The sequence below is a fragment of the Pseudonaja textilis genome, chromosome 2 (assembly GCF_049901715.1).
Source record: "Pseudonaja textilis isolate UNSWEBS1 chromosome 2, rPseTex1.2, whole genome shotgun sequence".
NCBI classification, from domain to species: Eukaryota; Metazoa; Chordata; class Lepidosauria; order Squamata; family Elapidae; genus Pseudonaja; species Pseudonaja textilis.
This window is the reverse complement of record NC_141991.1, coordinates 127,635,860-127,707,737: the sequence shown is the minus strand read 5'-3', so window position 1 is coordinate 127,707,737 and position 71,878 is coordinate 127,635,860. Positions and strand designations below refer to the sequence as shown.

Here is a 71,878-nt window from a genome sequence, read left to right as displayed (position 1 = left end):
ATGGGCCAGATCTAAGCAGCCCATGGACTGGATCCGGCCCATGGGCCTTGTGTTTGACACCCCTACTATAGAAGATTTAAACTGAGATGGGAGAAAATGAAGACAGAATAGCTACTTTGATAAATAATTGGATTCTTGTTGATCATATTATGCAAACCAAGCCACTGGTTTATCCTAATACCTGATGTGGGCAAAAAACAGTTAACAAAGGACACATTACGAAGTTCTCAGATAAGCTACTGTAGTAACTCTTGAACATATTTACTTAGAAGTAAACCTCATTTGAATTCCATGAGCTTGGGTCTCTGGTTTCATCACTCTATAGTCTTACTTTTGATAACATGTTTGTGTGTTTTTCAGAGAATCAAAGGAAGGTCTTGATTTTTTAAAAAGTGAAGTGTAGAGTTTGTTTAATAACATCCCTAAATGAAGGCTGAAACAAAGATATTGAGGCTTTAATTCAGAGATCATGTATGCGACTCACCTCAAGCCCCTTTTTGCATATATTAAAAACACCCGTCATGCAATAAATCCATTATGGTGCCTGCGTGCAATTCTTAATAATGAATCTCAGGCTGTTTGCTGGATTAAATTACTCTTTTCTCCTCAGCTGATTTTTCCACTGGAATTGGGAGCATCTCATCCCAACAGCAGTTGCAGGGGACAGAAGTGGGATGTAGGTTTGACTAACACCCTCAATTTGTAACCCTCTCCTGCTTTCTCTTCTCACCCAAAATAAAACAATCAGCAGAGGAGAATATTCCCCCACCCTGGGAACGATTTTAGATTTTCAGCGCAAGGGCAGTAATCTTCCAGCAAATGTGGGTTTCACCATAAACCAGCTTAGTTAAAATGTCCTCTGATGTAATTCACTTTCTGCGCACTCTCGACCCAGCAATCTTTTATGTCAAAACAGAAATGAAAACCAGGAGAGCACCCTCTAGTCATTTTGATATCTCGAATTGAATAGAAGAAAGGCCAGGGAAAAGAAACTTTGGCCAATCAGTTCCGTATCAGCCTAAGGGATGTTCTGATATGCAATGGATTCGTTGCAGAGCTAAAGAGAAGAAGCACATTGCATATTGTTGCACCAGGTGGCATTAAAAAAATTTTTTTTCCATCTTGTTTAAATGCATAAGGAGAGCAATGGCAGGAAACCAGAGCTCTAGCCTCTGGTAGTGTGAAGAAACTAATACCCCCTCACTCCGGTTTTTCCTGAATATAAGACCCTGTCTTATTTTACTTTTTTTGCCACCAAAAAAGGCACTAGGTCTCATTTTGGTGGAATGTTGTCCACTGACTCACCTCACTTGCCTGTGTCACCCGGCCTCCTTTTTGCTGTCAAAGGCCTTCCGGAACTTCTTTTTCTGTGGCCAGCAAGGCCGGCAAGGCTTTCCTGAAGGCCTCTGCAGACGATGACAGAACTCCAGATTGATCCGAAGCTCTGTGAGCCAGTAAGCCTTGCCAGCCTTACTGGCTGCAGAAGAAATGGGCCAGCAAGGCAGGTGTCAGAGTATGCAAGGCCTGGCTGCCACTGTCCAAAGGTAAATAGTAGGGCAGCTCCACACACGCCATCCCCACCCTAACTTAATTTTTACCCATGCACACTGCAGTAGGTGGGATCTTAATTAGGGCTTATTTTGGGGGGTAGGGCTTATATTGGGCACACATGTCAAAAAATCAAGCTAGGACTTACTTTCAGGATAGGTCGCATTTTGGGGGAAACACGGGTAGGTAATTCCTCTCCAAACATTTAGCTGAGATGCAGCACTCAAAATCAAAGAAACTGCTTTTCCAACATCTCTGGTAGAAAATTGCTCTGAATTGTCAAGAGAGATTTCCTTTTACAGAACTGCTGTCTTCTACAAATAATTCTCAGTTCACATCTGAAGGATCTCTATAATGTTCAAGGACTTTCAGGTGTCACCCTGGAGAGGGGCTGAAAACAAGAACAGTTTGAACCTCTCCAAGTATCGAGATCAAAGCTAAAACTGAAGTCTTTATCTTTTAAAAAAAAATGGAAAGGAAATTTAATTAAACAATCAGCCTTCCCGATCAATGTGTAGGAGCCGGTAACCCTTCGTTCTTTAAAGACTCTCCATAGCTTGATTTTTTTTTTAACAGAGACTGTTGACATAGTAACACAGTCTTTTCAAATTAGAATGCACGTGCTATTAATTAAATCTTAACTCCAAAACCACAATAAATAACCTTGAGGTTTCAAGGCATATCACCCATCCACAGTAATCAGATCTTTCTCTCAGCGTATTCCCCATAAGGATCAGAATCGTGGATGTATTTTCTGATACATACCACGTTTCTTCCTGGAATAGGCATGAAATACGTTAGGGCCTAAATGCTTCCAAGCAGTTACAGCAAGATAGATGTTGCCTGGCTCTACTTCTTTCCTATTTTTAACAGTAAATTTGCTGGGAGCAGGAGAAGGGGATCTCCTTGAGTAACTGTTTTTAGGAACAAGGAGCACCTTTGATTTTAATGTGTCTTTGAAATAACAAACAAGAATGTGGATTCTGCTAGTAAGAATCTTCACTGTGATAAGCTAGACCAGGAGTGTCAAACTCACGGCCCATGAGCCAGATGTGTCACATGCTGGCCACGCCACCCCCATCTTAGCAAAAAAAATTACAATACATCACTTGATGACAACATGATGATGCAAGTTTGACACCTCCGAGCTAGACCAGCTGGAGTCAAGAACTGCCCAGAAAGTTGAACTAACCTGAAAACACATTATAATGTGGCAAATGCGCCTCCAGAATATGCAATTAGGCATTAACAAGATCATGCTAACAATATTATGGGATGCTATGAACTATTACATGGTAGATACACTGCTCAAAAAAATAAAGGGAACACCTAAACAACACAATGTAACTCCAAGGCAATCACACTTCTGTGAAATCAAACTGTCCACTTAAGTAGCAACACTGATTGACAATCAACTTCACATGCTGCTGTGCAAATGGAATAGACAACAGGTGGAAAGCATAGGCAGTTAGCAAGACATCCCCAGTAAAGGAGTGGTTCTGCAGGTAATGACCGCAGACCACTTCTCAGTTCCTATGCTTTTTGGCTGATGGTTTGGTCACTTTTGAATGTTGGTGGTGCTTTCACTCTAGTGGTAACATGAGACGGAGTCTACAACCCACACAAGTGGCTCAGGTAGTGCAGCTCATCCAGGATGGCACATCAATGCAAGCTGTGGTAAGAAGGTGTGCTGTGTCTGTCAGCGTAGTGCCCAGAGCATGGGGGCTGTTGAGGTAATTCCCCGTTAGGAGAATGAGCGCATACAGGGAGACGTATTTGAGAGAAGTGTTTGAATAATACACACACAGAACACAGATACACTGTACAGTAAATGTAAGTTTTTACTTCCAGAAAGGTTTAAGCAAAGTTCAAACAAGTAGTCCAAAGTTATTCACAGGTAAAATCAGTCAGTTTTCATCCAGGGATAATCCAAATATCAAAGTCCAGTGTCAAAAAACAGTTCAGTAACAGACTTACATTAAATCCAGAAATATCAGTCAATTAGAAGAAATGGAGGAACGGCAATACTTTCCAACAGAAGGAAACAGAGATACACTCACACTCTCTTCTGAGACTAAGACTAAGACAAACCAGGTTTCTGGCTCCATCTTATGGCCGTTTGAGAAACCACACCTAATTACAGTTTTTCATGTTCTTAAAGATACAGTTTTAAAATGTTTATCCTGGTTTATATATTTCTAACCCAAATACCTGTTAGGTGACTTATATTCCTAACATTCTCTCCTTTTGGGTAAGACAATATATACAACCTTACATTCTAAGTCCATAATCTTCACAGCTAGCCTTATGCTTTATAGAGCCCTGGGCCTTTGTAAAATGATCTGCTCTATTGTTTTCTGACATACAGTATTCTAGCTTAATCATTTTACTTTGCACACATTGTCTCACATTTAAATAGCTTAAATCTGTGTGTTTCGTTCTTGTTTTAACAGCAATATTTGAAGCCATCTGTGTTCTGTCTCACCTTTCTTCTTTCCAAAAGATGAAAGAGTACAAACTCACACAAACACAGGCAGGCAAGCTGGCTCGAACTTCACAGAGTTAATTCTTTGGAACTGATAATATCCTTGGCATTCCAACACGTTCTGCCTGCCAAGTCCAAACTGATAACAAGTAAAAAGCTACTTCCAGAAAATTACAAGGCAGACCATAAAATCATTCACAAAGAAAACCTGAAGCAAGATTAAACTTTGTCCCATACAAAGTTCCAGCCGGCAACACACCGACTTTTATCCCCTGTGGGGTGTGGCTCAATGACTCAGCTCACTCTCTGACCCTCCCACGCCTTCTACATTGCTGCTCACATTTCTTCCTATGACGCTGCTTAGGATCAAGCCAACATTCTTCCTCTTGACTCCCTGTCAGGGGCTGCTCTGATATGCCTTCTTCCTGATTAATCTCAGGCTGTTCCTCTTGGTTGTCTGATGAAACCTGAGGCATTATCAGGGAGGAAGGCATTGCCAGAGAGGAAGGTCCTGGGGAGGAAGGCATTCCCAGTTCCTCCTCCTCATCTCCCAAGTCCTCTTCCTCTAACAGCATAGGCTCGAGAATCGGAGCCACAACACATCCGTATTGCTGATTGGTTGTCTTCTTAAACAACAATAGGATCTTTTACATTAATTCCCATATCAAGCCAAGATAATTAATCATACATTCCAGGAAGATAAGGGAGGAGAGCCCATAGGAAGAACGCCAACAAAGATAAACCTCTTTCAAAGAAAACATTAAACTTTGACTCCAGCAATTCTGGCTACGTAGTTACAAACTTATATACATAGCTCCCAGCTGCAAGCCATGATGATCATGGTAATCTCCTCCTGAGTAGACCTCACTTTTCCCTGATCCTCTCTTTCCTGCGTGACCTAGGATGGATAGGGGATGGGCCTGGATCCTCCTCTGATTGCTCAGCCGGTCTCTGCCCTTCCCCAGCCTCCTCCACCACCTCTGGAGCCACACCCCCACTCCCTGTTGGCTGTTCCTCCTCTTCCTCAGAGTTAGTCTCCACCAGGGGCATGACACTATCCCCCCTGCAGGGTCCCCTCCCCTGGGACCAGGTGGATGAGGACATTGAGGAAACCGAGCATGAAAGTCCTGGACCAAACGAAGAGCATGAACATCAGTGGCATCGACCCAGGAGAAGTCCTCTGGTCCATAACCTTTCTATGCAACCTAATACTGAAATTGGCCTCGCAACTGGCATGAATCTCAGATGCTATCCACTTCATACTCCTCCTCTCCCAGAGGGGCTACTGGGGCCGGCTGTGATGGAGCTGGTCTATGCAGACTGTTGGCCAAGGCAGGGACTAACAGGGAACGATGAAAAACAGGATAGATACTCATGGTCTGTGGCAGGGAGAGACCATAAGTCACAGGATTGATCAACGCCTCGACCAGAAAAGGTCCCAAGTAATGGTGATTGAGCTTTTTCTATGGTTATGTCATTGATAAGTATCGAGTATCGAGCCAAAACCGATCGCCTATTGCTAAAGGTGGAACATCGCGACAATGTCAGTCTGCAAACCATTTATAGTCCTCCTTGGCTCTCTCTAGTTGATCGCGGACCATGTGGTGTGTGGCTTTTAACTCCTGCAAGAACGTATCCACTGCCAGAACTGGGAAATTGGTTAATCTAAAAGGCATCACGGTATACTCAAAATGCCCGTACCTCATCTGGAAAGCTGTTTTCCACTCGTCCCCTGCACGACTGCCAACCAGATTGTAGGCACCATGCAAGTCCAACTTTGTAAGGATCTTAGCTTGATGAAGCTGCTCAATCAGTTCAGGGATGAGGGGAAGCGGGTACCAATTCCTCACTGCGATTGCATTCAACTTACGGTAATCACAACACAAACGTAGCTCCCCTGATTTCTTTTTTACAAAAAGCACCGGTGCATCCAATGGGGAGGTAGAAGGCAGGACAAACCCTTTCCAGAGGTTCTTGTCAATAAAATCCCACAACGTGGCCAACTCTGGTTCCAACAGGGAATATGTCCGACCCATCGGTAATTTTGCATCGGGCAACAAGTCAATTGGACAGTCAGTCATATGCCTGATGCGGAGGCAACTGATCCTCCTCCTTCTCCCCAAATACATCAGCAAAGTCCATGAACTCCACAGGTATATCCAGGCCCATGGGCATAGTCACACCCCCTGCACAGGAACGCAAGCAATGGTTGGCACACTTCCTATCAAGGAACTGCACATCTCCAGACAACTAAACAATCTGTGGATCGTGGGCCTGTAACCACTCCAAACCCAGCACCACCGGAAAATGAGGCATTGCGGTAACATAGAACACAGTTTCCTCCACATGCTGCCCAATATGTATGCAAAGGGTGTTGGTTGCAGCAACCACAGGTCCTGAACGAAGGGGCTGACCATCAATAGTCTCTACCATTACTGGCGGGGACACCTGTTGCTGAGGAATGAACCACTGTTCTACAAAATGAGCATCCATGAAATTGGCTGTGGCCCCTGAGTCGACCAAGGCTTGGATCTCCACCGCTCCCGCACCAGGCACAAACACACTTGCTGTCAGCACAAGATGCTTCACCAATAACAATTGTGGTGGAGTTGTCAAAGGTGGTGAGGATGGCAAGGTTGGTGAAGATGGCCTAAGGACTTTACACCCCGACCTAAAGACCCACGTAGGTTGTGCGATGCTTGTTTACCGCCACCGCAGGCATCGCTGCTGTGGATGTCTTAACAGGATACTTGGCTGCAAAATGGCCTTGATTGCCACAATAGAGGCATAAACCATCACAATGATGTCTATCCTTTTCTACTTGAGTCAGGCAAGGGCAGCCAGCCCCCAACTGAATGGGTTCCTCCAAAGGCATGTCCACCAAGAACTCTGTCTTGCTGGAAACAGATACGGTCTTTGTCCGTCATCACACCCATCACAGCTGAAGTCTAACATTGATGCGAAGACACAGATCCATGAGCTCCTGAAGGGTGCGAGAGCATTCAGTGCATGCCAACTCTTCCAGGAGCTCTGACAACAAACCCTCCTGGAACTGGTCTAATAGTGCTGCCTCATTCCATTGTACATCCTGAGCAACTACCCGAAAACTAGCTATTAGCCTGAAACTGATGGCAAAACTTGGCGTAATTGTCCAACACCTGGTTGGGCTGGGTCAACAGAGGCATTGCCCAACGTGCTGCAGAGCCTGATAACAAACAAATCAAAAGCTCCACCTTATCCCGGTCAGTGGGAAAGTCCTCAGGCCGAAGGCTCATGTAAAGCTGGCACTGCCCCCAAAATGCTGGAAATTGGGCCAGCGAACCATCAAATTTATTTGGCACTGCCACTGGGAACTTTCGGCGTGGCTGGGCAGCTTGTATTTGTGCCACTTGTGCAGTTAAAAGAGCCACTTGCTGGCTTAACTGGGCTATCTCTGCTCTGAGCTGATCCATGATCACCCCACAAAAAGCAAAAATAAGTTGAAAGGGTGGCTGGAGTCAAAATGTGATGACCCATAGTGTCTCAAAATAACCCCAAACCTAAAACATACATTAAAGTCCAGTAATGCCTTCAACTTGACTTCACTGTTTTATTAGGCACAGTTTAAAGTCACAAAAGTAAATAATGAGGCAAAAATAAAACCCAAACAAACTGCATTGACAAGAGTTCTGAAGCAAGCCAAGATAATTAATCATACGTTCCAGGAAGATAAGGGAGGAAAGTTCATAGGAAGAACGCCAACAAAGATAAACCTCTTTCAAAGAAAACATTAAACTTTGACTCCAGCAATTCTGACTACGTAGTTACAAACTTATATACATAGCTCCCAGCTGCAAGCCACGATGAGGATCATGGTAATCTCCTTCTGAGTAGACCTTGCTTTTCCCTAATCCTCTCCTCCCTGCATGACCTAGGATGGATAGGGGATGGGCCTGGGTCCTCCTCTGATTGCTCAGCCGGTCTCTGCCCTTCCCCAGCCTCCTCCACCACCTCTGGAGCCACACTCCCACTCCCTGTTGGCTGTTCCTCCTCTTCCTCAGAGTCAGTCTCCACCAGGGGCATGACAGATATCAATCTATCTTTCTGACTCAGATCCTATTTTTGCAGAGGCACATCAGGCTAAGAACCTTAGCGTTGTATACAACTAACATTTCTTTCATCCAAATATAGCATAAAACTAAAGCAGCTATGGGCATTTTTGCCTCAAACCACCATAGCACCAAAGGTTAGGTATCTTAAGCTTGGCCTCTTAAAGATGTGTGGATTTCAACTCCCAGAATTCCCCAGCCAGCACAGGAGTTGAAGTCCACACATCTTTAATAGGCCAAGGTTGAAAAACTTAGGCTAAGTTTAAGCTGCGCTTTTGCAGTGTATATCAGAGTTCAATGTGTGGCTAAAGAAATGTTGTAGATCAGAGGGTTTTGGTTATATTGGTCATGATGTTTGCAATTGGTATGCTGAAAAGCTTTTTACAAAAGAGATGGTTTCCTCCCATCAAAGAAAAGGACTGAGTTACTTAGTACTAAATTCAGGGGTTTTCTGGAGAAAGAAAACCAAATAATTGGGACAGAGAGTTAATTGATATAGAACATTTCTGTCCTCAGCAATCTAAAACTAACAGAGTTATCAGAACTTTCAACATAGATCTTTGTTTGGTTAAGAATATCAACCTTGCTATCAAGCTTCTGATATTGTGTGCCATTTTGTTGTTGTTGTTAGTTGTGAAGTCATGTCTGACCCATTGCGACCCGATGGACAATGTTCCTCCAGGCCTTCCTGTCCTCTACCATCTTCTGGAGTCCATTTAAGTTCACACCTACTGCTTCAGTGACTCCGTCCAGCTACCTCATTCTCTGTCGTCCCCTTCTTCTATTGCCCTCAATCATGCCCAGCATTAGGCTCTTCTCCAGTGAGTCCTTCCTTCTCATTAGGTGGCCAAAGTATTTGAGTTTCGTCTTCAGGATCTGGCCTTCTAAAGAGGAGTCAGGGTTGATCTCCTCTAGGACTGACCGGTTTGATCACCTTGCTTGCTATACCATGTGCATTAATCAAACAGGTGGTAAGGAAGTAGGGGAACTCAGACACAAAATAGGTTATGTAGAAAGTAAAACAGGGTCAGTCAAAAAGGACTCAAATGTCTATACACCAACACACAAAGTATAAGGAACAAACAGGGTGAACCAGAAATTCAAGTAAATGAGGGCAGATTGTTGCCATTACAGAAACTTGGTGGGATGAAACCCATGAATAGAATATATAGCTAGAGGGATTTAAATTATTATTTTTTAAAAACAAACCTACTAAAAGAGGAGGTAGAGTTGCACTATATAACTACACATCTACAGAAATTGAGCAGAACAATGATGAAAACTGCCTTGAATGCATTTGTGTCAATATGAAAGAGCGGGAAAATGACATTGCCATAAGTGTATACTATAGGCCATCCAACCAAAGAGAGGAAATAGGTGAACTTTTTGCTAGTCAGTTAACCAAGATATGCCAGAAGCACATCACAGTAGTAATGGGGGACATTAACTACGCTGACTTCAACTGGGAGACAAACTCTGCACCAAGTAGAAAATTAAACAGATAAACCTAGCAGACAACTTTTTCTCCCAAAAAGTAGTGAAGGAAACTAGGGTGTCAGCTATATTGGACTTAGTTTTCATTAACAGAGGTGATACGATAGAAGGTGTTGAAGTTACCAGAACCTTGGAGGGGGAGTGATCATGCAATATTGGAATTCAACATAATGCAAGTACAAGCAAAGGAACAAAATCGGACTAGAGTCTTGGACTTAAGAGAGTTGATTTCAATAAACTTAGAGAAAGCTTGGGAAGGATTCCATGGATGAGAATCCTCAAAAGGAAAACAACCCAAAGAAGCTTTGAAATTTTTTGAAAAATAAGATTAAGAAAACCCAGTCTAGCACAATTCCAATGAAGAAGAAAAATAACAGCTCTCAAAAGAAACCAGTATGGTTGTACAAAAAACTCTTTGACAACTTGGAAGATGAAAAGAAAAAGTATAAAAAGTGGAAAGAAAATACATCTGTCTTTATACAAAAGGAAAAAAGTGCAACCTACCAAAAATAGCAACGTAAAAAAACAGATTAGGAATACAAATTAAAATAGGAAAGAAAATGTTAAGAAAGCACCTGTCTACTCTACAGGTATTTCCACCCTACAGGAGTTCAAATCACCAGGATCAGATGGATTACACACCAAGGTTCTGAAGGAATAGGCAGATGTGATCTCAGAATCACTGAACTATATTTTTAAAAGATCCTGGAGCAACAGACAACTATTAGAGGACTGGAAAAGAGCTGATGTGAAAAAGAAGATAGAAAAAAAATACATCCAGAAAACTGCAGACCTATCAGCTTCACATCAATAGCTGGGAAGATTCTGGAAAAGATAATCAGGCAACAAATCTGTGAAAACCTAGAGGTAAACAAAGTCATAACCAAAAGCCAAAATGGCTTTGTTAAAAACAGATCATGCGAGACAAATCTTATTACGTTCTTTGGGGAAAATGACAAATTAGTGGATTGGAGAAATGGTGTGGATATAATTTACTTGGATTTCAGTAAGGCATTTGATAAAGTAGATCACAACCTACTACTTGATAAGATAGAAAAATGTGGGATAGACAGCATCACCACCAGATGGATTCATAACCGGCTGACCAATATCACTCAACATGTAGTCCTCAATGGAACTGCATCTACATGAAGGGAAGTAAGCAGTTGGGTCCCCCAATTTCTGTATCTGGCCCAGTACTCTTCAATACCTTCATCAATGATTTAGATTAGGGGATAGATGGGGAACTCATCAAATTTGCAGATGACACTAAGCTGGCAGGAATAGCCAATACTCTAGAAGATAGGTTTAAGATACAGAAAGATTTGATAGACTTGAACATTGGGCTCTATCTAATAAAATAAAATTCAGTGGTGTAAAAAATAAGGTTCTACATTTGAGCAAGAAAAAACAAATGCACAGGTAAGATGGTACCTGCCTCAATAAGAGTAATTGTGAGAGGGATCTTGGAATCCTAATGGACAATCACTTAAATATGAGCCAGCTGTGTGATGCAGCTGCCCAAAAAGCCAACACAGTTCTAGGCTGCATAAACAGAGGGATAGAATCAAGATCACATGAAGTGTTAATATCACTTTATAATGCCTTGGTAAGGCCACACTTGGAATACTGCATCCAGTTTTGGTTGCCACAATGTAAAAAAACATGTTGAGACTCTAGAAAGAATGCATAGAAGAGCAACAAAGATGATTGGGGGAACTGGAGGCTAAAACATATAAAGAACCGTTGCTGGAATTGGGTATGTCTAGTTTAATGAAAAGAAGAACTAGGGGTGACATGATAGCAGTGTTCCAATATCTCAGAGGTTGCCACAAAGAAAAGGGAGTCAACCTATTCTCCAAAGCACCTGAAGCAGGACAAGAAGCAATGGATGGAAACTAATCAAGGAGAGAAGCAACCTAGAACTAAGAAGAAATTTCCTGACAGTTAGAACAATTAATCAGTGGAACAACTTGCCTCCAGAAGCTGTGAATGCTCCAATATCGGAAGTTTTTAAGAAGAGATTGGACAACCATTTGCCTGAAATGTTGTAAAGCTTCCTTCCTGAGGAGTGGATTGGATGAGAATAGGGGTCACCAACCTTTTGGACCTCAGGGACCACCAAACTCTTAATTTAAATCCCACGGACCAGAGACCCTGGGAAAATCCTTTAAAAAGTCTGCAGGAAAGTTCCCCACCTCATTTTCCTACTGATCAATCATTCTTTATTTGGGATCACAAGATACTGCCTCCAGCTTCGTTCTCAGAGAGAGAGAGAGAGAGAGAGAGAGAGAGAGAGAGACTTTTGGCTTCATACAAGGAAAGCAGCAGAAGCCTTTCTTTCTCTCCCCTAAATTCCGCTTGAAATGAGTCTTTGTGAGACTTGTCATGCCGGTGCAGCCTCTTGGAGCAGGATGCCTTGCAGGGTCCCAAAGACTCATTTCTGGCGGAGTTTGGGTGAGAGAAAGAAAGACTTTTGCTGCTCTTCTTGCATGCAGCCAAAAGCAGAAGAAAGAAGTGGAAAGATGCAGCCCGGGGGCCAGGCCAGGTGCGTGGGGTGCATGGGGCGATTTCCCCCCCTCCGCCATTTCTCCCCTCCCCTCACTATCTCATGTACTTCACAATGCAAGCAATGTAAGCCTTGTGTTCCTGTGGGCCATGTGGGTGGTGCAGCCTTGTATTCCTGCACAGCCTGGATTAATTGTTTTGGGGGGTGCTTTGGGAGTGACATTTCTCTGTGGACCACCAGTGGTCCCCAGCCCACTGGTTGGTGACCACTGGACTAGAAGACCTCCAAGGTCTCTTCCAACTCTTACTCTGTTGATATGTAGACCAATCAATTGAAAACTGGAGTTTGGGTATATCCTAAATTCCAAAAGAGTTCTGAATACTGGATAGCTTGATTTTAACATTCTGAAAAAATGTGAATTGATACCTTTACCTTCCTTTCTTGTCTTTCAGAATTTTTGTTTCCTGTATTTTCTGAATTGCTGAATACCTCCTTTTAAGTGTGGTTGATTCTCAGAGTGCTCACCACTGTACACCTAATGTGCACCTATCACAGGAGAGAGGGGGGGGATTTGAACTCTTTCAGCATTTAAAATAGCATTGGCTGCAATTATTCTGTGCATGTCAAGAGCTGCAAATTTTAATCTGAGTTTTTTCAGTCTGCAAAATATTCCTTCAAAATAATTATTTCCCTTAAGCCACATTTACCTGTCAAATTTTATAGGTAATATCATTGTTTAGCTGCTCTTTTGATTTTACAGACATAAATCTATATAAAAGTGGCTGGAATATTTCTGAATTGCCCTATTTCACTGGCAAAAAATGAATTGTTGAGCCTCTGGGAGTGTGGAGGAGAAATTATGATAGAACTCCTTTTATATAAATTATTTTTGTGATTTGAACATTATTCATTACACTACCTTGTTCACTGATAATCATGTTTTAGAAGAATTAGAGTATATGGTTAATTATTCTATTAGAAAGATACATGGTATGGAGTGATGCTTAATTTTAGGTTCAGTGTTTTATAAATTTTAAGTAGTTTTAACCTGATTTTGTAATCTTTTGAGTTGTGCAAGTTAGGGAGATTTGGAAAAAAAATACTGTAACCAACTTCAGTTTTGTTTGGAATGTTTTCCTTTTATAATTAAAGCTGTCTTGATTGAGGGGTTGCTGATTGAAACAAATATATGGAGCCAAGTTTTGTTGTTGGAAGATGGCGCTAATTTTTCATCCTTATGCAAATGGTTCCAAAAGACAGATATATGCTTCTTATTAAATGACAAGACTCGAAGGATCCCAAAAATCGCCATAGTCTTGACAACAGATGCTAGAAATGGTTGGATCAAAACATAATGTAGAGATGCTTACTTTTTGCTATGAACAGGTCTTTTATGGTGGGTGTTTAGTATTTTAACTGCCTTTGGTCAATGACTGCACAAAAGCTATTTTTTTTAAAAAAAATGACTAAAATGCCACTAACGTATTATGCTCTCTTTTCCATGGGAGAGTCAAAACGTGTCATTTCCATTATTGTTATGGCTTACAATTTCTGTTTTTGTCAGAAATTTCAAGCAGAAACCCATGTAAAAACCATCAGGGTCCATATCATCAGTCCCTATTTTTGCATTGTTCCATCACAAAGCATTGGACTGGTGAGTGCTGTGGCTCATAGTGTGCAGGCAAATGTGAACTACACTGCACCTGTAGTTCTAGGTGGACCCTGTGTATAAATCACGAGGAGCAGCCGAGATCTGATTTTTATCTCCTTCTCAGCTTCACATTACATTATGGATTCATTCATATGCTTGACCCTTTCACTGTTAGAACGTAGAATAACAGAGGGACCTTGGAGGTCTTCTAGGATCTAGGTCAACCCCTTGCACAAACAGGAGACCCTATATCACTCTGTGTGCTCTCCAGACAGAATATAGGTAATGGGAATTGAGTTAGTTAAATTAGAATTGGGAGCTGTCCCCTTAAGGGAATGCCTCGTGGTAAATGTTGTTAATGCATCCTGGGAAATGTAGTTCATGTCATGTGGTCACATCTGTAATCCTGATTGGTCACTGAATTGACCCTTGGTTGGGTTGGGGGAGGTTCCTTCACTCTTGCCTAGACCCCAGCAGCGTGCTGGTGCCTCACCCCTTTGCTCCTTCATTATGGGATGAAAGATCACTATTCTTTTACACTATGGAGTCAGCTGTGCAAAGAATTGGACATTAGATGGATCTCGACATAACCATGCGTTACCTTGAGGATGCCTAATATAATCCAATAAAGAAACTTTGTATGGAAGACTTTGTAGAGTTTGCCTGTCTGTCTTTATACATTCAGCCAGTAATTATAAAAGACAGAACACTCTGGACAAATGGCTGTCCATTCTCTTCTTGAAAGCTTAACAGACAAAAATTCTATCCTGTTTTAAGGGCTCTCTTTAATAGGGCAACTAGCTTGCAAACATAAACTGCCAAATTATAAAATTTTGGAAGGGCTCTGAAAGAGCAAGGGGAAAACGATTTAGGGTACAGTATTTTTATATCACTTTCTTTTGATTCTGTAGATCAGAGCTGTCAAACTCATGGCCCACTGTCATGCCTCTGGTGGAGACTGACTCTGAGGAAGAGGAGGAACAGCCAATAGGGAGTGAAAGTTTGGCTCCCGGAGGTTGTGGAGGAGGCTGGGGAAGGGCAGAGGCCAGCTGAGCAATCAGAGGAGGACCCAGGCCCATCCCCTATCCATCCTAGGTCACGCAGGGAGGAGAGGATCAGGGAGAGATGTGGTCTACTTGAGAGGAGAGGGCCTTGATCCTCTTCATGGGCTGCAGCTCTGACAACTGAATAAGAGTATGGACCTGTGTACTGGCGAATGCTAGAAACAAGGTGTGTAAATATCTCTAGTTTATAGTTCCTCTCTGAGTTTGGCATCCTTCCCAGGATATCCTCCAGCCCTTATCTTGCCTGGCTTGTGTTGCTTTTTTCCTTCTTCATGTAACTGTGTGGGAATTTTTTTGTCTTCCATCAAAGATATTCAGAGCTTGGAAGCAAAGCGAAGGAATAAAAGGGGCTTCACCTGTTTTCTGTATCCCACCCTGGGTCATCACACCCACGGGCCAGATGCACTGACCACGACCACGCCCGCTTTAGCGAAAGGGGGAAAAGTTGCGATACGTCATGTGATGTCACCATGATGATGTGATAACAGATAATAGATAAACAGAGTTGGAAGGGACCTTATAGGTCATCTAGTCCAATCCCCCCCCCCAAGCAGGAGACCTTACACCATTTCTGACAAATGGCAATCCAATCTCTTCTTGAAAGTCTCAAGTGATGAACCTCCCACAACTTCTGAGGGCAAGCTGTTTGACACCCCTAGTCTAGAGTTTCAGACAATAGGATACAGTACAAATTTATTACAGCAGCAACTAAGTACAATGAATCCTCACATAACACAAGATTTTTGTAGATATCCAGAGGTTTTATGACATATCAAGAAGGTTTTCCCCTTCTCCTGCAAAATGTTTCTTCTGTTGTTCCTCCATATCTTGTCTCCAGCCTTCAAGTGAGATGAGTCATCCATAGCTGCAACATAGGCACGTGGAATCTGTTAGGCTCTATCACCACGGCCTTGGAGGGAAATCCTGGAGATAGCAACAACCTTGCATATTTTAAGGGAACAATTTCAGCAAATAGGATTGGGAGGAAGAAGCTAAACAACCTCAATCTCATTCTGTTCCCCTACCCTCATTTCCAACAACTTTTATTGATCACCCTTTCCTGAGGGTTCTCACTCTCCTTCACCTGCAACAACGGTATAGAACCACTCCTTCACGGGTCTTCTAAACAGTACCAGAGTGGGCACCCTCCAAATTTGGAGAGAGGGAGGGAATCCTGTTGTAGAAGGCAGGGACTGCTGTCCAAAAAACATGCTTCTGGAGCTCCGATAGATAACATTCTTTAAGCAAAGGAAATCACAGCATGCAACCCTTTAGGATTGAATCCAGTGGTGGGATTCAAAATTTTTTACTACCAGTTCTGTGGGCATGGCTTGGTGGGCATGGCAGGAGAAGGATACTGCAATATCCCATTCCTACCCCAGCTCACTAACCTGCTTTCCAGCTCTGCTCTCCTATACAGGGCAACCAAAGAAGACCCAGCTGATCAGCTGGGACTCGGGAGGCAGAGAATAGATGGGGGCGGGGTCAGTCAGAGGTGGTATTTGCCGGTTCTCTGAACTACTCAAAATTTCTGCTACTGGTTTTCCAGAACCTGTCAGAACTGGCTGAATACCACCTCTGTTCGAATTGGCCAGACCAGGGGTCTCAAACACAATTTACCTGTGGGCCACTGGAGGCAGAGGCTGGGTGAGGCTGGGCTGCACATAGAAGTGTTTAGCCAGCTAGCGACGCATGGAGAACGCACTAATATTATACTTTCATATCACAGTGGGGGCCACAGGATATCGGCCTGTGGGCCACAATTGGCCTGCAGGCCGCAAGAATGAGACCTCTGGGCCAGACAGATGCTATAGATGATAAGGAGTCCCTCAAGTAATGAAGCCTTAGGCCATGTAGGGCTTTATAGGTAACACAAACGCCTTGAATTACCCCCAGAAACACACTGGCAACCAGTACAGCTTGAGAAACAGTGGTGGTACATGGGCATAATGAGTCAGGCACATTACTGCGCATGTCTCTGTCTTCTAGACCAGTTGAAGATTCTAGGTGGTCTTTAAGGCAGGTCCAGGTAGAGAATGTTGCAGGAGTCAGGTCACACAATAACTGGGGCACAAATGATGTCTAAAGAGACCTCCAATCTAGGAAATGTGCAACTGGCACACAAGATGGAGTTGTACAAAAGCTTTCCTGGCCCTAGCTGACAATCTTTTTCTTCAAGCGGGAGCCATAAGTCCAGAAACAACCCCCTTCCCCAGATTTCATATCATCCATGAAGGGGTAAACATTATCTAAGATAAACTCATTTTATAATTCCCTCTTTTCCTCTGGAGAATAGAGAAATGACTAATAGCATAGAGGAAGGGGATTAGGAATGAAGAATTCTCTGCATTTCCATGCAACTATAATTCTCAGGATTATTTCAGAGAAGAGGCTGAATGATAACCAAATGTATTTGTAGAATTGATATGGCCTGGGAGAATTGAAGACGTCAGAGCTGCTTGCCAGCAAGTTGCACTGAAAGTGGTCCATGATTAATGTGTTTTTCTTTGAAAGCTGCCCCCCCCACACCCACCCATGATTTATCTTCTGTATGTTGTTTATAACCTGGTAATTGCTCTTAGTGGCTGGTCCTAAGTGCTAACTTTGTGCAAAGAGCAAACAAGATGCATCTTTTTTTTGTTTTGTAAATTTTATTGGTTTTTCAAGACAAACAAGATGCATCTTACAGAGCCTGAAGATGCACCCCAGGTGATTTCTATGGGCTTGGGCCTGCCTTAATTCTGCACAACATCAAACTGCTTTAGATGGAGGAGGAGGAATATGAACAGATTTCAGCAAGGGCTATCAATCCTACAACTGAGCATGTTCAACACTAGTAATACTATACATTCCCATATTGTCAAGTCAGATGAAAGAGATCTTAATCTTCTCCCCTGCTAGAATAGCAGCCATGTTCCCTCTAATATGAACACAAAACCAGGGAAGCAAAGTTGGATAAAAGTTCTTATCAGGTTTGGCCTGTTGGCATGCGGTGGTGGTGGGGGGCACATTCTCCAACAGTCTTTCCCAAGCTGGTGCCCTCCAGTTTAGCTTTTGGCTCCCTCAAACCCCCCTCCATTGACTTTGTAGCCAAGGCTGCTGGGAACTGAGGTTCAATCGCATCTGAAGAAATGCCCAATCCACTGGAAATCTTGTAATAATGCTGTGGCTTTTCAATAGACTATATTGTTACATGGGATCTTGAACAAGATGGATGAAGCCATAAAGCAATTTGAGAAATGTTTAGGAAGAGTGGAGTTAACTTGATCTCCTAATGCGCGCGGGGGTGTGTGTGTCAAATTCAATTTCATTGAGGTCCGCATCAGGGTTGTGTTTGATCTTGTGGGGCCGGGGTGGGCATGGCCAGGTCAATGTCATTCATGTCAGGGGCACCTGTAGTGGTCTGTGTGCTCTGCCCCCAAGAATGGACTCCCGAGCTCCATTTTAGGCTACGATGGCCTCCTGCAACCCTCTACCAGCAAAAACTACACTCGGGAGGCCCTCCTGAGCTCTGTTTTTGCTGGCAGAGGCACCACAGACTGGTCCTTCACTGTTTCCAGGGCGGCCTCACGGGCCAGATCTAAGTACCCCGTGGACGGGATCTGGCCCACAGGCCTTGAGTTTGACACCCCTGTCCTAATGGATGCCCTGTTCATCAGCCAAATAACCCAAATTTCCACCAGAGCTCTCCAGAGAGGACTGGAAAGAAGAGCCTTAATCGAGATTCCGAAACCTCCTGCCTTGCAAAAGAGGCAGAACTGAGCTAGATAATGGAGCTCCTGGGAACAAACCAGCTTCCTCTGCTGAGAGATGCAAAAGAGAGCAGGATCTTGGCTTTCCTCTGTTGACTGAAAGGGGAATTGTAGTAAAAGGGGAAGAATGGTTCTACAAGAAAATCCTAATGCAAATATTTAACCAATTCTACCCCATCTCTCCACCTTTAAAATAAAAATTTGAAGGGTCGTATGTATTTTTTTTTAATTGGATTTATGTGCTGCCCATCTTGCCCAGCGGTGATTCTGCGTGGCTTGCAAACGTTTCAACCAGAACCATTAAAAAGATAAAACGGTAATAACAATAATCATAGTGATACTAAAAATTATCATTAAAAGATTAAAAGTGGGGAGGAGGGAGGAGAAAGAAGCATGGATACCAGAGGGAGAAGTGTGTGGGGGGTTTTCCTCATTATTCTTGTAATTGTTATTATTGGAACATTATTGTTCCAGGTGTTCTCCTGCTCCAAGAGATGGAGAAATGATTTCTTGGAATTTGAACAAAGCTTCTTTTGGTTATTCTCCTTAATAGGCAGCTATCAGGTTGCGCTAACAAAGCAACAATTGTTTGCTTAGACTATTTGACTAATGTGAAAACACTGAGGCGACTTGAGGCTCCTGATGTTTTAAAATAGCTTGAATGTGTATGAATGGATTGATAGCTTAAACCCAAGAAGAAAGCCTTTCAGAGTATGCAGGAAGATTTTCTCAGCTGAAATTAAAGGTGGGGGAAAGATTCCTGTAAAAGGAAGTAGTAGATAGTTTATTTTCCAATCTGTAAATGAGCGCACATTTTCCTGTATGTTTCATTGTCCCTAGCCAGCTAGGATCTTTACAAGAGGTGTGGCCCAAGATAACTGGAGGTTACTAGGTAATGGCCAGGCAATTCTCTCCATCCTTTGAACACAGTTAATATATTTTGATATTTTCCTTCCTGCAAGTAGTTTTCAGCCTTCTGCTAAACTGGGGTTTGAATATTGATAAGCACCTGCTTCTGAAGATGTTAAACAGAGCCAGGATGCCATTGGGGCGGGAGCTGAGAAATGCCTTATCACTCAAGGAGAAGCCTGCCCTTAACTGAGGACAGACACACCAACCTTGGAGGCAATGAATGGTGCTCCTCAGCAGTGGGATTCAAAAACCTTTACTACTGGTTTTGTGGGCGTGGTTTGGTGAGCGTGGCTTGGTGATCATGTGACTAGGTGGGCATGGCCAACTCCACACCACTCACGTCAAGGGGCGTGGCCTCCCGAACTCTTCTGGTCCTTGTCTATTAATTAGTCTACTACTACAGTCTCTGGTTGATTATCTAATGCCTGCCTGTCCTGGATCCGGAACTCCCACAGATTCTTAGCTTTATTATTCTCCACAATCTTCTGTGGAAACTCCTTGATGTCTGGGTGGAGAATTCTGGGAGTTAAAGTCCATACATCTTTCAGCTGAGAAACACTGATCTACCCCTTGGGTTCTATCTAGTCTGGTAAATCCCTGCTTCTATGGATCTGGTGCTTAGTGCCTGTTCTTGTTATGATCAGTGATCAGTGCTGCCTTTTACACACACCCCACTTCAGGAATAATTATAAAAATGATGATTTCTCACTCATTTCTTTACTAGTAGCAGAAGCAAAATAAGCAGCCCTAAATGTCACCTAAAATTGGAAGCCGAAGTCAGATGTACACTAAATGTAGACTGACTTTTAGCTACACATCTTCCCGGCAAACAGCAAATTTTGAAGCTCCGGGTAAAGATGTTTCATTTTAGGATGAGTAACCACAGTTTGCGTGTTGGAGGCTGGGAAACTCTGTGTTTTAAAGAACATTTGAGGGAGGGGTGCAGAATAGCCCTTCTCTGCCTGAGGCTGTAGAGACCTGGCACCAATCAAAACACTGTTTGGGAAGCAACTGATTAACACTGACAGGGTAAGCCAGTAATATATGAAAATAATTTTATAGATGGCATTACTCACCTGAAAGATTAACGAATATGTATAAAAACAAATCGGTTAAATGTTGGAAATGCAATCAGACATCAGCTTCATACTACCATCTGTAGTCGACATGCCCCAAAGCCAAAAAATATTGGGGAAAAAACTACACACATGGCTAGAAAATATAATAAGACAAAAAATAGATCTGAAACCTGAGACATTTTTGTTGGGCATGATTCTAGGAAATTATAATAAGGGTAACACATATTTGGTTCTACACATCCTAACAGCTAGGATTGCATATGCACAATGTTGGGAAAACCGAGAAATCTCTGCAGATGATATTATAATAAAAAAAAATCTGGAATGTGCAGAGATGGATACCGGTAGGTTTACTCTAAAAATTAAAGGAAAAGAAGATTCGGATTACATCATAATATGGGAACTATTTTATAACTGGTTAAATGACAGATATTGAGGTTAGAGGAGTGGAATTAGGTGAAATATGGTTTATAGGAGAAAGAAAAACAGATGAGTAAATATTTCTGATGGTTATATAATCGATACTATAATGGAAGATAAAATGTGTTATAACATGATTGATATTATCATATTTGTTTATATATTACTGCATATTTGTTTATATATTTCTGCATATTTGTTTATATATGATCATAATGACAATGATGATGTTTATATGTTAACACTTTGGGCACCTAGAGCGCACACTGCTCAACATAGAAAAGAAATGTATGACATAAAACAATAAAAAAATATTTTTTAAAAAATAAAATAAAAGCAAACTTCACTCCCTTCTAGTACTGATGATATTACCTAGTTTGGTAATGAAACATCTGCAAGAAAACCATCAAGCTCAGAGAGGACCAAGGACCCCACAGTTCAACACTGAGCTACAAATATTCTCTTCTATCGATAAATACTTTTTGGTTAGAGGGACTCAGAGACTACCTTATATGAGATGGCTCCCAGTGGGTTTCATTTTAAATTTCGATATGATTTCTGTAAATAAGGAATGTAGAATTATAATGGCCGACTCTTTGATCCTTCGTACATCCAAAAAAAAAAAAGCTAAGAGATAAACAAATAACAGATTTGAAAAAAAGAAAAGGCTCAGGAAAGAAAAAGAATAAAAGTATAAGAAAGAGGAAAAGAAGGAAAACAAAAAAGAATTACTTCCAACTTCCTTTGGTACGTATCAAACTCTTATTCTAAGATTAACATTTGTCTACATTACTTCCATAATCCCATATCTAATCATCAAAACCTAGTTCTACTTTTAATTTCAGTTTCTCATAAAAAGTCCAGTAATGGTTCACTTTAATCACAGTTTGTTAAGGAAACCACAACTGATTTATTTAATTGCACCAAACTCTAAATAAAACAGGGATGGAAAATCCTAAACTGTAATATAGACCCATGCTTCTCAGCTTTGGCAATTTTAAGGTGCATGGACTTTAATTCCCAGAATTCCCAAGGCAGCATGTAGTTCGCCCATCTTAAACTTACCAAGGCTGAAAAACGCTGACTAACAGAGGGATTTTTCCATTCCTCTTTTACTGGTTCTTACTTACTTATAAGCAATCATAATGCAAAATCCTCACTTCTATCACATTCCAGAACAACAGCATTCCTTCACTAACCTGCTTTCCAGCACCCTTCTCCTCTGTGTAAGACAACAAAAGAAGACCATGTGACTCCCAGTTTAAAAAAAGGTTCAGTCACCTTCCAAAAAAGAAGTTGGAACTTCTCTTTTGGAAGAACTTCTTGCATTATCATTATTTTGAAATGGGGTGGAAATGGAACTTTGCATTCTAATGCAAAATCCTCACATCTACCCCATTTAAGAGCAAAGATAATGCGAAATCCCCACTTCCACCTCATTCCAGAACACCCACTATTCCCTCACTAACCTGTTTTCTAGCTCCCTTCTCCTCCGTGCAGGGCAACAAAAGAAGACCATGTGATTACCAGTTTAAAAAAAACGTTCAGTCAGACTTCCAACTTCTTGGGGAGGGAAGATCTCCTGAAGTTATACGGTCTGACTGAACTGACTGATTAGTCTCCCAGCTGATGGAGCTGCTGGTCCAGAGGTGGGTATTCAGCAGGTTCTGACCAGTTCTGGGGAACCGGTAGCAGAAATTTTGGGTAGTTCAGAGAACCGGCAAATATCATCTCTGACTGGAGATTTTACAGTATTCTTCCCCTGCCACACCCACCAAGCCACGCCCACAGAACCGGTAGTAAAAAAATTTGAATCCTACCACTGTGCTGATCCATTGCTGCCTCCCAGCTGATCATCATGGCTCCTGGTCATGCAGCCTATTAGGCCTCCCTGCAATCCCCTGGGAGCACTGCACCCCCCATGCCCCGTTTTGGGCCTAGCGGGCCTCCCTGCACTTACCTGGGAACCAAAAAGGGGCAGTGGGGACTCCCAGAAGGGGTGGGGTGGGCAAGGGTGTGGCCAGCCAGAATTTTTCCTACTGGTTTGCCCAAACTGTTTGAATCCCACCACTGGTGCTCTTCCATGTAGAAACCCAGGGTTGTACTGGAGATTCTGGTTTCTAAATCCCGCTATATATGGTAATCCTGCTATATAGGGCTTTAGTCAGGCCCCATTTGGGATACTATATCCAGCTCTGGAAACCTCACTTAGAAAAAGATATTAATAAGATTGCGGGAGTCCAGAAACTGGCAACAAAATTGTACAAGATCTGAGGGACAAAATGTATCAGGAGAGATTTTCTTTTCTTTTTTCTTTTTAAATATTTTATTGATTTTCTATTGTTTACATTCTGTTAGTGCTTAACAACCATCGTATTGTCTGGTTATTTAATTGTTTAACAATACAGATTACATTCTTAATCTCCGCCTATTTTTTCCAACCACTGGTAAAATAAAGTCCTTGTTTGATAATATTCTTTCTGGTTAATCTTCAGTGTAAGTCTGTCCATTTCTGCACAATCTAGTATCTTCCTAATTATCTTTTCGTCTCATGGTGTATCTTCATTTTTCCAATATTGTGCAAATATAATCCTCCTTGCTGCTGTATCAGGAGAGATTTTGGAGGAACTAAATACTTACTGCTTGAAAGACAGAAGGGAAATGGGGGATATGATTGAAACTTTTAAATATATTAAGGGTGTGAATAAGGTTCCGGGAGGTGGTATTTTCAATATTAGGCAAAGATCAAGAACACAGGGCATAACCAGTGGTGGGCTCCAAACTTTTTAACAACCGGTTCTCTGGCTGAGTAGGCATGGCCGGTTGGTCATGTGGCTGGGTGGGTGATGTCACTCATCACACCAAGCCCCGCCTCCTGGCTACTCGCCTCAGAGGAAGAGGTAGGATTCAGCCGGTTGGGGCTAATCCCACCACTGGCTGGCCCTGCCCCTGCCTGCTTTTTAGCCGGTTTGGGGCTGTTTTCAGACCAGTTTCCAGGTTGTCTTTTGGGCCATTTTCTGGCTGTTTTGGGAGCCATTTTCAGACCATTTTGGGGGCTGTTTTCAGGCCATTATGGGCCATTTTCAGCTCATTTTGAGGGTTGTTTTCAGGCCGTTTGGGGGCTGTTTTCAGGCAGTTTTGGTCCAGGAAGCAGCCTGAAAATGGCCCCAAATTCAGGACAAAACCAGCCTGAAAATGGGCCCCAAACCAGACTATTTGTGGCCTGTTTTGGGCCCAGAAAATGGCCCTAAAACAGCATGAAAATGGTCTGAAAACCGCCCAAGGCCTGAAAATGGCCCCCAAATAGGCCATTTTGGGCTGGTTTTGGGTCATTTTCAGGCTATTTTTGGGCCATTTTCAGCCAATTTTTGGCCCGGAAAATGGCCTAAAAATGACTTGAAAAACAGCCTGACAATGGCCCCCAAAACCAGCCCAAAAATGGGCAGGGTGGTCAGCCAGTGGTGGGATTTGCCAGTTTGCCGAACTATGCCTAATCTTAATTACTGGTTCACCAGAACCAGTGTGAACCGGAAGCAGCCCACCTCTGGGCACAACCTCAAACTGACAGGAGGGAGTTCAAAAGTAATATTAGAAAGTATTTCCTTAGGTAGGAATGAGCTTTTGGATGTAGCACCTCTGCTGTTTCTTTCCCAAGATCTGTTGCTGAAGATTGTTCCACTGGATTTATGTGGTTGGCCCAAAGTTTTCCAGATAGAGCCCTTCCCTGTTCTAAGGAGCAGAAGCAGTGCCAAGTCAGTAGGCTGGGCTGGGCAGGAAAGGCTACTGCAGGAGTTTCCCTTTAATTTCCTGGTCTAGCCCAATTTTGCAATCTCGCTCATTTAAATAGTGCTTCCTTGACCCTTGCTCAGACGGGGAAAGGCCACCAGAAGATATGCACCATTCCCCTCTTGCTTCTTGCAGAATGTGTAATGAACTTCTTTCTATAGCTTTCTACCGGGCTGTCTTCACTGAGTTGCTGGCCACCGCCATCTACGTCTTTTTTGGCTTGGGGTCTGTTCTGGATTGGCCAGAGACACCCTCCATCCTACAGACTTCCATCACCTTCAACTTGGCTGCAGCCACAGCTGTCCAGATTGCCTGGCAAGCTAGTGGAGCCCACATCAATCCAGCAGTGACTGTGGCCTTCCTGCTTGGCTCTCGCATCTCATTGGTGAGGTCTGTCTGCTATGTGGTGGCCCAGCTGGCTGGAGGAATTGTTGGGGCAGCCATCCTTTATGCAGTGACTCCTGGGAATGTCCGGGGAAATATGGGCATCAACAAGGTATGTTATTGAATTGACATCTTTGACATGGGCATTTGCCTGGGGAACAGTCTTCAAATAACCTACCAAGTGGTACATATTCTAGCAAGCATACCAGAATTGACAGCAGTTGTGGATCTGTCAAGCATTAAACAGGGGTGTGGTTATTAAGGTGTGAAATATTGTCACTGATTGTTTTAGATTACAGAGTGAAGCCCACCAGATGAAATATCTACAGTTCTACGTGAGTCAATCACTTATGGTACATCCTCTTACAGAAGGATGTGCAAAGCATGTTCTTTGTTGGTTTACTTGGAAATTGTTGGGAAGCTGATTATTATTTAAAATGAAGAGAAGAATTAGCTGGAATGATGATTTGGTGGAAGAGTCTAATGGGTAGGGCTTTAGAAGAAACTGACAGTAAGCTATAACAAAAACTCAAAGTGTCCTGAAATTAATTGCAACAGGAAGTGAATTACTGTATAAAATGGCTTCAAGGAGGCTACAACAACAATGCAATTCCATTTTTGTAAAAATGGTTATTGTCATGGTTGGGGGTATCTCATGGTAACAGAATGTGTGGAAGCAGGGTGTATAGCAGGAATGGGTGATTGCATACAACCGCAGCCTCCAATTCATCTTGCCCTACAGACTCCCTAGGTTGACAAAATTACCTGAAAAATGGCCAGTTTTCATTAGCATGGTTTATAGCATCTGCGGCAGAAATTAAAGGTCAGAGTAGGTCATTTCTTCTGAAAGTGTGGAAAGTCCCAAAGATCTACCCAAAAAGGACTGAAGATCTTCTGACCTCTCCACTTGGTTGTAACTCTGGATCACTGATGTGTTCCCTGCAAATCTCAGAAGCCAAAAATATAAGACAGGAAAGGAAATGCTAAGGCTGAAAATGTTTGCCAATGCTTGGACAATAACAATTAGAAAAGAAGATCCAGGCCCAAAAGTATGCGCACCCTAAATTCTAAGATGAGGAAGGATAAGAATGTGGCAGCAAATAAGAAAATTACCTATTATAAAAATAATGGGCAGAGCAGAGGGTTGATTCCCTCACATAACATTGGGTTGATTCACATAATGGGTAGATGGTAGGGCAAGGACAAGGGAGACTCAAGGCTGATCCAGGTGAGTTTGCCCCAGCACAAGTACCAGCAACTTACTGTTTCTCAGGACTGGGAAGCATATTGTCTTCTACTAACTTACCAGCTCACTGGGAAATTAACCTTCACCCATCTTATCCTGCTGATATCAAGGGTGTTTTTCTTCTACTTTGTTGTCTAGTTTGCCTCCTGTACTTTGTTGCATGGTAGCAGAACCCCTCCACCTATGTACTGGGTGAGAAATGGCCCTTTTCTCTCCATCTGGTTACCTTGAACAACTTCATATCCCTCAACCCTTTTTGCATGGTGGTTTTGTAAATGAAGGAAGTGTGGAATTTATCTTCAACAAATAAAGGAGCAGATCAGAGGTTGGAATTTTGCAGCAGGACCTTGTTAGGTTATAGTTCAGCAACATCTAGAGTTATTGGGTCCTGAGTTGACAAGGTGGGAGGTGCAACTATTTAACAAGGGAAAGAATGGGTCAAAGAGGGCAGTTCTGGGGGAAGGAAGTAGCTCTAAATGTCATTATATCCATGGCGTTAGGAATGAACCCTTATAAAGCTCTTCCGTGCTTATGGAGAGGGAAAGAGACTAGAAAGACAGGAGCCCAGAGAATACAGAGACTGATCTTTCCTGGAAATAGATTGATGGATCATGTGCCACCAAGTCATTTTTAACTCTTAGTCACCACATGGATAGATTTTCTCCATGATGATCTGTTTCTAACCTGGCCTTTCAACTCTTCCAACAAAAACAGAGTAAGCGCTGTAAGATTTACAGTGTACATTGTACAATGTAATCAGAAGTGAAGACATTGGTGTGGGAGCCTCCCACAGCTCTGGAAGTAGCCTGGCCTTGAATTAGGTAGGAAGGATAGAGTCTCTTTCCAGTTGCACCTAACCGTGGCATCAACACCATGTTTGCTGTGTTGTGCAGCCTTCTTTAAGAGGATGCATCTGTGAAGGTTGCTTTCAGCATCAACCGATGACTGAACTAAGCTTAAATCAGGCTTAGCTAATCATTCCAATCTAATCAACTAATTAAGGAGAGACTAATCAATTAATTAACTAATCAAGGAGAGAACAAACCTAGAACTAAGGAGAAATTTCCTGACAGAACAATTAATTAGTGGAATGTCTTGCCTCCAGAAAGAAAGCCATCAAACTATACGTACCAATAACAACTCCCCAAACCAGGAAAAAACAGATTACCCATAACAATAAGGAAGCTTCAATCCAAAAAGTGATTACTTCGGCGAAAAATCTGGTCACGTTGCCAACTTCGAAAGCAAATACAAAAATTTATGCCACCAGATAAAAACTGAATGCACTAATTATCACATTAAACAAGAGGAAAAGCTTCTATGCACAAATTTCACCTGTGTTTTCTACAATTTTGTAAACAACAAACTAAAAGACTCAAGGTCCATCCCACCCCTGAAAGGACCTAATGGTAAAGACTGCAACGATGACACTATTAAAGCCAACCTCTTTAACACATTCTTTGGCTCAGTATTTGTAAATAGCAATGGATCAAGCCCAGACAACTACAATAATCTAATTATTATTATAACCACAGACAACTACATTAATCTAATACATATCGATTTTACAGAAGACATTGTTGAAAAAGCACTGCGCAATCTAAAACCATCCCTATCTATTGGACCGGATGGAATATGTGCCTACTTCTTAAAAAAGCTATCCACTGCCATAGCCGAAACTTTGAAAAATCTTTCAGGACCAGCTCCTTGCTAAAACTATGGTCACTAGCCATGGTCATCCTCATCTTCAAAAAGGGAGACCCCAGCCTAGTTGAAAATTACAGACCAATCTCCTCATGCTGCGTCACCTGTAAAGTCATGGAATCAATTATTAACCAATCCATTATCCTCCACTTAGAGACAAACAACATACTCTCTAATAAACAATTTGGTTTCAGAAAAAATCTGTCCTGTAATCTGCAACTCTTACACTGCAAAAACATATGGACTACACAACTCGATCTGGGCAAAGCAATAGACCCAATCTACATAGACTTCTGTAAAGCCTTTGATTCAGTGGTACACAACAAACTACTCCTAAAACTAAAATCTTATGGTATCTCTGGGCATCTGCATTACTGGATAGAAGCATTCCTGTCAAACAGACAACAAATGGTCAAAATTGGGAGCGTCCTATCAAATTCTGTACCTGTCAACAGTGGTGTCCCCCAAGGCAGTTTTCTAGGACCAACTCTCTTCATACTCTAGATAAATGAACTCTGTGATCATATTAAGAGCAACTGCATTCTCTTCACTGATGATGTAAAGCTATTCAACACCACAGACAATACTACTACCCTCCAAAAAGACCTTGACTGTGTATCAGAATGGTCAATCAAATGGCAACTTCAAATCTCAATAAATAAATGCTCTGTCTTACATATTGGCAGAAAAAATCAGAAAAAAAAAAACAAGCTAAATAGTCAAGACCTTTTTGAGGATCCAGACTTTGTCAAGGACCTCGGAGTACTCATCTCAAATGATCTAAGTGCTAGAGCCCACTGTAACTACATAGCCAAAAAGGCATTGAGAGTTGTTAATCTAATCCTATGTAGCTTCTTCTCTGGTAATATCACACTACTAACTAGAGCATACAAAACATTTGCTAGACCAATACTTGAATACAGCTCATCAGTCTGGAACTCATCTCATGTATCTGATATTAACACAATTGAAAAAGTCCAGAAATATTTCACAAGAAGAGGTCTCCACTCCTCTATTCATTGAAGAATACCTTGTGCCACCAGACTTGAAACTCTAGACCTAGAAAACCTACAACTACGCCGCCTTTAGATCCGGTCCGATCTAAATCTAGTATATAAAATCATACATTGCAATGTCCTACCTGCAAATAAATACTTCTCGCTTCAATCATAACAATACAAGAGCACACAATAGATACAAACTCAAGGTTAACCACACCAAACTTGACTGCAGAAAATACGACTTCAGCAACAGAGTGGTCAATGTTTGGGATACTCTAATACTCTACCTGACTCTGTGGTTTCTTTCCCAAACCCCAAAAACTTTACTGTCTACTGTCTACTATTGACCTCACTCCCTTCCTAAGAGGCCTGTAGGGGGTGAGTGGAGGCAGTTTTTGATAAATGGCTAGACTAGCCTTCTGTTAATATCTTAAACTAAATAGCAGCGAACCTATTTTTTCTTCTACATTAGTATTAAGCTGAAATGAGTAAAAACTAATACAAACTAAAAGAAGGAAAAAAGAAAGAAATCAAACCCTAACGTGCAAAAGAAAGAAGAAAAGGTTTAGAAGAAAAATAGAATAAATGTTATAAACAAGTAGCTTCTGATTGTTACAACAGATGTTTTGAAAAGTCACTTTCAATTTGTAGCTAGGACTGGAGCCTCTGGTTCTGCCTAACTTCAAGACATCCAAAGAAGGATAGACAAGAAACAATGTTTTTCACTTTTGTTTCTTTCCCAAATCTTCACCTTTTGATAATCCATAGTTAATCTCAATTTTCATTTTCTTGTCAGATGTCAAGAATCAATTTCACACTTCAGCCACTCTGAATTTGGACTACACTGTGGGATAGGAATATTTCTCAGCTACAAGAGGAGAGTGTCTACTAAAAAGCAGAAACAGTTGTGTTGACTAGGAGGAATAAAGATTCCTTATTACAAGCAATATCATACTAGGCCAAAGAACTATTCCAAAACATGAACAAACTTCTGAGTTTCTAAAATGTCTCCATTGAGCAAATGGAGGCAAGATGCAACTGGTGTTTAAGCTGTCTGTGGTTGGGATACCATACCTGGGCTCCAAAAATCTTTGCTAGAGGACAGCAAAGTCATAGATTGCCATCTGTAGACTCATCTCCATGATAGCAGTAAAGGGCAGGAGTTGGTACAGAGATCCCTAGTATAAAAAACTGTGCTTTCAGACCCTGTCAAAACAGAATGAGTTTTTCTCCCAGCAGAAGCAGGAGAGAGAGGCATTCGCAGAGTTAAATCAACTGTGGAATCAGAGAACTGTCACTCAAGGAACCACTCACTCTCTTTTTCCCCTGCACTTTTTCTACAGAGCATGGCAAGAAATTTGGGGGACAGGGTAGAAGTAAGAAATTGTGGGTTTTCCTGCCAATTTTGCGCCTTCACAAAGCAATTACTCTTTGGGACTGGGCCAAAGATGGGGAACAATGGCCTCTCTAGGACTTGTGGACTTCAACTCCCAGAATTCCTGAGCCAGCATGGTTGGGTCAGGAATTCTGGGAATTGAAGTCCACAAGTCATAAAAGGGCCATTGTTCCCCACCCCTGGACTAGACAATTGGAAGCAAAGGAGCTGTTCTCCCCACTTTTTCTCCCTTCTCCCTTCCCCCACTACCCCTGGGTTAAGAAATAGGGTCAGAGCGGTCAGTTCTCCAGGCATCAAAAAGCCCCTCCCAAATGGTCATGATTGTACATTTAGAAACATTGAACTGCAATTTACACATTTTTTTTAACCAATTTTCCAGTAATGCCAAATCATTTTCTATGTTATGAAAAAAAACAACCCTGGAACATCAACTCTGTTACATTACTGGATGACATTTTTGTGTCATCAACAAAAAGACATATCTTATCTAGTAATCCTTCTGTTATATCATTTACAAACACACTGAGCAGAACAGGACCTGGGACTGATCCTTGTGGTACACCGTGTGTGATTGGTCTCTATTCAGACAGACCAGCGGTGGGATTCAAATTTTTTTACTACCGGTTCTGTGAGCGTGGCTTGGTAGGCATGGCGTGGCTTGGTGGTCATGGCAAGGGAAGGATACTGCAAAATCTCCATTCCCTCCCCACCCCACTAACCTGGTTCCCAGCTCTGTTCTCCTGTGCAGGGCAACAAAAGAAGACGCAGCCGATCAGCTGGAACTTGGGAAGCAGAGAATAGATCGGGGTGGGGCCAGTCAGAGGTGGTATTTGCCAGTTCTCCAAACTACTCAAAATTCCCCCTACTGGTTCTCCCAGAACTGGTCAGAATCTGCTGAATGCCACCTCTGAGACAGACCCCTGTTAACAATCACCCACTGGGGATCTATCCATGAGCCAATTACCTTTCCAGTGAACCACCCAGTGGTTAAATCCTAGCCAGTACAACTTCTTAATGAGCTCATTATGGGCACTGTGTCAAATGCTTTGCTAAAATCAAGATAAGCTATGTCCACAGCACCACCTTTGTTCGAAATATTTGTGATATAGGTTAAAAAAAAAGTCAGTCAGATTAGTCATCCCACTTCTGACAAGCCAAGTCAGTTAAAGAGCTCAAGTTGCAGCCCTCTGATGTTTAGTGACAGTGACAGATTTGCTTCACAGCCGTGGTAGAATAGACACAGTTGGAGCATGGTGATGTGATGTTTCATTTAATGCCTGTATCATTTAGCAACAGAGTTGCTCGTCTCAATTTCAGCTGATAATGGAGGAGTACCTGTAGAAAGACAATATGCATCACACACACACACACACACACACACACACACACACACACACACAAAAGGGACAGGACTAATATTGCATGATTGCGGCTACCATCTTAATCTTTTTTCACCTCCTCTCTGTGGACATGGTTGCACCTACAAATTGGTGAGAAAAGCAAAAGAGACGGCCTTTGAGCCCAGCAGAAGGACTCTAAGGGTTTCCTGATCTCGAAAGGCAAACAGTCATGAAAGTTGGAGGGAGGTGATCACAGCAGGACTCAGCATGAATATGATGCACTTCAGATGGAGCAGACATTTGTCAGAAGCTGGAAAACATCTGTTTACGAGAGGGGGAGGGGGGAGGGGGGGAGAGAGAGAGAGTTTAGAGTCCTTTTCAGCTGATCAGGGATGACTGGAGAAATATAAAAGCCAGCTATAAAAATCAAATGTTTTACATCTGGAGCCACCTACACAGAAATATACATCCTTCAGGGTTTTTCCCATAAATGTTGCGGTAGAAGGGAATCCCCAGCGATGTGTTGGCATAAAAAGGATCCTGCTGTTTGTAGCAAAGTGCTCTGATTGAACTTTAAGGCATTCACATAACCTGAAACCTATATAATAATCCTTTTATCCCAGGCAGAAAAGATGCCAGCCATATGGTTAAAGCCTCCTTCACCGCTGTTTCCTTCTGTGCCCTAGGTGAACATCAATATTTCAAGTGGACAAGCTGTTGCAGTTGAGCTCATCTTGACCCTACAGTTGGTTCTGTGCTATTTTATATCCACAGATAGACAGCGCAGTACGGGCTCCCCTGCTGTCATCATTGGCATCTCAGTTGCCCTGGGCCACTTGGTTGGGGTGAGTAAATTAAGAGATGCTGAGAAAGATAAGCGCCACAGTAGGGCTACCAGAACTGGCTAGTGATTACTTGAGAGTGGAAAACCCACACCTGGCGGCCCCGAGCAAGACAGGCTTTGTTTTATTTTGTTTAAAATGCTAGAGGCAAGCTTTTAAAATGACAGAGAGCGCTCGGCATTCAAAGCAAAATAAAAATCAATGAAGAAAGGAATAACGCAACAGATATTGTTTTAACTGCCTTGTAAATACCATGAGCTGGGTGCAGCTGGACTGGGTTCTTGGCTGCAAAGTCTGCTTATATGTATTATTTTATTGTATTTATTTATTTATTTTGTTGAGCATGTATTAGATAACAGATATAAGTATAAACATGATTATTAATAAATGAAATGGATATGAATGAAGGGAACATTAGGACAGGGATGCACATTGGTGTGCTTATGCATTGATGTAGAAATGTCAGGGGTGTTTTGGGAGCATTTAAATTAGCTAGTGGATCCTATGGTGAGCAACCTTCTAAGCTTTTACAACTGTGCTCCTAGATAATCCCACTACAGTGGGTGGTATGATGCACAACTGACATCACAAAGCTCAGAGCACACCCCAGTTTGGCAAATATTTTACCCAAACAATTAGCCTGCCTCCAGCAAAAGAGACATTTTAGAAGAAGGGGCACTAGCAGTGGCTGCTTGAACCGAAGAACTCCAGTCTTCAACATCCGGCGTAAGACTACAAAACTACACAATCATTTTCCACCAGTGTCTTGTTCTGTATGGATTCCATCCCAACACCGTACAGGTAGTCCTCGACCTACAACAGTTCATTTAGTGATCATTCAAAGTTACGACAGCACTGAAAAAAAATGAACTATGCCCTATTTTTGCAGTTACAACCTTTGCAGCATCTCTGTGATCAAAATTCAGATGTTTGGCAGCTGGTTCATATTTATGACCATTGCTGGGTCCCAAGATCATGTGATTCCCTTTTGCAACCTGAGCAAAGTCAGTGGGGAAGCCGGATTCACTTAACAACCGGGTTACTAACTAATCAGCTGCAGGGATTCTCTTAACAACAGTGGCAAGGAAGGTCATAAAATGGGGGCAAAACTCACTTAACAACTGTCTCACTTAACAACAAAAATATTGGGCACAATTGGGGTCATAAGCCGAGGGCTACCGGTTTGGACTACAGTGAGGAAAAAACTTCTTTTTTTTTTTATGGAAGTACAACTTTGAAACCCAGAATGGGAACTCCACAAGATCTGCCTTTCCTAACGCTTTCTTCCCATTCCTCATTTCTAGCATTACTATACTAGATGCTCCATGAATCCAGCCAGATCCTTTGGTCCTGCTGTCATAACTGGGGATTTTCTTCAGCAGTGGGTAAAACCCTCTTCTTTCTGTATCCTCATCCCCCATTGGTCCAGGGTGTAGGTGGAAGAAAAGTGGGGTAAAGAATTATCCAATTGGCCAGACCATGAAAGCCTGTAAATTGGTAGGATTTAATTATACGCATTATGAACCCAAGGAGCAACTGGATTGGTCTGGGATGATTAAAACAAACGAAAACAAGCATTTTGTACTACAAGTCCAGAAGCGTCTTCGAACCTCCCATAGAGTGCTGCTTAACTTTGTGAGTAGCCATCTGCGAGGACTTACTGGCAGGCATTTTGGGGGAGCCGACCAGTGGTAGGATTCAAATATTTTTACTACTGATTCTGTGGGCGTGGCTTGGTGGCCATGGCAGGGGAAGGATATTGCAAAATCCCATTCTCTCCCCACTCCACTAACCTGCTTTCCAGCTCCGTTCTCCTGTGCAGGACAACCAGAGAAGACCCATTCAATCAGCTGGGACTCGGGAGGTAGAGAATAGATGGGGGCGGGGCCAGACAGAGGTGGTATTTGCCGGTTCTCCAAACTACTCAAAATGTCCGCTACCGGTTCTCCAGAATTGGTCAGAACCTGCTGAATACCCACCTCTGGAGCCTACCCTGGGATTTTAAGTGGCAAGGCTGCAAAACTTCTCAGAAATACTTTCCACAAAAGCCTCTTACTCATCAGGACTTTGTTCAGATATATGGACTGTAGCTCAGTCTGGCAAACAACTGCATTTTAAAACTGGGAGGTGATAGATATCTTCTGGTTGCATATGGCAGACCCGTTTTGGTCTTAGCTAGTTCCTAAGATTAAAATCAGAGGAGACGGCATCTTTATGGTTGCATAAATAGTTTCATCTGCTGGCATGAGGAATAGGGGTGACCAGCTGCGGGCCACAGAATTCCAGATTTTTCCCTATAAGTGGCAGCAAAGAGATGCAAAACTCCCTGTAAATCTTTGCGGCCCTCTCTCTGTGGTTGCTAGCAGTAAAAAAAAAAAAGCACATAATCAAGTGATTGTTTTTTTAAAAAACTATATCCTTACTTCCTAGAGGGGCTACAAATGGGGTCTCTCTTACTCCTGGAGGCTCGGTGCCCTACAGAAGACAGGAGCCATGCCTAGAACATTTCTATCACGAAACACAAACCCTGACATTTTTTTTCCCTTAGGCCAGGTTCGCCTCCTTTCAAACCAACAGAACTGCCTAAGAAATGTTGCTGCTTGAGTCAGAAATGGGATGGTGTATATCTCTCCTAGCTCACCCCATTCCACATGCAAAAGCTAACTGGATTAACAGTTAAATCTTCCTTCAATATCGACAGTGAAGCCCTACAGTCTTTTCAGGCTGGCTTAAGAGAGGCATGAAGCTAACAGCATAGCTGTCTCTTTTTTAAAATTTCCCTTCCTAGCCTTTTCCAGCTAGGTCCAGGGTGTCAAACTCACGGCCCATGGGCCAGATGCATCATGTGCTGGCCCTGCCCCAGAGGTGGCATTCAGCAGGTTCTGACCAGTTCTGGAGAAACGATAGCAGACATTTTAAGTAGCTCAGAGAACCAGTAAATACCCCCTCTGACTGGCCCCGCCCCCATCTATTCTCTGCCTCCTGAGTCCCAGCTGATCGGTTGGGTCTTCTTTTGTTGCCCTGCACAGGAGAACGGAGCTGGAAAGCAGGTTAGTGGGCTGGGGAGGGAATGGGATTTTGCAGTAAATTTCCCCCAGGAATGGGGATTTTGTAGTATCCTTCCCTTGCCATGGCCACCAAGCCATGCCATGCCCACAGAACCGGTAGTTAAAGTTTTTGAATCCCATCACTGCCCTGCCCTGTCCAGTTTAGTGAAGGGGAAAAAAATCCCGATACGTCATGTGACACCACCATGATGACGCAAGTTTGACACACCCTGGCCTAGGTGATTACTCCCTTTTGCTTAATGGTAGAGCCAGCTGGGAGTAACATACTCAAGCTGTGTGCCACCAACTTGGCAAGGCTCTGATGTGGTTATTCATAGAATGTTCTGACCTTGGAAGTTTCCAGGAAAGAATGAATTAAGATGCAAAATGTAAGGACAGAACTAAGTGAAGAGAGAAGGTGTAGGTCTAACTTCCCTTTATTTTCTTGTCATTTACTTCCATTTTAACCTGGATAGTAGCTCATGGCTTGAAAGCAAGCCCTTCCCACTTTGCACTTCCACCTCTCCTTAAACGAGTTTAAAGCTGAATTCAGTCAGCAGGGATTTAAATTTAGCTTCCCCCAGTTAAAGCCGGTACTCTATTTGATACTGAATTCCGACTCTGGAAAATCATCAGGAATGGGAGTTTGAACATTTCAAGGCTTTGATCTTGCCAAGAGGACACAGTCCATCTAGCCCAGTGTTTGTCAAATGTGGCGTCTTTAAGATCTATGGACTTCACCATGGCCAGCTGGAGGATTCTGGGAGTTGAAATCCAGACACCTTAAAGCTGCTAAGTTTGAAAAATGGTCTAGAACAGGGGTGTCAAACTCGTGTTGTCACAGCGGTGTCACATGACATATTTGGACTTCCCCCCCCCTTCGCTAAACCGGACAGGGTCAGCCATGATGCATCCAGCCCGTGGGCTGTGAGTTTGACACCCCTGGTCTAGATCACTGTATCATACACCAGGGTTTTTTGTTTTCACTTAATAGCAACTTTCGAGTCCTTGTTGTGTGAAAATCTTTGATGTACTTGAGCATTTTGCTGAAAGCATTCATAAAATGGGACAGATTCATTCCATGTTTGCCCAGCCTTTATTTACATGATCCATCTCATCTTAGTTTATATCCGTCTTTAGATAGGGTCAGCTGTCTGTCTCTGATACACAGCTACCTCACTCGCATGAATTGCTAATCAGTTCTGCAGCAGCTTTCAACAGAAGATGTCACAGCATTGGAAGAGATGGATTGATTCGTATTGCAGGATATAACAGTCCCGATCAAAAATGTCTACAGATCGTAATCAAAAAAGTCAAGACAGAAGTCACAATGGTGATGGAAGCTCTGCCCAGTTTCTGTATGCATTCCATTGGTGGGGCACATAAAAAAATTAAGGCAAAGCTTCATTTGTTGTCATTGCCATCACCTTGACTTTTCTGACCGTGCCAGCTGTGATCCTGGTTGTGGGTGATAAAGGCAGTAGTGACTTGGATTCTGATTCCAAGGCAGAGAAAAGGAACTAAATCTTGGGAAACTGTGAGAGAAACAAATGTGATCTAGTAACATACGTTCAATTCATTCCAGTTGGACTTTTAAAGACCAGTTTCTTTGGCTTAGAGCTCCTGACTTCGGGACAAATACGGTTGTTATTTTTAGGTCAACTAATGACAAGTCGTCGTTCTCCTAACTTATCTCTGCTCTTTCCTTATAGATCTTCTGGGTGGGCCCCTTAATTGGGGCGGCCTTGGCATCTATCCTTTACAACTTTGTTATTTACTATGACCCTAAGCCCTTCAGCCAAAGACTGTCCATTCTCAAAGGCAGCTATGATGAAGAAGAGCCGGAGAGGCAGGAGGAGAACGCTCAGAAAGAAGCGCTACCGTTACCCAGTCTGGTGCATAGGTTGTAGCCTCTTCAGTCTCTGTGGTGAGGAACTTTAGGATGGGCTCAGCAAGAGATGGATCTGTGGATGGTGATCCCAAAACCAGCCACTAGAGGGCTCCAGGTGCCTTTCCTCTGAAGTGTTTGACTTACCGTGTGGATTTTGTTACATTCGCATCAAGAGGCGACTTGCAGGAGCTGGCCCTTCGTTGCCCTGCAATTGGAAGCTGCCATATGGGTACCTTAAGCACTCTATTCAGGAAATGAAAAGGGCTATTTTCAGTATAAAGCAAATACGAACTTGACAGCTATGAACTGCGATGCCAAATCAGCGGCTTGTTTGAGGTTTAAATTTGTCTTCTTCTAGGCAGATTTCCACATACACACACACACACACCCAGAGGATAAGCAACAGTTACTTGGATAAATAGCCTAGCTGGATCCTTAGCGGGTGAATGAAGTGTTTCACCAATGCCGCGTCTCATGCAGGTATAAATCACCCCCCAAAAGCAAGCTGCATAAAATTATGCTGCCTTCACTGCTGGGAGACAAGGAGCAAGGAGGCAGGGGCAGGATCTTGACCTGTGAATTTTCCTTGTCACGGAGACAAGGTTTCTCTGGGCTTCTGAGAATGCCCCACCCTGCACTTCCAGGCAAGGTTTCGCTCAACGGGGAAAATGTCACCCCATCAAAGTAGGCCAGGAGTTTGCTGCTTCGTGTAGACTTTCCCCCCGCCCAAAATAAACAGGTAGTCCTCGGCTTATGACCACAACATTTCTGTTGTTAAGCAAGACATTTGTTAAGTGACCTTGGCCCCATTTTATGACCTTTCTTGCCAGCGTTGTTAATTGAATCATTGCAGTTGATAAGTTAGTAACCCGGTTGTTAAGTGAATCTGGCTTTCCCCATTTACTTTGCTTGTCAGAAGGTGGCAAAAGTTGAACACGGGACCTTGGGACACTGCGACGGTCGTAAATATGAACCAGTTGCCAAGCATCTCAGTTTTGATCACATGGCCGCGGGGATAACTGTAAAAAAATGGTCGCAAGTCACATTTTTCAGTGCTGTTGTAACTTTGAATGGTCACTAAAGGAACTGTTGTAGGTCGAGGATTACTTGTAACATGAAAATGGGATCCCTAGTAGAGTTGTATCCAACCTCCAGCCCCTGAGAGCTTTGAACACAGTCCTGGGTCTTACCCCAAATGCCTTTAAATAGAAACGGAATATTTGCTATACAGTGAATAATCACACCAACTTTACTTTGCAGATTTTATTCACATGGAATGAAATCCATGTTGCTCTTGTGTGAGGACCCTCCCTACCATCTGTGAGCATGTGTTAAACCTAGATTGAGGGGTTCTTGGTGCTCTCGGAGCTTTCTTGCTTTCTTGCAGATGTTTCATTAGCCTAACTATGTACCGTCATCAGTACTAGTGACTAAAACTGATGATGATACCTAGTTAGGGTAATGAAATGTCTGCAAGAAAAATAAGCATGCTCAGAGAGCACCAAGGACCTCTTCGTTTCAACCCTGAGCTACAAATATTCTCCTCTGTTGGTTTAAACCTAGATTGAACGAAAGGTTTCACCCCACCATGCAATAAAAAGTAGAAAAGTCACTTCAAACTTTACTTATTAATCAAATAGTCTAGCTGCCCGTTTTTACAAAAAGCAATTCTGGGCAGCGCACAACAGTCAAATGAAATAACAAATATAAAAATAACAGAAATAAAGATGTGAAAACCCCCACATTCAAAAATAAATAAACGAACATATAAACCTTGAGGCGAAGGTGAGATAAAAATGGCCTCACAGCAATGGAACCATCAAAATGTGTTTCCAGCCTGATAAAATAATGAGGTTATTGAGAGACTTCTGGAAATCAGGTAGTCATTGATTTATGATCACCCTTGAACCCCAAATTTCCAGTTGTTAAATGAGTTTTGCCCCATTTTATGACCCTTTTCCCCCACAGTTGAGTGAACCATTGCAGTTGTTAAGTGACTCTGGCCTCCTCCAGATTCCAGCTTTCTTTGCCGGAAGCCGGCTGGGGAAGTTACTGTGCAACTGGCATGTAAGACGAAGCTACCTCTTAGCCACCGCTGCTTGAGCTCAGGCCCTGGTGGCTTCCAATTTCCATGGATATTTTTTTTTTAAACTTCTCAGCTGTGGATCCGTCAATCGGTTCTCCATCTGGGTTAACCAGGCTCAGCTCCTAGCTCCCAAGGTCGCTCCGAGAGTCTGCTGGAAGTTGCTGAGCCTCATCTCTTTGAATTAGCTCATTCAAGGGCACTTTGTGGACAGTCAGTTTTTGACAGATGGTTTCCAGAAATGATGATGATCCCAGAGCTCGTGAACTTTTGACTATGTAATGGGATGGAGAGGGGAAAAAAACAAAAAACCTCCCAGTGTACTTTAAGCTCAATATATAAACGTTTCGTTTGAGTCTAGTCTGTCAGCATCACATTTCACAATGACATAACACTCAAGGCTTTCATTAAAAAGGGGCATCGGATTGGGGTTCTTTTGAAAGCTGGCGTTTCACCTCTCAGCTCAAGACAGCAGCTGAGCATTTTCTTAGACGAGGAAATCAAGGGAATCTGGCATTTGGCTAGTACCAAATGGACAGGTAGTCCTTGACTGATGACCACAACAAGCCCCAAATGTATGTTGCTGAGTGAACATCTGTTAAGTGAATCTTGCCCCATTTTACGACTGTTTTTTGCCATAGTTGCTAAGTGAATCACTGCACTTGTTAAGTTAGTAACCCGGTTGTTAAGCGAATCTGGCTTCCCCATTGACGTTTGTTTTCTCAGAAGGTCGCAAAAGGGGATTGATGACATGGGACACTGCAACTGTCATAAATATGAGTCAATCGCCAAGCATCTTAATTTTGATCACATGACCATGGAGATGGTGCAGCGGTTCTAACTGTGAAATTTTTTTTTCCAGTGCCATTGTAACTTTGAACGGTCACTAAATGAACTGTTGTAAATCGAGGAGTATTTGTAATCTAACCTTTGTGTTATTTATTTCCAGACCATTGTTCACCCAAGAAGCTATGGGGTGCCTAGTTTTTCCCTTCACTAAAACATCCTACACAATCCTACAATCTAGGTGGGCTGGAATGAGAGAGGCAATCGGCATTCCAGAGCTGTTGAGTGATCTGGGATCTGAACTCAAATCCCAGGTTCTAGTCCGACATTCTCATTCCTTTTATAGTTCTCGTTATAGTTTAAGAAAAGCAAAAGCCCAGTTAATTCTGAAAGGCCAACTTAACTCACTTCGCAAATATATTTTTAAAACCTCTCAAAGGTATGACACAGGTCTCTAATAAAAGTGTACACAAAAAGGAATTGCCTGCGATGCTCCTTTTCAGGTCCTGCAGGGCCGTCGTAGCTACATATCACCTGGGGTTTTTGAAGTACAGGTAGTCCTCGACTTACGACCGCAATTGAGCCCAATATTTCTGTGGCTAAGTGAGACAGCGGTTAAATGAGTTTTGCCCCCATTTTACAGCCTTTCTTGCAGTAGAGTTATGCTGCCGGTTCGGCCTGGTTTGACCGAACTGGTAGCAAAAGTTGGGCCAACTGGTAGTAAAAAAAGCTTCCCACCATCAGCTGGGAGGCTTAAGAAGAGAAAAGCACAGATCGGCCCTCCCACCTGCCCCTGCGCTTTTCTCTTCTTAAGCCTCCCAGCTGATTGGCGCTGCAGGCCTTACCTGGTGTGTGGAAAGCTGCATGCAACCACAATCACCAAACCGGTAGTGGAACAGGTAGGATCCAACTACTGTTTTCTCGCTGCCGTTGCTTGAGTGAATCACTGCAGTTGATAAGTGACACACACGGTTATTAAATGAACCTGGCTTCCCCATTGACTCTGCTTGTCAGAAGGTGGCCAAAGTGGATCACATGATCCTGGGACATTGCAACCACCACAAATATAAATCAGTTGAGAAGCATCTGGACTTTGACCATGTCACCATGTGAATGCTACAATGATTAGGTTAGCTTTATTGATTAGCCTATAGACCATATCAAAATACAAGGTTCAAACACGTATTACCCATAAAATCCTATAAAAACAATTTAAAATAAGAATAGGGTAAAACACATAATAATATAATACATAAATATGAAAAATGGAATAAAATAACATAAAATTATATTTCTGTATCACCCCTACAATCTACCCTAATCAGGCCCGCGTACGCCAATCTCAATTGGTCCATTTTAGACAGAAACTGTGCTGTATTACATGTCATTTTCAAATTCCGGCCACACATGAGGTATGTTGTTTTAATATGGGCCTCCTAGTGGGCCTTATGTTTAATGTATGAATTAAGGTACTTATCTCTCGTCTCCTTATACAGACAGCAATCATCGGGTACGTGTCATTTAACAGTCATCCATGGCTTTGCTCAGCCATGGGAAGCCTGGCCCCAATTGTCATCGTAAGTCAAGGACTACCTATAGTTCACTTGATTTTGTACTATTTTTAAAGATGTACTGTTTCACTGCTACCAACAAAATAAATTTGTCTCCCCGCCCCCGCCCCAAATTGGCCCTAGCAATCTATGCCGTGCAGTTCTGAAATAGTTTGGCATTTAACTTTCTACTCAGATTCGAGCCATAAAATACATGTGTAGGAATTCAGATGAGCACAAAAAATCATAAATGGGAACTTCTGGCCAGCAGTTTCCAGTACTGTTGAGGTGGTGAAGCAAGAGTGGGCCTAGATCTTGGAAATATCTGGACCCCAGGTTCCAGCCAACGGGGATAGATCAAATATAATCTTGAAACTGAGCTAGTTTGGTCTAGTGGTTAAGCCACCAGTCTAGAAAGTGGAAGACCATGAGTTCAAGACCCACCTTAGCCATGAAGACCAGCTGAGTGACTTTGGACCAGTCCTCTCTCTCAGACAAACACACCTCACAGAGTTGTTTTTATGAGGGGAAAAGGAGAAGGAAGGTGTGTTGGATATATTTGCTGCCTTGAGTTATTCTCAAAAATAATAAAAATGGGATCCAAATAAATAAACAAACAAAACTTTCTCACACACTCATCTTCTCCACCACCAGCACCTCAGTCAGGAAGCCCCCAGTACCCTAAAACCCAGTCATCACTTTTGGCACCGATTTCCATTCTGCATAGATTATTTGTTTATCAGATTTATATCCTGCTGCAATGGTAAACACACTCTTGGTAGCTCACAATAACAATGAGCATAAAAATACTTGTTTCAACCTTTTCTGGATAGCAGATAATGCCGGGGATACGATCCAGACATTGAGTAGCTGACTGCACAGTGCTTTTTGCAAATGTTGTTACAGTAACAAATGATCTTTGTTATAAGTTGGTTTTATAATTGTTGCAAGTTGGTTTCAATCCCCAGGTTGATCAGGGACAATACTTTTACAGTCATCCAGTGTACAGGGTTCCTCAGAGTTGAAGAGATAATGCTTCCTAAAATCCATTCAGTCAAGTTCAATAGAGAAAGTTAATTTTTGCATCTAAGCTGGCCAAATGAAAGCCTTTGGTCCTTCATGGGTCTTCATTTAAGATACAATCTTTCACCTTGCTTTATAGATTTTTCCTCTGATGCCAACATCTAATTGAGGAAGGTTTTGCTCGGGAGACAAATTTAATTTTCTCCCATTGACACAGCATGAATAAACTCAGGGACACTGAAATGTTCTGCCTGTGTGCAAATCCATTTCTGTTTAGTTCATTTTACCTCAAATGGCAAACCTTTTCCTTTAAGTACCTCAGGAAATGGAAGTGGGAAGATTCCAGAATTTGGGGAGGGTAAGAAATTGCTGCATGGCAGAGATGATCTGTTTTGGCTCAAAGATCACACCTGTCTTGACAGATCTATTGGAGGCGGGAGACTACTTTAAAAAGCGTGTAATGCCAAGACAAAAATTAAACTTAACTAAATTTAAAGCACCAATGAAATTAACATGAAATAAAACTAGGTAAAAAACTCAATGTGTTTATTCTCCACATGTTTAGCTATAGTCCCCTTCTGTCACATTAAAGATTTTAATTTTCATGGCTGTGTTCTGACAGCACAACTGAGTTTCTGAATTAAATCAATTTTCTAAGCTCATATGCTACATTGAATCAAAAGCTAATTTGGTAACATATTTTTTTTTAGCTGACCTTTATAATTTCAAAATGGCAAACATATCCAGTAATATTCCTTCCACCTCACTTCTTTCTCCTATTTTCTCCACAAAAACCACCTTATGAGGTAAGTTGGGCTGAGAAAGAGTGACTTGGGCCAGATCACCCAGCCAGCACCACATGCTCAGATGCACAAAAAGCAACCTAAGATTAAAGCTAATTGAGCTTTACGCATTGTCTAAATGCAGCTGCTCTTAACTGACTTACTTAAAAATAAAATACAACCGCACTTGGGAGCAGAATCTTGACTATTGAAAGCAGTCTTTAAGGGAGATGTCACATGAACACCTTGCTCCACAACCACAATTGTGATCATTAAACAATCTAGCAACTTGTTAAGAGGAGTCCCAATTAAGGAGCATGGGGTATCTTAGGGGCATGGGGGGTGGGGTATGGGACTAGTTGTAGGTGCTACAGGATGGCACAAAACCATGGAAGCCTCACTGTTCACCTAGCCTGCCAACACAAGCAAAGCTACCAAGGCCTAGCAGGGCTTTAGGGAATATTTATTTTAGGAAATTTATATTGCTGCTTATTTGCACAGGGCAGCTTACAGGAATATAAAAACCTCCTATATAAAACAATAAAACTAATAAAAGAGAATACTCACTTAATAAAATAAAATAATAACCCCCCACCCCCACTCCAGCGACAACACATCACACCAGCCATTTAATGGGCTCCATTCTGCTCTGTGTTTCCCGGGCCTGCTGGCAGAATCACGTCTGAAGGGCCTTCCAGAAGAGTGTTAGAGTGGGGGCCATTTTAATCTCTGGGGGATTGATTCTGAGGGAGGGAGGGAGCCACCACAAAGAAGGCCCTTCTTCTGTGTCCCACCAGGTATATCTCCCTCAGGGATGGGACACACCACATTCCTTGCCTCCCCACTCTTGTGAGTCAGGTAGATGTGACTCTGGGACTCTGGGAATTCTCTGGAGATATTAGCCAAATGGGAACTGACGCCTTCTCTACGGATTCACACCAAGGATGATGAGCACTGAGATGGCGAAATGAAAATGAACTCCAAACCTCAGAGCAGTTGATCACTTATGCCGATTATGGCTTCCGTGATCTTCATTGGAACAATTCTCTATTATTATTATTTTTACAAGTCTCAAAATAGATAAATGAAAACTTACAGTATTTTGACGTTGGGAACATCATCAATCTCTCCTTAGGGAAAGAGTCAAAACCATCAGCTTCCATCTTCCAGTGACATCATTCCTGGGCTTGGAAGCCACAAATAAATGAATAGATGTAGAAGCACAAAAGAATTTTTTTCACATTTTCTGCTGTTTTAATGATGTCTAAGAGGCTTATACCACTGGATTATTCTTAAGTCACTATATTTCTCTCTCCTCCTGTCCCTAGCCTAGCTAAAGGAAAGGAAAAGGAAGAATCTCCATCCTGCCAAGGTCAATTCATTTTCTTTCACCTTATTTCAACTGCTAATTCATCACTTGAGCATATAAGCAAATTAGAAGTTGAAGCAGGTTCAGGAATGATTATCCCAAGATAGCAGGCTGAATAAGCAGGTCCTTAGATAGGGGCTGTAACTCATACATCATGATCAACAGTTGCACTTCATAAGCCACCAACATTAATTAAAGGAGAGTCCAGGAAAAAATGAGTTGTGTTTGTCTGCATCTAATTAATGCATTACCTGTTCATCCGTATGCCAGGTCTTAAAACCAATGCAGCAGTTCTCTCTTCTCCCTGCCAGCATCCATTTATAGAGCCCCGAGAAATGAACCTAATGAAAGGAGAATATAGCAAGAAAATTAACTGCTTAGGTTGTTTCAGTTGTAGGGTAAACTGAGACCTAAATATGACTTTCCCAGCAATCCTGCAAATTATGACAGGAGAGCCAACCAACCAAGTAAGATTTGTGGATTAGCCACTTAAAGCTGGTATATAGCCTAGGACTGCATCTTCTCTGTAGCTCACAGTGAACGTCTTTTTGCTCTTCCAGAATCCTTTGGTGCTATTCAAATAATCCCAGTGACTCACACTCCACGCCTCTAAGCTTGATTTGCTGCACAATTGGGTTGCTCTTATATATGCATTGAAATTGTGTGGTGCAGGAGCATGAATGGTTTTTGTCAGAGTACGCACAGTGTGAGTATGTGAGACAACCCAGAAGCAAATACAGTAAACAGAGGTTTGTATTTTAAATAGTAGCAATTAGTAATCAGTAAGTACAGCACAGAAGCACACACGGTGAGAGAGAGATACATCCCAACCTGGTCTCTTCTTATTACAATTATTACACTTATTAAAGTGATATCAGCCCAATAACCTTGCTGACTCATTTCCAGCATTACATCATTGTATTATTACATCTTCATTACATCATCGTAGCAGCTGGTCAGCTGTTAAATTTCACCGACAGTTTCCCAGAAACATTGCAGACTACAGGAACCATTTGAATAGAATAGAATGGAATGGAATGGAATGGAATAGAATAGAATAGAATAGAATAGAATAGAATAGAATAGAATAGAATAGAATAGAATAGAATAGAATACTTTATTGGCCAAGTGTGACTGGATACACAAGGAATTTGTCTTGGTATAAATACACTCAGTATACATAAAGAAAAGGTATATTCGTTAAGAATCAAGAATCATAACGTACAACACTTAATGATAGTCATAGGGTACAATCAACAATCAAATCATACTAGGAAACAGTCAATACAAATCGTAAGGATACAAGCAACAAAGTTACAGTCCTACAATCACAAGTGGAGGGGATGGGTGATAAGGAATGACAAGAAGATTAACAGTAATAGTAGTGTAGACTTTGTAAATAGTGTTGAGGGAATTATTTGTTTAGCAGAGTGATGGCTTTCGGGAAAAAACTGTTCTTGTGTCTAGTTGTTCTGGTGTGCAGTACTCTATAGCATTGTTTTGAGGGAAGGAGTTGAAACAGTTTATGTCTGGGATGTGAGGGGTCTGTAAATATTTTCACAGCTCTCTTTTGGACTCGTGCAGTATACAGGTCCTTGATTGAAGGCAGGTGGGTGGTTTTTTCTGCAGTCCTAGTTACTCTCTGGAGTCTGTGTCTGTCCTGTTGGGTTGCAGAACCAAACCAGACAGTTATAGAGGTGCAGATGACAGACTCAATAATTCCTTTGTAGAACTGGATCAGCAGCTTTTTGGGCAGTTTGAGCTTTCTGAGTTGGCGCAGAAAGAACATTCTTTGTTGTGCTTTTTTGATGATGTTTTGATGTGTCCATTTTAGGTCTTGTGATATGATAGAACCTAGAAATTTGAAGGTCTCTACTGTTGATACTGTGTTGTCTAGTATTGTAAGAGGTGGTAGTATGGGAGGGTTTCTTCTAAAGTCTACCACCATTTCTACAGTTTTGAGTGTGTTCAGTTCCAGATTATTCTGGTTATACCACGAGGTAAGTTGTATAACCTCCTGTCTGTATGCAGATTCATTGTTGTCTCGAATGAGACCAATCACTGTTGTGTCATCAGCAAACTTCAGTATTTTAACAGATGGATCATTTGAGATGCAGTCATTGGTATATAGGGAGAAGAGAAGTGGAGAAAGCACACAGCCTTGGGGGCCCCCTGTGCTGATTGTACAGGTATCAGATGTGATTCCACCTAGCTTCACCTGCTGCTTCCTGTCTGTTAGGAAGCTTATGATCCACTTACAAGTGTGTTCAGGTTTAATTTACTTAGAAGAGTGTCTGGAATGATGATATTGAATGCTGAACTGAAGTCTACAAAGAGGACCCTTGCGTAGGTATTTGGAGATTCAAGGTGTTGTAGGATGTAATGCAGAGCCATGTTAATAGCATCATCTGTCAATCTATTTGCTCAGTATGCAAACTGCATGGGATCTAACAGCGGATCCATGATGGTTTTCAGGTGGGACAACACAAGCCTTTCAAAGATTTTCATAACTACAGATGTTAGAGCAACTGGTCTATAGTCATTCAGTTCCTTGATGGAGGGCTTCTTTGGCAGTGGGATGATGGTAGAATGTTTGAAGCAGGAAGGAACATAGCACATCTCTAGTGATCTGTTGAAGATTCGGGTGAAGATGGGGGCCAATTGGTCAGCACAGACTTTTAAGCAAGAAGGAGTTATCTTGTCTGGCCCTGGTGCTTTTCCTGGCTTCTGTCTGTGTAATAGATCTTGCACTCTTTTTTCTGTGATCACCAGAGGTTGTGAGCCCAATGGATTGGGACCAGTTGTAGGAGGCTTGGCTGTTGCTGGTGTGTTTGAGATGTGGGTTGTGGAGATAGGTGGCTGTAGTTTCTTTTCCAACCTGCAGTAAAACACATTCAGGTCATCTGCCAGTTGTTGATTTCCTTTTGCCTGGGAAGGAGATTTGCTGAAAGCCAGTGATGTTTTTAAGAGTTTTCCACATGTTTGCTGGTTCATTTGTTGAGAATTGATTCTTTAACTTTTCAGAGTAGCTTCTTTTTGCTGCTCTGATCTCTCTTGTTAATATGTTTCTGGCCTGGTTGTATAGCATTCTGTCACCTTTTCTGTAGGCTTCCTCTTTGGAATGACGTAGCTGCTTAAGTTTATCTGTGAACCAAGGTTTATTGTTACTATATATTTGCAGGTTCCTTGTTGGCACACATAAGTCTTCGCAGAAGCTAACGTATGATGTTACAGTATCTGTGAGCTCATCTAGGTCTGCAAAGGCATCTTCAAAAACATTCCAATTGGCGCAATCAAGACAGGCCTGGAGTTTCAGCTTTACCTCATCCGACCAAGTCTTCACTGATTTAATTGTTGGTTTAATGGTTTTAAGTCTTGGCCTGGAGACAGGTACTAGGTGAATCATGCAGTGGTCAGAGTGTCCCACAGCTGCTCGTGGTAAAGACCTATAAGCATCTTTTACTGTTGTGTAGCAGTGGTCTAAAGTATTTTTGCCTCTGGTGGGACAATTTACATGCTGGAAATATTTTGGGAGCTCTTTCCTTAAATTTGCTTGATTGAAATCTCCTAAAATGATGGGAAGGGAACCTGGGTGTTTGGCTTCAGCCTCCATAATTTGATCAGCAAGAGTTCATAACACCTTGTTTACACAGGCTTGTAGAGGAACATACACAGCTATTAGGAGAAATGAGGAGAACTCATGTGGAGAGTAAAATGCCTTGCAGTTGATGTGTAAAGAGTCTAAGTTTTCATCACAAAACGTATATATTATAGTTATATCCTGAGACCAATTGTTGTTGATATATAAACACAATCCTCCATCCTTTGTTTTACCGGATGTCTCTTCAATTCTGTCTGATCTAAATGTCCAAAATTCTGGGGTGTATATGGTGTTGTCCCCATGTGGATTAAGCCAGGTTTCAGTAAAACAAAGAATAGCTGAATTATGAAAATCAGAATTCCATCTATTTAAGAGATGAATTTCATCCGTCTTGTTAGCCAGTAAGCATAAATTAGTCAGAAAGATTGAAGGGAGAGGAGTCCCCCCCCCAATTCCTTAATCTGTTTAAAATTCCTGCTCGTTTACCTCATCTCCTCTTCTGGCGTGGTCGTTTCTTTGCTTTCTTTGTTGTAATCCATAACACCGGGAAATTGGTTAGAATCTCCTCCGCGTTTGCAAAGACAGGTGGGGGTGGGGAATCCGAAAGCTGCTCCTTCAGTTTGCTTCAGTTTGAGATGCTGACAACACAGATTCATCACCAACAGCCTGCACCTATCTTCAACAGTGAAGGAACACAGGGCAGAAAACATCCTGCAGCCAAGAAGGCTCCATATCCATCTGTACCAGTCAGATCACCCTGAGGACAGATAAACCTCCAAGTGGCTTCGACAGCTCTCTAAAAGGATGCAAATGACCAGCTGTCTGCAAGGAATATAAATCCTTCCATTCCCCACCAGCATCCATTCAGGGCTGAAGAAGCTTCTTGGACGAGAAGTGAAACATTTTCAAAGAAAAACAAGAATGCCCAGTTGCCTCCTGAAAAAGCACTTTTGGGATGTATTGAGACTACATCTCCCAGAATTTCTATTCAGAATGTGAATTAAATAAGGATTAGCAGCAGATCCAATAGGCATATTTGGCAGCCACTTGATCCTTATTGGAAGCTTTAGAAAAACTCATCATACTGGTAATATTTCTCATGCTTTAGTTTGCTGAAAAAATAACAACAGAATATCAGAGTTGGAAGGGACCTTGAAGGTCTTCTAGTCTAACCCTCTGCACAGGCAGAAAGCCCTATACCATTTCAGACAACCTACAGTGAAGGAGCACTCACAATTTCTGAAGGCAAGTTGTTCCACTGTGGTAAGAATTAGAAACTGGTTCAGTGACAACTCACACTTTTCTTGCTTTGAACATTAAGTTCTTCAGGGAAGGACAATTCATAGAATGCATGTGGCTCTCAGCACTCTTTCAGAGTATGATTTTCAGATGAACTCTAAGCATATACAGTACAGGTAGTCCTTGACTTATGACCAAAAATTTTATTGTTAAGTGAGATATTTGTTAAGTGAGTTTTGCCCCATTTCATGACTTTTCTTGCCACAGTTGTTAAGTGAATCACTGCAGCTGATAAGTTAGTAAACTGGTTGTTAAGTGAATCAGGCTTCCCCACTGACTGAAGGTCTCTTGGGACAAGGCCACGGTCATAAGTACGAACCAGTTGACAAGCATCTAAAATTCGATCTCATGACGTGGGGATTCTGCAAAGGTCACTGCTGTTGTAACTTTAATAGTCACTAAATGAAAATTATATGGGGCAGATGAGATTCTGCTGAAACGTCGCTACAACTTTAAAAGCACAGCTACTATGATGTGGGAAAATACCCGAGCAAAGCCGAATGCCATACATGTAAGTACCCGTGAAAACTTAAGAAATGTATCTATATCTATATCTATATCTATATCTATATCTATATCTATATCTATAATCTATATCTATATCTATATCTATATCTATCTATCTATCTATCTATCTATCTATCTATCTATCTATCTATCTATCTATCTATCTATCTATCTATCTTAGATAGTAAGTCTCTTTTGAGAAAGCTCTTCCTCATGCATAAACATGACTTCTTTATCTGAACTAAGGAAAAAAAAAATCAGATAATCACTAGATGGCAGCAAAGAGGTGCAGAAAATGATCTCTTTGCTGCCTCTAACAGTATTTAATGTCTAAATTTTTGCAGTCTAGATCTGGTACCCTACCTTTGTACCATCATGGAAAGAGTGCTATTGTATATTGCCATTCAGTAACAAAGCAAATATTTGTTGCTGAGTAGTCCTTATTTGTGAACAGCAAAATCTGTTCCAACGTTTCTTTCACAGGAAATACAAAAAATCCATCTCCACAGTAATAAGATTCAGAGGGGTGGCTGCATGCATCATTGAAGGGAGTCCACACTTTTTGCATATCCAAGGAGGCAAATCTGGGAAAAATACTAATCTAAAAAGCCTTATCTATATTGGACAATAAGAATTTGGCTCCTATTGGTTTTAAAAATTCATGCATTCCAGAATGGCCAGTTTGGGGAAATCTGATTGGAAACTTGGGAAGGGAGCAACTCTTACTCAAGGTTGGCAAAATTCAGTTTAGATTTGGTGCACTATAAGGTATCTCATATCTTGATCTCTCAGATTTGGTACTTTGTCTTGTTCTGGTGGTTGAAGAACCTGAAACTCAGAGTTGTGGTTGGTAGGATGATGCTTAAGGCATTACTGGCTTGGTTATGTGGTACGTGTCATTTCTGGACAGTTAGAACAATTAATCAATGGAACAATTTATCTCTAGAAGCTGTGAATGCTCCAACACCGGAGGTTTTTAAGAAGAGATTGGACAACCATTTGTCTGAAATGATAAAGGATTTCCTGCTTGAACAGGGAAGGTGGACAAGAACAACGGTCATCAACCGATGGGCCACTGCCCAGTGGTGGCCCGTGAGAAAATTTTGGTGGGCCGCAGAGAAATCTCACCCCAAAGCACCCCCCCAAAGCAATTAATCCAGGCTGCACAGAAACACAAGGCTGCCCAGCCCACATGGTTCATGGGAACCCTCCCTATCCCTTACCCAGCAAACTTGCCTGCTAAATTCTATTTTTTCTTTTTCTGACTATCAGCTGTTCTGCTATGCCAGGAGATTTAGATTAGCTAGGAAGCAGGAAATGGTTGGATTTCTTGCTTTCTAGCTAGTCTTTAGATCTTCAGCTCTGCTTTTAAGCACCATCAAACCTCCCTTAGGACTGAAGGTTCTATTATTCAGTGCAGACTCACGGCAAGCAAATTTGAGAGACTGAGCTAGCTGATGGCAGATAGATAGATCACTGAATGATTCTGTGAGCAACTCAATCTGCTTGCCTGCTTTGGGGTAAAAGTTGCTCTTTTTTTAAATAAAAAAAATCAATATTTACATACATGGTGTGTTGTCAGTTAATTTTGTGAGTTTGCTTGCTAGGAAATTTTATGAGTTTGCTTCCAAGCCAATTTTATGTGACAGACTGAGCTAGCCAATGGCAGATAGATAGATTTCTGAATGAATCTGTGATTCTGTGAGCAACTCAATCTGCCTGCCTGCTTTGCCTGCTTTTGAGTAAAAGTTGCTCTTTTTTATAAAAAAAAATCAATATTTATATATTTATAATATTTACATACAAGCCATGCCCAGCCAGTCACATGACCACCAAGCCACACCCACAAATTAGGCCACACCCACAGAACCGGCTAGTGGTCCCTGGGATTTAAAATTGTGAGTTTGGTGGTCCCTGAGGTCCAAAAGGTTGGCGACCCCTGGACTAGAAGACCTCCAAGGTTCCTTCAACTCTGTTATTCTATCATTCTGTTAAAGTTACTCCTTTTAGATATCAGTTCCAAGTACAGTAGTGCTGGACAAATGAACCCTTCTACTGAATAAGCCTTTCAGAAAAGCTTGTTGTAGGCTGCAAAACCACAAAGGCATCACTTTCCAATGACCGCCTTTAGTCAATAGGTGTCTCTGAAACAATATAAAACCCACAAAACTTATTTTCTCTCATGGGCATAAGGAATGAGTTGATAAACAAGCTTTGACACCAGCTTGTCATGCAAAAAACCCAATCCAGGAGAATGGTCAAATCTTCACAAAATGCCTACATGACCATCCTGACTATGAAGGGGATATTTGAAGAATACTATCCATCAGAGGTGGCATTCAGCAGGTTTTGACCAGTTCTGGAGAACCAGTAGTGGACATTTTGAGTAGGTCGGAGAACTGGTAAATACCACCTCTGACTGGCCCTGCCACCCCATATATTTTCTGCTTCCTGAGTCCCAGCTGATCAGCTGGGTCTTCTTTTGTTGCCCTGCACAGGAGAACAGAGCTGGAAAGCAGGTTAGTGGTGTGGGGAGGGAATGGAGATTTTGCAGTATCCTTCCTCTGCCAGGCCCACCAAGCCATGCCATACCCACCAAGCCACGTCCACAGAACTGGTAATGAAATCTTTTGAATCCCACCACTGCTATACATCGCTGATTTTAGGAAGAAGGTAGAATTAACAGACATTGGTCAATTTGGATCAATGCTGTTCTTGTCATCATGACTTAAACTGGAGATGGACACGTCCAGCTCCTTTGCCCCACATTATTGTAGCAGGTTGGTAGTATTCTTCCACAATCTGTATTTGCCAATATAACGCTTGCAGCTATTTCTACTCCAAAAAAATATCCAAAGCAGAGAACTGAATTTCCCCTGTGTCTGTTTTCTTTAACTGAAATTAATTGAAAGCGAATATAGTCAGTAATCAAGAGGAGCAGAGATCTGAGCATAATGGATTGTAGATCCATAGAATCAGGGGTGGGATTCAAATTTTTAACAACTGGTTCTGTGGGCGTGGCTTGTGTGGTGGGCATGGCTTGGTGGTCATGTGACTGGATGGGCATGGCTTGGTGGTCATGTTATTGGCTGGGCGTGGCCAACTCAACATCACTCACATCGAGGCACACATCTGCTCGCCTGGCCTCTCATTACTGTGGGGATGCTTCAACAGTCATAAGTGTGAAAAATGGTCATAAGTCACTTTTTTCAGCACCATTGTAACTTTGAATGGTCACTGCACACAAGCAAAGTACCAGCAAAGGAGGGGAAAAAAACTCCAGAGAAGTTCCTGAGATAGGAAGTCTAGTCCTGCCAAGAAAGTAGTAAGGGTTAACAGAGAGGCAGTTTCTGTAAGCAATGCCAGAATGTTTCCTTCCTGCCTTCCTTACAGGATTAGGCCAATAATTTCTTCTAACAACCGGTTCTCCGAACTGCTTAGAATGTTAACAACTGGTTCTACCGAATAGGTGCGAACTAGTAGAATCCCACCCCTGCAGAGAATTAAATCGGGCATAGATCTCTGTGACTCAAACCTTAGCCATAACATTTATTTCATTTCCATTTACTTCCTGATCATCCAGCTAGTGAAACATGTTTGTACATCTTTACTGATTTTGTAAACTTCTATTAGCCTATTGCTACTACAGATTTTAGGTATTCTTGTTTTCTTCCTCTTATCATTATGGCTATCACAGGGGAACTTATGAAAAAACAGGTTTTCTCTGGCAACTCTGCTGGCATTTCTGCACAACAGATGCCAGTTGTGTTGATTTCAATATCCAGTTGCATAGAGAGCCAAGAGGTGCCTTCCACCCGCAGAAATTAGTTGGCAGTGTGTTGATCAGCTCCAGATTTGGTAGAGGCATCAAAAATATGGAAGGCTTTATGAGATTGTTTTTAGACCAAATGCTGCACTTGAGCTTTGAAATGCATGCAACAAAGGGAAAGTTTTGAAATAGAATTTAGGACATTAAAATTCAAATGCTTGAGCTCCCAGAGAAAGAAGAAGAATCCCTGTGGATTTTACTTCGCTAGTCATAACTGATTACAGATATACTTATCTCTATATCAAGGCCATTGAGCCAGAGCTGTCTGAACTTTCCATGGTTATGTGGTCAGCATGATGTCATGGAGCACTGTTTTCCTCCCTCCTAAAGTGGTACCTGTTTATCTACTTGCATTTGCATGTTTTTGAACTGCTAGGTGGGCTGGGGCTAAGCAAAGAGGAAGCTCACCCTTTCACGCAACAGTCTGGTCTTAACCGCTCAGCTATCACACTGCCCTAGAGAAAAGGCAAGTATAAATTATTCGCAGGCATTAAATCACAAATATTTAATAATCACAATGGGAGAAAAACACGTAGGATTTAATTTGATTTAAAAGTGAATATGATTATAGCATTTAATGATCATGCTTTTATTTAATTAATTTACAAAATTTACATTTTATATTTTCAAATTTTTATTAACACCAATTTTAAAAATAAAGCATTAACTATAAGGAAATTAAAAATAATTAGAAATATTGAATAATTAAATAAACATACATATGTAATAATTAGTCTGTGACACACTCTTTAAATTCTCCTCCTTAGAATGGTCGCTCAACTTCATCCCCCAAAATCCATATTTTCAGTGAACATAAATGACTTTTAACAGATTCTTAATTTATAGCAAGGTAAATAAAATCTTTCCAAATTAAATTAAAAGTGAAGTCACTCCTTTTTTAAATTAAAAATTTGTTACAGATTCTTTGGGTGTTAGATATAGTAACACATTGATATAAAATAAATATCTAAAACATCACAAAATGTAATATGATAAAATGCACAAGCAAATAAAAAGCTAATAAGAGAATCACATAATATAAAATCCACCTGATAAAATATGGAAGAACAGAAGTTATTTCTAATACCTTGAATTTTCATTAAAACAATGTGTAATAGTCTAGAATTCCACTAAAAGTCTAAAAAAATAAAAATCCAAGTCTTCTTCAATTCTGGGCTATAGATATATTTTCTGTCAGCAGTTTAATCCTATCATTCCTTTTTAATATTTTGATTTTCACCCTTTGAATAATGGTAAAATACATAATTCTAGTGTTGCTAAAACTGGTGATGTAAAGAACTTATTTTCTCTCTAAAAACAATTGGATTTTGGGGAAACCTCCCTGGATCTACTAATATATTCCAGTTTTGTCACATCCTTTCCAACTATCTTGAGATATAGTCTTCATTTTTTTATTAAAAAGTTGTACTTTTTTGCCTTTGGAATCCGGATGGAATGCTACCAATATATTAATTTCCAAGAAAATTTTCTAGAGGCAAATTTCACTTATTTCTGCTTTCATAAAGTATTCAGTGTTTTATCTCCAATATTTTATCGTTTGCCTTCTCATAGATGTTTAAGGCCTGAGTTTGCATTTAATAATAACACATCATAAATGTTTGACATTGCCCTTTACTATTTTGCTCTACTTCAAGAATTATTCTTTCAGAATCGGGAAGAGGGCATAAACTATTTCCTTTACATCTTCATTTTTGAGGAAGGATATATAACTTGTACATATTGCAGCAATTCTGCCCCTGATCTCTGCTATAGCCGTATTAAAATTTATTTAATCTACATAAGCTCATCTAATTTCCATCTGCTTGCCTGTAGCACTGATAGCCAGGAAAGACTGATGTCCCATAGGGAGTATTACAGTGCAGGGGAAGGTTATCTGTTTAACCATTTTCTCCTTCTAATTAAAATTTGCAATATTGTGGCAACTTGGGGAGCAGCTGGGTGGCACAGTACAGTTTTTGGGAAGCATGAGGTTAAGAGAGAGCAGTATGCCTGCTCTGCATTGTATGTTATACCTTAAAATACTATTGCCACAGAGCTTAAAATTAGCAAGAGTGGTCATGACTCAAGAGCACAAAATAGTGATCGGTTGTAGTAGTTCACCTAGGTAGAATGTTAGTCTATTCTTGTAGGAGCTTTAGGTGGCTCAATGTTATGCACACTTACCAGAAGTAAGACCTGCTGAATTTAGCAGCATATATGTTCCATGGGGCTGGACGATGGCTCAGTGGTTAAGATGCTGGGCTTATTGGCTGAAAATCTGGCAGCCCAGGTTTGAGGCCCAAGTGCCACATGACAGGGAGAGCTCCCGTCTTCGCCTCAGCCTAGCAGTTTGAAAACATGTAAATGCAAGTAGATAAACAGGTACCACTTCAATGGGAAGGTAAAAGCGCTCCTTAATGTCTTGCTGGCCACATGACCACAGAAATGTTGAAAGAGTGAAGAGAGGAGAAGGAAGGGAATAAAAAATAGAGCAGGCCTGGGACTGGGTGCTGGGTGCTGAAACATAGGCTTCCTCTGGAATGGAATGGAATGGAATAAAATGGAATTGATTGGATTGGAATGGAATGAAATGGAATGGAGTGGAATGGAATGGAATAAAATGGAATGGTTTGGAATGGATTGGAATGGTATGGTATGGAATGGAATGGAATGGAATGGATTGGACTGGAATGGTATGGTATGGTATGGAATGGAATAGAATAAAATAGAATGGATTGGAATGGAATGGAATGGATTGGATTGAAATGGAATGGATTGGAATAGAATAAAATGGATTGGAATGGAATGGAATGGAATAGAATGGAGTAAAGTAGAGTAGAGTAGAGTAGGACTAGAATAGAATAGAATAGAGCAGAGCAGAACAGAACAGAAAGGAATAGAATAGAATAGAATAGAATAGAATAGAATAGAATAGAATAGAATAGAATAGAATAGAATAGAGTAGAGTAGAATAGAGTAGAATAACAGAGTTTGAAGGGATCTTGGAGATCTTCTAGTCCAACCCCCTGCTTAGGCAAGATATAGTTGAAAATCACATGGACACTTCCCAAGCAGTGTTAGCTGTTGGCTGAGATGAGTCCTTGCAGCTAATTCTTGAATCATTCTCTCTGGAAGAAAAACAACATCAACTAATCATTCCAAACTATTGGCGAGATCAATTTGAATGTCTCCATCTTGGCAAGAGTGGAAAGAGCTGGAAATCATTCAGCATCCTGGATCGCCCGCTTCGTTCTTAACCCTGGACCGTCTGATGGGGCCATGTAATTATGGTCTTTCAATCCCTCTCTGTGAGTTCCACCTGCTGCTTGGTTCCCGGTGTCTCTTGGAGACCTGCCAGCTTTCCCCATTCCACCGTTTGTTTAGTAGTTACATGGCAATTATGCGGGACTTTGCCTTTACTAATTATCACTCACAAAAGCAATTAGAGGAGCAAGTGGATTAAGTAATAATTATAGTGATTAATTATATTTCTCTCCCTCTAGGGCTTTCCGTTCCCAGTTGCCTGCTGAAAGCACAGTGCTCATTAGAGGACTGAGGTTACAAAGAGAGCAAAGGCCAAGTGGAGGAACGGGTGCTTAGCCAGAGAAAGGGATGGGGAGGGGTCTTGCTTACTCACTCATCAGCAAAGGAGTGTAGCTGGGCAACCAGGATGAGCTGCAGGGAGAGGAGTCCAGAGCACCATTCTTCTCTCTTGAAAGGTAAAAGTCACAGATTTTACCGACTCTACAACAGGGAGACTGACTGAGGATGGGCTCCTACAGCCAACTACTGCATTCCTCCGTGAGTGTTGACTGTTCCAGTTAGCAGACTACACAATGGATTGGGGAGCTTGGTAGCCTTTCCTGCTGGGGATGCTTGAGAAGTGAGATCTTGGTGCCTTCTGATAAAATCTGCCCTGATCATGTAAGTGCTGTGGGGACACCCTGGCATTTGGCTTTGGGGCAGCGTCCACGATCTGACTAGTGAACGCAAAAGAAATAGGCATTCTCAGGAACTTTGTAATCCTGAAAGCATAACTTTATTGGATACTCTATTTTGGGACTGAAGAATCAAAACCAGCTCTGGTTTTCCCCGCGCAATGCTTTCATGATTAAACAATGGCTTCTCCCTTTCCCCACCCATGGATGTTCACACTGTCCAATTATGAACACGCCAAGGCAGAATCCCCCTTGATCCCACCAGATCAGATTCACGTGGGATGAGCCTGCGAATCAGAACTTAATGATACACCCACTTTCGTACTTCCAGAAAATGTTCAGATAAAGGTCTTCAAGATTGCTATTTTTAAGGGGGGGGGGGAATCTTAAGACTTTTAAAACATTAAATATCTGTTTATATGTAACATTTGTCGGCATCTAACAACCAATATTTTGCAATCTCTTCAGGAAACAATGAAAACAGAGGCGGAATTCACATTTTACGCAAAGCCTCGTTTGTTTTTGCCTTACTTTGGTGGACAAATTAATTAAAAGTAAGAAAGCTTATTTTTTTTGCAAGGCCATGGTTTGTTGCCAGATTATAAATCTTGGCTTTAACAATGATTTATTATAACAGAACCCAGAATCCAGGTTTATGCCTGGTTTATTCTTTGCTTTGGCTTATTTGACAAACTAAGGTGAAATAAATCTGCGTTTAATACTATATTCTAATTCATCTGCTGTGTAAGAACTCACACAAGAATGGCATGAATCAAGAAATTCGGCACTGCCTAAGCATTTAGTATTAGCATATGCAGGTAGTCCTCAACTTATAACCACACCAGAGCCCAAAATTTATGTTGTTAAGTGAGATGTTTGTTAAGTGAGTTTTGCCCCATTTTAGACCCTTCCTTCCCATAGTTGTTAGGTGAATCACTGCAGCTGATAAGTTAGTAATCCAACTATTAAATGAATCTGGCTTCCTCATTGACTTTGCTGGTTAGAAGGTTGTCAAAGGTGATCACATGCAGTGGTGGTATTCTACCAGTTCGGCTCGTTTCGGCCAAACTGGTAGCTCCAAGAATCATCTGTGAGCGAACCAGTTGGTTCCAACAATCAGCTGCTGGGCCCTCCCGCCTGACCCGGCTTTATTCTGACCTTTATTTCCTGGTTTTGAAGCTCAGCTGCTTTGCGTGGCACAGCTGATTGCCGCGCGTCAGCTGTTGAAGATACAGGGAGAGTGCAGGATTGCAGGAGAAGGTCAGTAGCAAAACCTCTGCGCGTGCGAGTGTGCATGCAAAGTGTGCCCACCAAGCCATGCCCACAGAACCGGTGGTAAGAAGTTTTGAAACCCACCACTAATCACATGACTCTGGGACACAGCAACAGTCAACATTTGAACCAGCTGCCAAGCGTCTGAATTTTGATCATAAGGTCATGGGGATGCTGCAAAGGTTGTAACTGTGAAAAGCGGTCATAAATCACTTTTTTCAGTGCTGCTGAAATTTTGAACGGTCATTAAACAAATGGCTATAAGTTGAGGACTACCTGTATTCCAAGACCGAAGTGTAGCAATTGAATAGGAAAAAAAAAAAGGCTTTCCTCAGTAAAAGCAGACTGCAGACTGCTTTCTCCAGAAAAGTCTTCTTGGCACTTCCTGGCCCTTATTTTCTTGGCCTTTTAGTGTTCCTGAAGGCCTTTTAGAGTGACCATTATGTTAATCATTTTTTTCTCTAAAAAGCATGCTTCTATTCAGTCTTCGTAATTTATAATTGTCTTGATGGGCTTTCTTCTGCACTGTAATTTTCCTTTTAGTAATATTCACTGAGGAATACTTCTGGAAGGGTGGTACCAAAATTCCCATAAAAACAATGCTAAGAAATTACCATATCTACCAACAGATCGAAGCATGTGTCAGCTCACAGCTTTTTGCAAATATTGGCCAAGTTTTAAGCTGGGTCACCCAAGGATAATTGTATATATCATCTACAATCCAACTGAAGGTAGATTTGGCCAAGCCTACTAAAAGAATTTAAATTTGTTCAAGCAGTTTCCGTAAGGTGTGAGTCAGGAGCCACAATTTGTTTTAGCTGGGCCGGAACTGCTGTGCGATATTATTTTGTGATTTGTGTTGTGTTAATTGCTTTTTATGTTTGCCTGTAATTTTCTTAAAAGGATTAGCAAATAGCCCCATTTCCTTCTCGTTTTCTCCTACCACTTCATGGTTTGATATTCTTCCCAGAATGCTATGCGGACACTGGAAAGTAATGGCGTTAATATGTACTTTTATTTACAACACTTTCTTTTTAGGGATTCTTTTTGAAAATTCTAATTTTTTTGTGTTTGTGTCTTTCTTGTCATGAGGCTCAAGCTGAAGATTGAAGTCATTTTCTTGAGTCTTCTTTCATCAATTTGTGCTCTTTCTGAAATAGAGCCTGAATTTTATTCTCTCCCACGTAGTAAAAATAAGGCACAGCCTTCCTCAAGTTGAACTTTATTATGTTCTTGTAGTCTTCTTGGCAACAGCAAAATCAGGATTGTCATTGCTTTATTTCAGTCTAGCTTGGAGCCTGCAATTGATATTTTGATTTCAAATGAGCCCAAGTCAAAAATAATTGGACTATACCATACCATAAAAGTCTGCTGAGAAAGACTGATATTGCTGTAGTATCTGATCTTTGAGAAGACATTTTCTGAAATAGTAAAAAAACGAACATCAGATCAAATCAGCTGCTGCGTTAAAGAGAGGGGTGCAACCAACGAAGGCATTGGAAATAGCAAAGGGATGGGTTTAGCATTGTTTTTAGTTCTTTTATTGACTTGTCACACAGCCTTCTCCTCCCCCCAAATTACATTGGATTGGTTTTGCTGTTTCTCTTCATATGCAAAATTATTTGATTAAAAAAAAAACCACACATAGTACGGCTCACTGGATGGCTGCCCTTACTTTTCATATAGTTTGTTTTATATAGTTTGTTTGACCTCACCCCATTCCTGATGTGAACTTCTCTTGGTAAGCTATTTCTCATTGCATATCTTGTGAAGACTCAATAAACCTCGTCTATTCCATCCATCATTTTCTCTTTAGTTATTTCCAAAGCTTCAGCCAAAATTTCTATCATTGTCTCAGCTAGGTTTTGTCCCCTTTCTTCCTCTGTGTTTTGGAATCTGAGATAAAATTCTGATCTGTCCATCTCCCATCTCAACATCCCACTTTTATCTTGTTCAACCACAGTAAATCTGCTATCAATATCTCCAATCTTCTTATCTCTTTGTTTATCTTCTTCTTCAATTTTTAGTAGTCTCTCATCACACTTCATCATCATTTGTTGAATGTTCTCCACCTTTTCATCAGTTTTTCCTGTTCTTTGTTCAATGTTCTCTGTTCTCTTTTCAATATTCTCTGTTCTTATTTGTATATTTTGAATTCCTTGCATAATCATCTGCAGTGTCACTTTTTCCTGTTCTTTTTCTTGCTGTAACATCGTCTGTATTGAGCGTTGTCCTCCAGATACCTCACCCCATTCCTAAGAGGCCTGTAAGGGGCGTGCATAGGTGCACCATCGTGCCTACCTGACCCTGTCCTGTTGTCCCCATTTACCTGTACCTATTTCCTCTATTCATACTCATGTTATTCTTATACCTATCAGCTTGTAAGCGATTGACAAATCAAATCAAATAAATAAAAATATAGTAATGAATGTGGTAATATAGGAGAGAGAGGGAGGGAGGGAGGGGGAGAGAGAGAGAGAGAGAGAGAGGGATCCCTTCCTCTAAGCCAAAGTCACCAGACAAGGTCACCGCTGCAGGTGCCTGAGAAAGAGATGGACTGTTCACATAACAAAAGGCCATCTCATAATTGGACAGCGTGATCAACCAGGGGAGGGGAGAAAGAGACAATGCTGTTTAACTGGGCAAGCATCTGCACGGGAAACCAGAGCTGGTTTTGTTTCTTCAGGACCAACATGGTGTATCCAATAAAGTTTTAATTTGGGGGATTCAATTCTCCTGAGAGTGTTTCCTTGTTTTAGGTTCACTAGTGGAACAGCTGACATTAATCAGCTATGCTCTGTAATGTTAATTAACTGATTTTACTAACCCCCATCCTGCTGCTGCCTGAAATTGATGAGACTTTAATCCTTAGACTCTGAAGGCTTTTGCCTCCTAACAGGCTCTAGCAAATTTCTGCCATTGAAAAACCACTCTCTCTGATGCCATATACAGGTGGACCTAAATACAGATAGTCCTCGACTTACAACAGTTCATTGAGTGACCATTGAAAGTTACAACAACACTGAAAAAAGTGACTCATGACTGTTTTTCACACACTTTGTAGCATCCCCATAGTCATGTGATCAAAATTCAGATGCTTAGCAACAGACTCATATTTATGACCGTTGCTGGGGTCCCAAGGTCATGTGATCACCTTTGGCAATCTTTCAAACAAAGCAAAATCAATCTAGGGAAGCCAGATTCACTTAACAATCATGTTACTGACTTTATCAACTGCAGTGATTCGCTTAACAACTGTGTCAAGAAAGGTCACAAAATGGGGCAAAACTCACTTAACAAATGTCTCACTTAACCACGGGTTCCATTCTTGTTGTAAGTTGAGGACTGTACTTTTGTACTTTTTGGGTGGCAATTTTTCATTGTAATTTCTTTTTGAAAGTTAATTTTTTAATTCTTTAAGAAAGTTAAATGGCTAGGGTGTCCTCATTTGTCCTCCTTTTCAATTGTCGATATCTTCTTTTACTTGTTCAGATATCTGGTAACTCTAAGCTTCCTCCATCCTGGGAACATGATTAGGCAATGTGCCTATTAGCTGTTCAAAAAATGTCTTGGACCAGCACCATGATAGATCCAGCATTTCTAAGAGCTCAACAGAAGCCAGGATGGAACACGGCAATCAACATTCTACTGCTGTATTTTCTCAAATTCCCAAGTTTCCTAGATCCCACTGACATTTCCTGTCTCTCATCTAGGAGAGGCCAATAAGATTTGGCAGTAGCTGCCTGGCAGCAGAGAAAGAAAAACAGAGCAGGAACATTACTTGTTTGCATCAGATGTTGGGATGAAAGGATATAATTACATGTATCTTTTTGCACATTGCATATAATTTTTGCATGATGTGGTGTCCCCTGTTTGACAGTGCAGTTTGCTGCAAATGGTGCTGGTTCGTGCATCATGGCAACCATGTCCTGCGAAGGTATTTCACTGCTGACTGCCCTTTTGTGTGTGTGGCTGATGAGTCAACCAGCTAGTTGCACAGCCAGTGAGGCAAAGTTATTTTATTTATATCCTGCCTTTATTATTTCTATAAATAACTCAAGACAATGAACATAGCTAATATGCTTTCCTCCTATTTTTCCCACTACAGCAAACCTGTGAGGTGACAGAGAGGGACCGGTCCAAAGGCATTCAGCTGTCTTTTATACCTAAAATAGGACTACAATTCATAGTCTCCTGGTTTTTAGCCTGTTGCCTTAGCCATGAGACCAAATCCTTCAGTTGTATAGATCAGGGATGTCAAACTCGATTTCATTGAGGGTGCATCAGTTTGCCTCGGGGGGGTGTGTGGTCATGGTCAGCTTGACATCACTCATGTTGGGGCGCCTGTGATGGCCTAAGCACTCTGGCAGCAAAAGCAGGTTCCTGAGCTCCATTTTCGACTGGAACGGCCTCCTGCAACCCTCTACCAGCAAAAATGTGGTCCTCCGAAGCTCCATTTTCACTGGCAGAAGGCACTGTGGGCCAGTCCTTTGCTTTTTCTAGGGCTGCCCTGTGGACAAGATCCAAGCACCTATAGTTTGACACCCCTGCTATAGATGGAGACAATGGGAACTGGGTGTATTTTCCATACAATAATGACACTTTTATTTAGCCAGACCATCAGGCTGAGCCTTATGGCAATTCCATCTAGAAAACCTAGGATTCTTGCAGTAATGTTGCTTTAATTATTTTGATCATTTGGTATGCAGATACCCTGCAGGAAAATGGCAAGAGACTGATGGAAATGGAGATTTCATGCAATATAATAATTTTTCAAAGTGATAATAAAAAGCATCGTTTACATCAAAGTTGTGACTGTTAAAGTGTTCTGATGAATATCGTTAAAAATCTCTATCTACAATTAGTGTCTATAGCACTACCAAAGAATAAAAAAACGGGTAACAATTTAATGCATATAAAGTAGTCATATAGTCTAGGCAGATTAATATAAAACAACTAAGTGTTATGTGGTTTTCACATCAGAATTACATTTAGCTGCATCTCTGGGATAAATGTTGGAATTTATTTAAATATATCATGTAACGTATGCAGAACAGCAAGCTTAACAACAGTCTAATATCTTCCAATATACCTCTATCTTTGATTAATGCACTTTATTGCTATGTGTGTCAGAGGAAGGAAGAAAGGAAGGAAGGAAGGTAGGTAGTTTCGGTAGTGAATAAAATTCTATATTATGAGAATAAAGAGCTGTTTTTTTTTGGTAATGCCTATGACTGTCCTGTCAGTCCAGCTGACCTGTAACTATCCTTTTGGATAATTTTGAATTTGGCTTATTAAACCAAATTGGCTTCATATTATAATAATCTATTCTAGCCTCCCCCACCACCACAGCCGCCATCTTCTAAACCCTCAAAATTAGGTTTTCAGCCATTGCTTTTAGAAGTTTCCTTGTCAAGAGTGGGGCAGAGCAGGAAGGGTGAAAGCAGGGGTGGGATTCTACCAGTTCAGACTGGTTCTATAGAACAAGTTGTTACGATTCTGTGCAGTTCAGAGAGCTGGCAAATTGTGCCCCTGGCTGACCCCGCCCGCCCACCCACCCACCCCTCCCCTCCCCACCCAGTCAGTTCTTATCACATATGCACGACATTGCATGCATGCCTGACATCACTGACTGGATTCTCCATCCCAGTTACTCCTTATGGTATTTCTTGTTTTTTTCCTCCTGACGATCAGCTGTGCCAGGATCCCCCTCGCTGTCTTACTGTTTCACCCAGGAGGCTTCCCTGAGGCCCAGGAGGCAAAAAGGGGCATGTGGGGGAGGGGGCTGTGCCTTCTGTGCTCCGTTTTTTGCTTTCCTGGGCCTCAGGAAAACTTCCTGGGAGCAAAAACGCCCACCTAGGAGGCTTCCCTGAGGCCCAGGAGGCCAAAAACTGGGGGGAGGGGTGCGGTGCAAAAAAAAATTAGAAGAAGCCATGCCCCCAATCACATAGCCATGCCCACTTAGCCATGCCCACAGAACCCATTGTTAAAAAATTTGAATCCCACTCCTGGGTGAAAGCTTAGAGGAAAAGGACCTTATTTAGTCATCTTAATGAGTGAAGTTTAAGCACAAGTTGAAGACTATACATTTCAAACCCTGTGCAACTTCATTAATGTGCTGCCTATGCCTGCTATTTATTTTAATTTGGGGGTGGGGAGAAAAAGACTACCTCACTCTGACTTTTAGTCAGTATAGCTTTTTCTTTTCATATAGCTTTTCCATAGATACAATTTTGAGGGCTCTTATGTCAAAGGCAAGATGCAGAGACGTGATAATTGCATTTATAGGTACTGTACTCACAATATGATTCTTTTTCCAGGCAAACACAAGTCTAGTGACTAAGGCACCACACTAGCCTTAGGCCTGAAAGCTGGCTGGGTGACTTTGGATCAGTCACATTCTCCCAGCCCAACCTATTTCATAGATACCAATAAGGGAGAATATTTGTAGTTCAGGGTTGAAATGCGGGATCGTTGGTGCTTTCTGAGCTTGGTTGTTTTCTTGCCGATGTTTCATTACCCAAATTAGGTACTAGGACTAGCGTTGATGATGTTACCTGGTTTGGGTAATGAAACATCGGCAAGAAAACAACCAAGCTCAGTGACCCCTCATTTCATAGGATTGTTGTGGGGAAAAGAGGAGGAAGGACTATTGTGTGTGTTCTCAATAAATTAAAAAGTTATGCAGGTCATAAAAAGGGGGGGATAGGGTGAGCCTGTTTCACCGTTAGCTGATATATTTACAAGTGTTCCCAGATGCTATTTGATTCTATTTCAATTGTTTCCATCAACCATGACTATCAACCATTTTACTCTGAGCAGGTTGTGGGGAATGGGAGGGGGGATCTAGTATTATTGTGGTTTTCTTCACCTCTTGATGGCTTCCCCCTCGGCGGGGGGTGTCAGTGTTCAACAGATTCAGGAACCTTTTGGAGAGGCTCATCCATTGGCTTGGGGTCAGTTTTCATCAATATTTTAATGATAGTCAACTCTACATCTTTATTCTTGGCCAACTAACAATGCCATTAATATCTTATTCCAATGCCTGCAAGGGTCTGGAGGGTGGAGGAGGCTCAATCTCAACCCTACCAAGTAGCTGTGGTTGTTTGCTTCTCCCAGTGTCATGGATTTATTTAGTCCCACATAGGTTGGCACTATATCACTCAGGACCGTTATGCAATTTGTGTGTGTGTGTGTGTGGGGGTCTTCCTGGACTCTCAGGTCCAGCTTGAAGAGCAGGTGGCAGTTGTGACCAGGAAGGCTTTTGTGCAGGAACCACTTGTATTCCTGAATTGAGAGAAGCTCCTCATTCCTACTTTGGTCACCTCACAGTTGGATTATTGCAGTGCATCTCTGTGTGACTGTCCTTGAAGGCCAGTCAGAAGCTACTGCTGGTCCAGAGTAAAGCAGTATGAGAAGTGATGGGCAAGCATTGCTATCCTTGTTTTATGTGAGTTGCACTAATTACCAGCCAGCTGCTGGGTTCAATTCAAGGTGCTAATGTCAGTTTTTACTTCTAAAGCCCTACCTGGAAGAGCCTCTAGCTCAGTGGTGGGATTCAAATTTTTTTACTACCAATTCTGTGGGCATGACTTGGTGGGCATGGCAGGGGAAGGATACTGTAAAATCTCCAGTCAGAGGTGATATTTGCTGGTTCTCCAAACTACTCAAAATTTCCACTCCCGGTTCTCCAGAACTGGTCAGAACCTGCTGAATCCCACCTCTGTTCTAGCTATATAAGAACATTCGTGTTTCCTGTAATGTCTTTCCAACCTGTCCATTCTGATAAGGTGGGCTTGCTTTGAGTCTAATCAATTAAACAATGCCATGTAATGGGACCCCAAAAGTTTATTTGATCCCTGTATTGTCCCTTTGGAATAGCATCTCCCTGGAACCTTGTAGTGATAGGCCCCTTAAATTGGTAAGAGCTATTGATGGTTTTCTTCACTGTTTTATGGATGTTGTAATTTATATGATTTGTTGTTGTTATTTTTAGTTTTGTGAAGCTGCCCAGAGTAATTTGGAGTGGGTTGGCCTAGAAATGTGATGAAATAAATAAAATAAAATAAAATAAAATAAAACAATGTATTAAACTTTCAACCAAGATCTATACATTTATTTCTTGACACTATTTTTCCTCTTACATATAATTTGCAATTGTTCACTGTCTGTTTCAAACACAACCATCCTGGTCTTTGAAAGATTAATTTTCAGAACCATGCTCTCTGTCACGCCATACCATCTATTTAGTATTTGTTGCAAATCGTTTTGGTTCTTCGCCAACAATGCATATTGTCTGCATATAAAAGTGCATAGGCATTCATATTTCCAAACTGTATGCCTCTAAGGTCATCACAAATGCTCCTCATCCATTTATCCATAAATACATTAAACAACAAAGGGGCATCATACATTCTTTCCTGCTCAGTGATGAACGGCTTAATAAGCATTCCATTTATTCTCAGAAAGGTTTTTCTCACATATTATTCTGCTGTCATCACACTTAGGAATCAACCTTCAATTCCATGGTGGTATAAAATATTCCATAATTCAAATCTATTTACTTGGCCATATATTTTCTCTAAGTCACACGGTTGTTGGTACATTTCTCATGGACCTGTTGAAGAGCAAAATCTGGTTCATACACATGCAGCCCACAGTCAACTTTCCCAGTCTTGCTTGCTGTGATCTCTCATACCTTTTCAATCACATTTCTGCTCATGCCAGCAAGCAAAAGAAAAGGAGGAAGAGAATGATACACCTGTCAATACCATATCTGGGCTGCCAATATCCCTATGACCACTAGGTGGCAATAAAGGACCAGTGACTGCATTTTGGGCACCTGGCAACAGGACCACATTATGGCCATTTGCAGCACCCCACAAATCATATATGGTTGACAACAGTTTTCCTGGAAACCTGTGTTTACTGCCAGCTTTTGGCAAAAAAAAGTAGCCCATAGTGAACGAAGGGTTTGCATAATGATTGCCACAATTGCTTAGCAACTGCTAAGATTCAGTTACATGGTGACCTGTTTTATGACTATCGTGACTTTTGACCATAATTGGCAGGCTCAGTTATGGTCATATTTTGAAGACTACTTATATGCAGAATACAAAAATGGAATGAAAATAGAAAACTAAAGACAAGGAAAGTCAAACTAAAATGATATATAGCAAGGGTCCTCAAACTTGGCAATGTTTGGGTATGCTGGCTGAGGAATTCTGGGAGCTGAAGTTCACAAGTCTTAAAGTTGCCAAGTTTGGGGACCCCCTGCTATATAGCAATAGCACTTAGACTTATATACTGCTTCACAGTGCTTTACAGCCCTCAGCTCTTAGACTTATATAGTGCTTCACAGAGTCAGCATATTTCCCCCCAACAATCTGAGTCCTCATTTTACCGACCTTGGAAGGATGGAAGGCTGAGTCAACCTTCAGCTGGTCAGGATTGAACTCCAGGCTGTGGGCAAAAACTGGCCTGCAATACTGCACTCTAATCACAGCACCACCAGGGCTCTTGCATCAATTGCTGAACCATTCCATAGGTACCTACCCTTAGAAACTGCCTTTGCTCCCACTACAATAGGGGTGTCAAACTGGTGGTCCGCAGGCTGGATATGTCACACGCAGGCCAAGTGCATCCTGGCTCCACAAAAGCAAAAAAAACTGTCATGATGTATCACGTGACATGATTGAGTTTGACACCCGTGCACTAAATCAACGTTAAGAGGAACAAGCAAAGGCTAGTTTTCCTTGAAGCTTGCGGGTGCCTTTCTCTGCACCCAGCTCTCTTACCTGGAGTCTCTTACAGGCAAATGGACTTTGGCCTTCATCCAGGGGTGGGCTGCTGGGGGTTTGCAGGGGTTCAGGAGAGCCCCCAGCTAAGATTCCGTGCAGCTTGGAGAACCCCCAAATCCCACTCCTGGCTGGCCCCGCCCACCCCTCCCCTCCCAGGAGTCCCCACGTGGCCCGTTTTGGATGCAGGGCACACACGGAGGCTGAGGGAGGGCAAAAAATGGGCCTCTCAGAAGTTTGGGAAGGCCGGAAATGGGTCCGTTTCCAGCTTCCAGAGAGCCTCCAGAGCCCAGGGAGGCCATTTTTGCCCTCTCGGAGGCTTGAGGAAAGCCTCTGAAACCCAGGGAAGGTAAAAATGCCCCCTCACCACTGTGGTGCAGGCGGTCGACTAGGCCATGCCCACCATGGCCACGCCCACCAAGCAACCGGGCAGAGAACCCTTTGCTCAAATTTTTGAAGCCCACCCCTGCCTTCCTCCCAACAGCTAAGCAGTACAAGCAGTGTCCTGACACTGAAACAAACTAATATCAGCTATAGCTCACAGCTATTACTGTAGATGTCGTAAGGCTCTTTACCACAGTGTAGAAATGGAAGTGTGAGGGAGGACAAAGGTAAAAGTTTAATACAGGGGTGGGACTCAATTTTTTAACAACCAGTTCTGTGGGCATGGCTTAGTTGGTGGGCGTGGCTTGGTGGTCATGTGACTGGGTGGACATGGCATGGTGGTCATGCTATTGGCTGGGCGTGGCCTACTCAATATCACTCACATCGAGGTATGCATCTGCTCGCCTGGCCACTCGTGACTGTGGGGATGCTGCAACAGTTGTAAGTGCGAAAAATGGTCATAAGTCACTTTTTTCAGTGCCATTGTAACTTTGAATGGTCACTGCACACAAGCAAAGTACCAGCAAAGGACGGGAAAAAAACTCCAGAGAAGTTCCTGAGACAGGAAGTCTAGTCCTGCCAAGAATGTAATAAGGGTTAACGGAGAGGCAGTTTCTGTAAGCAACACCAGAATGTTTCCTTCCTGCCTTCCTTACAGGATTAGGCCAGTAATTTCTTCTAACAACCAGTTCTCCAAACTGCTTAGGATGTTAACAACCGGTTCTAGTGAATAGGTGCGAACTGGTAGAATCCTATCCCTGGTTTAATACCATTTACTGTACTTTGGAAATGCTTGTAAGTGGTTGGTGACTGAACACCAAGGGCCATTCTTTTAATCAATAGAAAACTGAGGATGACTTTTAATTTGAAAATGTATAGATATAGATATAGATATAGCACATGTGACTCAAAAGGGGCTTTCTGTCACAGAGAGCTGCTTTCTCCTCCAGAAATTTGGCCTTCAGAAGATACCAATTGCCCGGTTCATTAATCTTCGGTTCCTCTCAGTCCCTCACAAAAGATTAATTCTGCCTGTTAGCCTATCAACATTGGCGCCATAGAGAGGAGCAGCAGAGAAGGCATATGACTGAAATCCCCTTTTCTCTAATAAAGATATTGGCATTTCAATTCCACCTCCGTGTTGAACAAGTAGCCAGGAGAAGCCTCACAAGTCTCTGTGAATTTAGTTTTTCCTTTGACTGTGTCATATTTTTTTTTGACAAATTGGCAGATTCCCTCAGTTTTTAAACTAAAAGCCGTGTTTGTTTGCTTTAAAGGAGGGGGGTTGCAGCAATGCAATCTATATCATGCCTTAGATTTGAATCTGTTATTAGCAGAGAGACACTAGGCTCTGCTGCAAAAGGAGATAAACTTTGTTAATAATGATTCCCCCCGCCCTTTCGATCACTACCATTGAGCGCTGCTTTTTGTGTTCAAAAGGTTGCCTTGAAAAAAAACGATACTAATTCTCACAGGCTAAGATACTTACGGCAGGTTCAATTCTCTTACATCAGGGCTTGGCAATTTGTAACTATTGAGTACTGCCAAATTACATCTCTCAGCATTTCTCACCCATTGCTCACATGAATAAGCTTGCTGAGGTTGGTGACACAGGGCCCAGTTTTTAGACAAGGGGTCTCCAACCTTGACTACTTTAAGACTTGTGGACTTCAACTCCCAGAATCCCCTAGCCACCCATTTTCCACACTTATGCTGGCTGAGGAATTCTGGGAGTTGAAGTCCTGTAAAGTCCTGTAAAGTCTTAAAGTTGCCCAGGTTTGAGAGTCCTGCATTAGACAGAAATGGGAACAATTCTTACAGGAGCAATTCTATATCCACTTATGTAGGATCAGTTGTTTGGGGAAATAAAAGGAAGGGGATCCCTATGGAAGCCCCCTTGAACCCTTGGAAGTAAGATGAGAATAAATTGAGCTTAGTGAGGCTTCTAAGTACACATGCATAGTATTGTCCTATTAATGAAACTGAACTTGAACCTTTAGAAATCCATTGACAATTTTT

At 41.9% G+C, this 71,878-nt stretch overlaps 1 protein-coding gene and 1 long non-coding RNA gene across 2 annotated transcripts; one reads left to right on the top strand and one right to left on the bottom strand.

Annotated features, from left to right (window-relative positions):
* Positions 1-17,864: 17,864 nt before the first annotated feature.
* Positions 17,865-45,755, bottom strand: LOC148127070 (uncharacterized). The gene is made up of 3 exons (XR_015741898.1): positions 45,484-45,755; positions 44,960-45,049; positions 17,865-18,687 (listed from the first exon to the last, which is right to left on the bottom strand). It is a non-coding gene; the product is annotated as an uncharacterized LOC148127070 (long non-coding RNA).
* On the top strand, positions 24,405-40,571 carry AQP6 (aquaporin 6). The gene is made up of 4 exons (XM_026717394.2): positions 24,405-25,284; positions 32,546-32,704; positions 34,006-34,086; positions 37,461-40,571. Exons 1-4 carry the CDS (start codon positions 24,895-24,897, stop codon positions 37,656-37,658), a joined length of 828 nt encoding a protein of 275 aa, XP_026573179.2. The 5' UTR covers positions 24,405-24,894; the 3' UTR covers positions 37,659-40,571.
* Positions 45,756-71,878: the final 26,123 nt, after the last annotated feature.

Bases quoted from the DNA above. Each gene is read 5' to 3' on its own strand.
- AQP6 (XM_026717394.2), top strand. From the start codon at position 24,895: ATGCACCATTCCCCTCTTGCTTCTTGCAGAATGTGTAATGAACTTCTT. The intron at 25,285-32,545 runs GTATGTTATTGA...TCTGTGCCCTAG, and splicing joins GAAATATGGGCATCAACAAG to GTGAACATCAATATTTCAAG. The intron at 32,705-34,005 runs GTGAGTAAATTA...CCTCATTTCTAG, and splicing joins CCCTGGGCCACTTGGTTGGG to CATTACTATACTAGATGCTC.